Raw genomic sequence first — 72,089 nt, 5'->3', positions numbered from 1 at the left:
GACAGAGATTCATAAAAATATGTGAACTACTTCAACTCTCCAGTTATACACTTTCTTGCCCCCCCAAAACACAGATGACTAACCTCAGCCACACCTATCCTTTTCTTAGCCCTTTCTATCTCAAAGGAAGAGTCTTCCCTCTCTAACCAAGACCCATTCTCAAGTTCTGTTCTAAGATTCAGCCCCCGAGTCTCAGAGACTTTCATTCATCCCTAGTCCCTCTTATTCTCTCCTAAATCTTCACCCTGGCTCCTTACCCAGATACAATCAAGCATTTGGCTTATGATATTAAAAATAAAAGCTCCCCCATGGCATTATATCTCCTCTTACACTCTGCAGCACTCTGAAATCTGCCCAAAACTGCTTACACAAAGAACAAAGGGATATTTCGCCAAGTTTACTGTTTATTGTTGGATGCTCTGGTAAGGCACAAGAAATAACATTCCCGTTCCTGCCTGAGTTCCACGTCAAATGAGAAAGATAAAGGTAATATTGAAGAAATGTGGCTTAGATGTGAGAGCCAAATGCACCTATCAACTTCCCATGCCCTCAACACCAGTCAGTGTGAGGATAGTTTGAGTCTGCAGGGCAGACATACTTCACCCAGGTTTCTGGCTTACTGTTATAGGTAGAAGAGGAAGGAGAAGTGTTCAAACTCCGTCCTACTCCATGGTTAGTTTTGTTAATACATAAGTGCCAATGGAGAAAAATGGACCAACAGAAACAACCTAAGACCCAAGAAAAAGATTTAGGAATAGTAGTAAAGTGATGGGTAAATTGCCCCTCATGGAGACTAGAGGACTGGAACAGAACCCTCTAAGAGTTACTATCTGGGTCTTTAACTTGACTGAGTTCTCTGGGATATTTACACTATTGTTCCTTCTGGAATATATACACTTCCCTTCCTCTGGAAAGCTTTTTTTCCCTTAATGTCTCAGAAGCCCTCATTTCTAGGTTTTCCTCTTAATACTCTGATCTGTCCTATTTTATCTCTCTAATGGCAGTGATCCTGGGGATACTACCCTGTTTTCCCATTCTGCAGTGTCCCTTGGAAATCCCATCCACTCCTGTAACTTTCACTCTCACTCATGTGCTGTAGACCCATATAACTGGATATTTATCAGCCTACCAGCCATTTCACCTCAAGGATGCCCATCTGCATGTCAAATGCAAAAGGTCAGAGCAAATTTGCCATCTTTTCCCCAAAGCATGCTTTCTCTTCTATTGCCTCTGCCTTTGTGAGTGGCACTAACGTTCACCCAGTCTTCCAGGCCAAAAAACTTAAGAAACATCCTGACTCCTCTCTCTTTGCTCCCTCTCTGCCCTCTCTGCCACATTACGAGGTCCAGTGGACTTCATTTCCTAAGTGTCTTTCAAATCAGTCCCCCCCACCTCCATTTCTACTTGCCCTTGCCTCAGTTGGAACCTTCTGTATGCTTTCAAATCTAATTTACTATAATAGTTCCTCAACTACTATGCCCAATTTCAACTCCTTTAGAGTTGACATCTTTTGCTTGGGGTTGTTTGTTTTACTTTATTTTTATTTTCTTTTTTTCCTATCTAACATCAATTACCTCTTCTTTTGTTAGCAGCCTCCCAGTGGCTGAATGAATATAAGGTGCCAGTGTGTTTTCTTTTTAAAAAATTCTTTTCAATCGGTGATGTATGTGTGATGTATACAGCAGGTCCCCAATGGCTGAAATATTTGAGAAACCAGAACTGTCTATTGTTTAATAATGGTGGTGTATAGAAAAATTACAGGATGTGTTAAGGGTCAGGGAATTAGAAAACAATAAAGGATTTCCTAAGAAAAATAAATCCATCAAACCAGAGGATCAGTGATTCTTTGCCTTCTTCTTCCTGGTCACTAGTAATGATTTAATATCCTCAGGGCTCAGTTGTGTAGCTTCTGTGGGTTTTGCTTCAAGCGAACATGGTTCCTTTGAGTAGTACTTCATCTGTTACAATATCCAAGTTAGTGAAACCCACTCCATATAAGCTTATGCTATACAAATTTGTGCTTTCATTTGTGTGTAACTCCCCCGAAACACTTTTCTATCAAAGTAACAGTTACCTTAGATGTGTTGAAACCCACCTAAACATAAAGTGTTCACTTTAGTCTGTCACACACTGCTTCCTCCACTTTATATACTAGAAGGAAGTCCTTTGGTTTGAAAGCTTTGCCAGTGTTTGAGAAAGTAAATCACTTTCAACTTCAGGGTGAATATTTTCAAAAGGATTTTACAAAGGGTTTTAATGACAACACTGTCTCTCTTCCCCCAACCTCTACTCAAACCTGATTCTGAACTCTTTAAATTCAACACCAAGCTTAGATTTTTAGGCTGTAAGAGCTGAACGAATTTTTGTTTCCATCTCAATCTCACCCACTCACTTTATAGCCAAAGAGACAGAGACCAGGAAAGAGCAAAACAGTTGTTCGAGGTCTCGATATGTTTGACATGACTGAGATTTATTTCCCTAATAGTCTCAGGACTTTGAAGAGCAGGGATTTCTCTAACCCTCATACTATGGCACCTGTCTTGCCTGATGCCCTGGCCGCCGGCTCTAACTCAGCTGCCATTCATGATCTCCCGTAAAAGGCCAACTTTGGCCTCTTTTCCTTAAATCCAAAGAGCCCTCTTCAAGCCTTTCTCAGAGGGAGAAGCCACTGGGGGTGGGGCTGGGGAATTTCTGCTAAGGCTGAGCAGTGAGCCATGGCTTCTGGTGGCTTATACCCCTTATCAGAAAGAACGTCCCTAGTGTAAATAGATGTTGCCAAAGCCACTGGCTCAGAGAGGCAGCTGGTACACAAAATGAAATACAAGCAACAACTCTGGCTGCCCAATATAACTGGGGGTCCGGGGGTGGATGGGAAGGTGGTAGCAGCATAATTTTCTCTTCCACAAACACAAAAATAAAATGATTGAGGCTCCCCTTTCCCTTTTGCAATCCCCCTGCACACACATACATAAACACACACAGTAACAACAATAACCACTACCTATCCTAGCCAGCTATCATTTTGTGGTTTTGCTATATATTTACATCTGTTAATCTGGTGGGGGAGGGGAGCGGGAGGACAAAGATACAGTGTGATTTCCTCCAAATATTTGAATATTTCCACTTTTTCCAGAGTCATCATCTTTACTTTGTATCCTAAAGTATGAGGAATATACATGAAACGGCTGAGATTCCAATAGTTATCCTTCTACTTCCAACTGACAGGGAGTTCAAGTGTTCATTTTCCAGTTGTTTTTGAGTCACCCAAGAAGACAAGCAAGGGATAGAGCCCAGCTCACAGAATCTATAAAGAAGAATACTATACTATTATACTATGAAATGTGAAATGGGATGTACCTGAAAGTAATGATATCCCCATCACCAGAAGTATTCAAGCAAGGCGTGAAGAAACAGTTGATCAAGATTTTGTTAAAAGGGGTTCAAGCATCTAGCTGAGGGTCGGAGGTCATTCAGTTGCCTTCTAACGTTGAACCCTTTAGGCCCAGTTGTGGTTATGCGCTCAGAGCAGTTACAGCATTGATTGGAAAGTGGACTGCAAATGGGAATAAAGGAAGTGCAGAACAAGACTTCATGGAAGCTAGTGAGGTAGATTTCAAGGAGACACCAGTTCTACAAATCAGAACATCAAGGCAATAAATCCTTGCTTTAGTCAATATTTATCTTTCAGGTTAATCTGTCTGGAAGTTGAACAAAAACAAGAATTAAGTGCTCTGGCTATCTTCTCCATATATATAATCACTTAAGCAATGCAAGTTAGATTGGTGTCTGGCTGCATAAAAATTGACTATTGGGGATGTTATTTTGCAAAGAACATTCTGAAGGCGAAATGGCCTAAAGAGCTTGTAAAAACTCATTATCTGCTTTCTGAGAATCGAGTACAATTGTAGTTAAGGCAAACAACTGTTGTCACTGAACTTGGCAAGAGCCCACGGAGAGAACCCATTTGTATTTGCGAGTTGACCAGTTAATACTATTGCAAAGTGTCATTGATCCTAGACAGTGTGAATGATACTAAGGCTGACTACTTTTACTTCTTTTTCCTTTTTTATCACAAACCAATAGTTTGGGAGTAAATCGATGTCATTGTTTTTATAGGTAGAAAGTCCACGTTATTCGAAAACTATCCCTCCCACTGAACAGCTTCATCTTTCAGAGAGAGAACCAGGCAGACAAAATTGGTTCAGAATCAGGTGGCAGAAGAAACACCCATGATCCAAGAGAATTAAGCCGCCTAATATAACAAGGACAAAAAATATCAATGTGGGGCAGGAACAAGAATCATGCATTTGTAAGCAGGATGGGGTATTTTATTGTTGACATTGTTTAGAACTGCTAATGCATGGTGATAATACAAAGCAGACCAACTTTCAGTCAGCTTTATGATAGATTTTCCTTTCTATAGAGACAAAGCATCACTTCATGGCTGCACTAGGGCAGAACCTGCCTCCCCCCACCCCAGTAAGGCACCATTTGTGAGCATCCTCTAGCCTTTCTCCCTCACAGGCTCTCTCCACCTCACCTCCTTTTGGAGGAATATTCCATGTCTGCCTGCTGGTCCTCATAGCCTCTTATTTTGCTAATTAGGATAATGAATAAAAAGATTTGAGAAGTGGAAGGAGCCAGAGAAAAGCCAGGGGATTTTTTTAATTGAAAAGACACATTTAGAGGAACAGAAAGGGAATAGGTGATCCAAAAAGGTACAGTGGGTAAGACTACTCCTGTTCCAGCCTCAACCACCACAATCGGCACAGTAGAATGAAGGGTGCATCCACGATTCAAGAGTCAAGAATCTCTTGAGCTGAGCTTCAGGAAGGGATGGGAATTGGCAGTGAGAAAAGTTTGGAGGTAGCCAGACTTTAGAAGCCATTCAGAGGTCATTAAGCTTAAACAAGACTGGGGAAATAGCAAAAGGGAGAAAGAGACTACAAATGAATACCTGGGCCTCGTTTGATCCATGAAACTGAAGGCAGATTATTTTGGGCACAAAACTGTAATGGTCAAAACACTATCTTCATTTGTCACCTTTCACATGGGGAGTTTAATATGGTTTAAAACTCTTGAAACAGAGGCATCTTTTTAGTTTCACTGAGAGTCATTCCCTATCCCACATAGGGAAAATCAGGCACAGAGGCTTAAAGAACATACTCGAGGTCACACAGCAAGTGTAGAACGCAGCAGAAAATAATGCATGGGCTTCACAAATCCCTTTTCACCACCTCCTTCACCAAGCCCCCTCTTCCTTTTCTTCCCCTCTTGACATCAATTTTCAAAGTCAACCAACTCCAGCGCACAAATAGTAAAACGTCACGTCTCCATGGACTAACTCTCCCAGGAAGATCTTTATTAATGTCCCTGACACTGGGATAAGAATCCATGGGTCAGAATAGGAGGACCAGAGGACAATGAACCTGCCAGAGAAATGCTGGCCATGGCTTTTCTGTTCCTAACCCTTTGTCTTTTCTCTTCTTGCCCAACTTCTCCAGCCAACTCATCTGCAGCCTCTTTTTAGCAAAACTGATGTTAAAATAAACTGCCTTGGGGGATGAGTCAATACATAACTTTGGATGAGTGGGTATCATGAAAAGTTGTGAAATGAAGATGTACAACTATGTGTGTACTGAGATATAAACACATATATTAACTCGTACACACATGCGCGCACACACACACACAGGGCCTTTGCTATTTATTTTTGCCTCAGTAACTGGAAAAGTATCTCCTTTATGCTCTGCTCTGTCCTGCCCAAGCCAGTTTTCAATTGTTCTGGAAACAACCTAAGGAAATTTAGAGCCTGATTGGAATCATTGGATTTCGTGTTATTTCCAGCCTCACGGTCAAACCACCACAGTATGCAGCCTAAAAGATGGGGGTGACAATGTTCCTTCTCTCAAGTACTCACTGGCCTGCCTTTGCTGATTTCTTTGCCTATACCTCACCTTCCCGCTACTAGCACTGGGAAGAAGTGTTGAAGGGAACTGATGTCCTCTGCAGGCCTGTTGCACGTGGCTAACCCTTACTTATGGTCTCAATTCTCTGTTTTCTTTTCCTTGTTTCTATGAGGAAAGCAGTGATTTTTCTCTTTGTTTCTCTGCCCTCTGCCCCCTCCCATCATATCTCTCTGCACTCACCAGGGAAACAATATACATCTGAAAAGTTCATTCTGACAAAGAGAAGAAGTCATTCTAAACTCTCAATGTGACATAGGAGGAATATGTCGTCTGCAAGATAAAGTCCACATTCCTAAACATACATGGCTCGTGTTTATTTCTCCAACCTTATCCAGTACTGATCCTCGGGATAAAAGCCAAACCAAATTATTTATGTCTCTCAAGAAGCGCCCTGTTATTTCTCATTGCCAGGTCTTCAATCACGCAAGCATTGGACCTGCCCTTTTTTTTTTTTTTTTACATCTTTATTGGAGTATAATTGCTTTACAATGGTGTGTTAGTTTCTGCTTTATAACAAAGTGAATCAGTTATACATATACATATGTTCCCATATCTCTTCCCTCTTGCGTCTCCCTCCCTCCCACCCTCCCTATCCCACCCCTCCAGGCGGTCACAGAGCACCGAGCTGATCTCCCTGTGCTATGCGGCTGCTTCCCACTAGCTATCTACCTTATGTTTGGTAGTGTGTATATATGTCCATGACTCTCTCTCGTTTTGTCACAGCTTACCCTTCCCCCTCCCCATATCCTCAAGTCCACTCTCTAGTAGGTCTGTGTCTTTATTCCTGTCTTACCCCTAGGTTCTTCAAAACACTCCCATTTACCATTGCAACAAAAAGAATAAAATATCTAGGAATAAACCTACCTAAGGAGACAAAAGACCTGTATGCAGAAAATTATAAGACACTGATAAAAGAAATTAAAGATGACACAAATAGATGGAGAGATATACCATGTTCTTGGATTGGAAGAATCAACATTGTGAAAATGACTATACTACCCAAAGCAATCTACAGATTCAATGCAATCCCTAGCAAACTACCACTGGACCTGCCTTAACCACCGTTTCCCACATCATCTACCTGATGACATCCTACTCATTCCTCAAGAGCCAGCCCTGTGGCCTATGCTGTGAATGCTTCCCAAAACCACCCATAAAGTATCCATCACCCAGTCTTTTTGTGTGTAGTCTGTTGCTCTTATATCATTATATTGAAATTTTATATATCAGTTTCCTTACTATGTCATGTATTCCCAATTATATTATGTCTTGTTTTCATACCCAGAATCTACCACAGCAAGACTTTCATAATAGGCTTTCACTAAATGTGGCTGAATGAATGAGTGAATGTGAGTCTATCTTCCCTTTGGATCCAAAGGACATTTAAAAATTACTTTACGACTTCCTGATGAGACTTAAAAGCCTAGCAACTTGGCATCATTGTTATTGAAGGCATGTAGGCTATCTGACTCTATGCAGAGAAAATTAAAATAACAAAAGCAAAGATCTTATCCATTAGGAAATGTGTGTAGTGCCAAAGCTCTGATATTCATCTTGCTCACTCCTAATTTCTTCAGATCCCTCACATCAGAGAAGTTGAGATCTTCCTTTGCCTTATCTCTGAATAAACTAAATTTCTGATTAGAGCCAATGGATGGTTTTACATAAAGGAGGTTTTAAAAATGAGAAAATTCTTGCGAGAGTCACTTCAGAGCTGGGTCCTCATCTGCAACAGGACAGTATGTGACTGACCTTTAAATTCAATAAGGAGATACAGCCCGGGTTCTTATTGTTCTTCTCAGGGTGATGGAATGAGTGTTCTGGGAGTCTTGACAAATGTCCCATCTCTAAAGTCCAGGAAGTAAAAAAAGTATGTGATTTTCTACCATTTTAACCTTTCAAATTATTATTACAGGTTAAGAACTGATCTTTTTGGCTCTCTATGACCCAGAAACTTAACCAGTACTTCCATACTTTTGTAGTCAGCTCACTTGTAATGGATCAAGGAGGAGTTAAAAGATTTAGGATAAAAATAATTTTACTCAGAATAACAGTAGTTTGAAGGTGAGCCATGGGTTTGACATATTAAACATAGCTCTTCTCCTAGGTTCTGAGATAAAGGGATGCTTTCCAACCATGGAACAAGAAAAGATGATAGAAAGGTATCTTTAGAGAAATAGACTTCTTAGTGGCACTTTGCTAAACACAGCTTCTTTCTGCCTGAGTTCTCAAGGGCTAGACCAAAAAAAAAAAAAAAAAAAAATCCCTCCCTGGATCCTGAGACTGAGGGGTTATCAATATCCAAAGATCAAAAACAGCTTGCCCACAGATCTGTCTGGAGTGTGGTCAAGTGGCTACTGGGCAGTGTAGGTAATCAGAAAGTCTTTTTTTTTTAAATTTATTTTTGGCTGAGTCGCATCTTTGTTGCTGTACGCGGACTTTCTCTGGTTGCGGTGAGCGGGGACTACTCTTCGTTGCGGTGCGCGGGCTTCTCATTGCGGTGGCTTCTCTTGTTGCAGAGCACAGGCTCTAGGTGCACGGGCTTCAGTAGTTGCGGCACGTGGGCTCAGTAGTTGTGGCTCGCGGGCTCTAGAGCACAAGTTCAGTAGTTGTGGCGCACGGGCTTAGTTGCTCCGCGGCATGTGGGATCTTCCCAGACCACGGCTCGAACCTGTGTCCCCTGCACTGGCAGGCGGAATCTTAACCACTGCACCACCAGGGAAGCCCTAATCAGAAAGTCTTAAAAAGTATTTTGATAAAGGGCATTGAATCCTTTCTGGAACAGAATACATTATAATAAGCAAATTAATTAAGCAGCTGAAATATTGATCAGTGATGTCATTAACCCAATATCCTGTAGCCAAACAACACAGGCTTCCATAGACAACTAAGAGTTCTGAGCAAATGGAAATGAAATAGTGCAACCTTATTGAAAAAGACAAAAAGCAGCACAAGAATGGAGCACAACGTTTAGAAAACCCTTCCTAGGCCATTAGAGGTTTTAGGTATTTGAAGGGTTGTTCACACCTATATGTAAGGCAACATAGGAATGTGAAATCACAAAAAGAAGAGAAAGAATAAACAAGAGGTAAAAAAGAGCCACATCAATAAAACAGCATGAGATAAAGCAGAGAAATTTCACATTTTAAAATTAAGTGTAAATTTATAGGGAATCTAATGAGCCTTCAGGTACTGCTAGAGACCTATGGACTAAGACTTTACCAGATTCTAACAAGGGAAACCAGTGGTTTAAAAGAGTCATGCCTCTAGATAGGTCTAAGTAGACTATTTAGAAAATCTGTTTAGAGTTCATCCTTTGTGTCAGCCTAGCTTTGTTCAATTAATCCCTACTATAGAGTCCCAAGTTAAAGGCTGTTATTCAGCTGTGAAAGTAGAATCATTAAAAAAAAAAATCCAACCCGATAAATATGAGCCTGGTTTTGGTGCCTTGGCAGCAATAAAGGAGACGAGGTTTTTGGTTAACAGTTACACTAGTAAATTTCTTACGTCTGAACTAAAATCAGGGTTCCTCAACCTCAGCACCTTTGAAATTTTGGACCAGATAATTTTTGTTGTGGTGATCTTCCCTGTGCGTTGTAGGATATTTAGCAGCATCTCTGGCGAATAATACACACACGCGTGCACGTGCGCGCACACACACACACACACTCAACCAAAAATGTCTTGGCGGGGGAGGGGGGAGTCAGAAGTGGGAGGGGGAGGAGGACAGGAGGCAAAATTGTTCCTGATTGAGAAACACTTAGACTAAATCTAAACTGAACATTGCCTGGCCAGTAACAGTGATAATTGCTACTCCACATGATGGTCATGGGGCACTTCAAGTTTAAATTCTCGGGCTTATTAAACCCTTCATATCAAATTTCCAAAGGAGTCTTTGATTTTTGCAAATGTCATTACATATTTGCACGCAGGCAGTTAATTAAAATCAATTTTAAACTAACAATATTGAACTAAAATCCCCAAATTTCCCTGCCACAAAATGAAACTATGTGTGGGTGCAAGAGATAGAAGTGCATGACTTTCATTTATTTGTTTGTTCTTTTTAAAAAAATATATGTGCACATTCGGAAAAAAATTTCTGCTCACTTTTTAGGGCACATTACAGTCTACCCTTGTCACTCTGACAAATGTTTCCTTCATTGTTGGAAATAATTCCGACTAACCAAGGAAGAGACGGGGCTGCACTCCTCCAAGCACTTTGAATCTATGTAAAGTTGGATTTAATCACTTAGTGATCCATACGTGTTCTCCACATTACTTTCCAGAGCAATTTCAATAGGGAAGAAAACAAAACAAAAAAACCCCAAAGTTACTGTCCTAGTGGCAGAGATATTTGCAGTGATCAACTACCATTCATATGGTTTTGATGAAAAATGCCTTGCAAAGAGGGATTCCTGCAAGAAGACAGAATATATGTAGTTACCTTTTGACATTTGGGGGAAAAAATTTCGATTACAGTTTCCTGAATGGCCAAGTCTATGGAGAAAATATCCATTCACACTCCCTCTAGGGTTGTTCTGCCACTACCCCTTTCCCAGCAGTTTCTGAAGGACATCTGAGTCTAAATGATTTTCGAGTTTATTTCAGCATCGCTATCCTGAGACCTATGTGGACACACAGGTGAGGCTGTTTGTGTCTTGCATGACATGAGGAAGTAATTTGAATGTCCTCATCCACCTGACCTCTGATATAGCCACACGTCATGCATTGACCAACCAATAAATCCTGAATTCTTTATTCTACAACCTGAGGTTGATGGTGCACCAGAGTATTTGGAAACGGCATTTGTAATTGGTCTCCTTGGCATTTGACCGCCTTCTTTCCCAACTGCCTTTTGACTTGTCTTGCCCCACTTACTCTCCTCACCTTATAAGGCCCTTGGGAAGAACCTGGACCATATTCTAGTTCTGGACGCCAACCTTTCTACCGACGACTTTCTACTGACCACAAATCTTTACCTTCCCTTTATGAACAATAAAAACTGAAGAAATCTGTTGTCAATAACAAAATATACAGAGGTATGTGGTCTAGACTGATTCTAAATTCTAAATCTTAAGTCACCCAGTTTTTACTACACTTTATGGAAGATGGTATTTTCCAAAGTTCACAGCAATATTTCTCATCCACATGCTCTTTTAAAACACTGTCACTCCCTCCTCATCAAGAGGTGGAGTCTATGCCCTCGCCTCTTAAACCTGGGCAGGCCTTTGTGAGTGCCTCACCAAGAGAGTATAATGAAATAGACACTTTGTAACTTTCAAGGGTATGTAATAAAAATTCCATGCCTTTCTGCCTGCTCTCTTAGGATACTCATTCTTGGGAGCCCATCCACCAAGCTATGAAGAAGCCCAAACAATCCATGGAAAGGGTCATGTGGAGAGAAACTATGGACCCTGGTCCATAGCCCTGGCAGAGCTCCCAGCTGACTGCAAACACCAGCTGGCCAGACAGCTGATTGAGCCATCTTGAAAGTAAATACTTCATTCCCCCAGTAAACCTGTAACTGACACCATTTGGGGAAGGACAAACCTGAGAAGAGGCAATTTAAGCTTTACCCGAACTGCAGATCTATGAGCAAAATAAATGATTTAGTGGCTTTAAGCAACTAAATTCAGGGGTAGTTTGTTATGCAGCAAAGGATAACTGATATATACTTTATTATTTCAAGTGAAATTAGCAAGTATGTTTTAAACATAATGAATTCTAGGAATTTATCCAGACAAAACTCTTGGACGAGTTCCAAGGTAAATATTTTAAAATAGTGTTTATTATAAGACTATTTACATTAAAGAAAAAAATATTTAATCTAAATGTCCAGTAATCTGGACTGTAAAAATAATATATGGCATATTTTTGCAATTGTGTGATACTGGGCCATTATTTGAAAAGGTGACATTTGACATATACTGATATAAAATTTTTTCAATAATGACCAAATAGCAGGGGTTTTTGTTTGTTTGTTTTATTTACTATAATTGACATATAACATTATATTATTTTCAGGTGTACAGCATAATGATTCAACATTTGTATACAGTGTGAAATGATCACAATAAGTCTAATTACCATCTGTCACCATAAAGTTACAGTTTTCTTTTTTTCTTGTGATAAGACCTTTTTAGATTAACTTTCTTATAAATATCAAATTTGCAGTACAATATTATTAACTGTAGTCACCATGCTGTACATTACATTCCCATTACATTTATTTTATAACTGGAAGTTTCTATCTCTTGATCCACTTCACCCATTTTGCCTACACCCCCAATAACCCTCCCCTCTGACAATAACCAGTCTGTTCTCTGTATCTCTGAGTTTTGTTTTGTTTGTTCGTTTATTTTGGTTTTTAGATTCCACATGTAAGTGAAATCATATGATATTTGTCTTTCTCTTTCTGACTTATTTCACTTAGCGTAATACCCTCAAGGTCTATCCATGTTGTCACAAATGGCAAGATTTCATTATTTTTATGGCTGAGCAGTGTTTCATTGTGTATATATATATACCACATCTTCTTTATCTACTCACCCATTGAGAGATACTTAAGTTGTTTCCATATCTTGGCTATTGCAAATAATACTGCAATGAACAAAGGGGCACATACATCTTTTGAAATTAGTGTTTTTGTTTTCTTCAGATAAATACCCAAAAGTGGATTTGCTCGCTGATATTGGTAGTTCTATTTTTAATTCTTTGAGGAACCTCCATACTGTCTTCCATGATGGCTGCACCAATTTACATTTCCACCAACAGTGCAACAGGATTCCCATTTCTCCACATCCTTGCCAAAAATTGTTATTTGTTGTCTTCATGATGATAGCCATTGTGACAGGTGTGAGGTAGTATCTCGTTGTGGCTTTGATGGTTCAAAGACACATGAAAAGATGTTCAACATCACTAACCATCAGGGAAATTCCAAACTGCCGTGGCTAGGACTTCCAATATTATGTTGAATAAAAGTAGCGAGTGTGGGCTTCCTTGTCTTGTCCCTGATCTTAAAGGAAAAGATAAGTCCAATTTGATCATGGTATACAATCCTTTTAATGTGTTGTTGAATTCAGTTTGCTAATATTTTGTTGAGGATATTTGAATCTATGTTCATCAGGGATATTGGCCTGTAATTTTTCTTTTTCTGTGGTGTACTAGTCTGGTTTTAATATCATGGTAATCCTGGCCTCGGAAAATGAGTTTGGGAGAATTCCCTCCTCTTCAATTTTTTTTTTTTGAAGTTTGAGAAGGATACTTAATAGATCTTCTTTGAATGCTTGTTAGAATTCACTAGTGAAGTCATCTGGTCCTGGACTTTATTTTTTGGGAGTTTTTTGATTACTGATTCAATTTCCTTACTAGTAATCAGTCTATTCAAATTGTCTATTTCTTCATGATTCAGTCTTGGAAGATTCTATGTTTCTAGAAATTTATCCATTTCTTCTAGGTTCTCCAATTTGTTGCTGTATAATTGTTCATAGTAATGGCTTACAATCCTTTATATTTCTTTGGTATAATTTATTTGAGCCTTTTCTCTTTTTTTCATAATGAATCTAGCTAAAGTTTTGTCAATCTGATCTTTTCAAAGATATAGCTCTTAGTTTCATTGATCTTTTCTCTGGTCTTTTTATTTTCTATTTCACTTATTTCCATTCTGATCTTTATTATTTCCTTTCTTCTACTAACTCTGGTCTGTGTTCTTCTTTTTCTGGTTCCTTTAGGTATAAAGTTAGATGGTTTATTTGAGATTTTTCTTGTTTCTTGAGGCAGGCCTGTTTCACCATAATCTTCCCTCTTAGAACTGATTTTCCTGCATCCCATAGATTTTGGTATGTTGTATTTCCATTTTCACTCATCTCAAGGTATTTTTAAATTTCTTTTCTGATTTCTTCACTGACCTATTTGTTCTTCAGTAGCATGTTATTTAATGTCCACATATTTGTGATTTTTCCAATTTTCTTCATGTAATTGATTTCCAGTTTCATACCACTGTGGTCAGAAAAGATGCTTGATATGATTTCAATCTTCTTAAATTTATTGAGACTTATTTGTGGCCTAAAATATGATCTATCCTAGAGAATGTTCCATGTGCATTTGAGAAGAATGTGTATTCTGCTGCTTTTGGACGTAATTTTCTGTGTATATCTATTAAGTCCATCTGGCCTAATGTATCATTTAAGGCCAATGCTTCCTTATTGATTTTCTGTCCAAAATTATTCATTGATGTAAGGGGGGTATTAACGTCTACTACTATTATTGTATTGCTGTCAATTTCTCCCTTTAGATCTGTTAATATTTGCTTTATATATTTAGTTGCTCCTATGCTGAATGCATAGATGTTTATTAATGTCACATCTTCTTATTGGATTGACACCTTTATCATTATTGAATTCCCATCTTTGCCTTTGAATACAGTCTTTGTTTTAAAGTACATTTTGTCTGTTTTAAGTATAGCTATCCCAGCTTTCTTTTGGTTTTCATTTACAGGAAACACCTTTTTCCATTCCTTAGCTTTCAGTGTGTGCGTGACCTTATATCTGAAGTAAGTCTCTTACAGGCAGCAGATAGATCGGTCTTACGTTTTTATCTATTCAGCCACTCTCTGTCCTTTGATAGAATTTAGTCCAGTTATATTTAGAAATATTTATATGTATGTACTTATTACCATCCTGTTCATTGTTTTCTGGCTGTTTTGTAGTTCCTCTTTGTTCCTTTCTTCTTCTCTTACTTTCTTCACTTGTGATTTGATGTCTTTCTATGGTGTGTGCTAGAGTCCTTTCTCACTACCTTTTGTGTACCTACTCTAGGTTTTTACTCTGAGGTTACCATGAGGCTAGCATATAATAGCCTACTGTCTATTTTAACTTGATAGCAAGTTGAGTTTGAACACATTTTAAATCTCTAATTTACTCCCACCTCCCAGGTTTTATGTTTTTGATGTTCTATTTTACATCTTTTTATTTTGTGTATCCCTTAACTAGTTATTATAGTTATAGTTTTTTTTAGCTACTTTTGTCTTTAAACCTTCACACTAGCTTTAAAGAAATTTATCCATTACCTTTACTATATATTTACCTTTACCAGTGACATGTTCACATCCATATGTTTTCTTGTTACTAATTAGTGCTCTTTCTTTTCAGCTTACAGAAGCCTCTTTAACATTTCCTGTAATTTCCTGTAAGGCTGGTTCAGTCAGTGGTAATGAACTCCACTGAATGATAGCCTTGCTGGATAGAGTGTTCTTGGTTAGGCTTTTTTTTCTTTTTCCTTTCAGCATTTTGGATATATCATTCACTCCCTTCTGGCCTGCAAAGTTACTGTTGAGAAATCTGCTTATAGTCTTATGGGAGTTCCTTTGTACATAATAAGTTGTATTTCTCTTGATGCTTTTAAGATTCTATCTTTAACTTTTGACAGTTTAATTATAATGAGTCTTGGTGTGGGTCTCTTTGGGTTTATCCTGTTTTGAACTTTTTGGGCTTCTTGGATCTGGATATCTGTTTCCTTCTCCAGGTTAGGTAGGGATGTTTTCAGCTACTATTTCTTCATATAAGTTTTCTGCCTTTCTCTCTCTCTTCTCCTTCTGGGACCCCTATAATGTGGAAGTTATTCCACTTCATGTCCCATAGTTTTCTTAAGCTATCTTCACTTTTTAAAGTTATTTTTCCTACTTGTTGCTCTTTTTGAGTGTGTTCCACTGCCCTGTCTTCCAGATCACTGATTCTTTCTTCTGCTTTAGTCTGCTGTTGAACCCCTCCAGTTTTCCATTCAGTTATTGTATTCTCCAGTTCTGTGACTTCTGTCTTGTACTTTCTTATATTTTCTGTCTCCTTGTTAAAGTCCTCACTGTGTTCATCCATTCTTCTCCTGAGTTTGGTGAGCATCTTTATGACCATTACTTTGAACTCTTTATCAGGTAAATTACGTATCTCTATTTCATTAAGGTTTTTCTGGGGTTTAACTTGTTCTTTCATTTGGAACACATTTCTCTGTCTCTCCATTTTGCTTGAGTCTCTGTGTTTGTTTCTCTGTATTAGGTGAAATAGCTATCTCTCCCAGTCTTGAAGGGATGGCCATATACAGAAGATGAACTTTATCATTTAACTCTGCCCTGGCTCTTAGCTGTCACTTGAACCTTTGTGATTTTCTAGGCAGCCTGATTTATTCCTGATATAGGGTCCCAGGTGTGGAAGCTGTGCCAAGACCTGTGAGGGAGGTATCTCAGTCAGCACACAGTTTCAGCTGACTAGAAGCTAGACCCTCAGGCAGCAGCTGTTAAGGTATGCAAATATATACTGCCCTGTGGGACCACAATCGTGAACCCTGCGTTTCTCCCATCCAGGAGATCTGGAGGTGTCCCTTAGTGACAGTTGCAAAAATCAGAGCTCCATTCCAGTGTGTGAGCTCCTGAGAGGTACCCATGAGCTACAGCAAGGCCGAGAGTGAGTGCAGAGATGGTGTTCCCCATCCGACATTCCCTGAGAGCACTTCTGTATCCTCTACAAGTGGTAATCTTAAGTGTTCCCTCAGGCTGATGCCCCGGGATAAGTAATTAGGCTTTTTAGGGAGACTGGTGGGTAACGGTGGTTCAGTCTGCTTTCTGCAGTGCCCTGAGGGTAGTGGCTTTCCAAGAACTGCTCCTCTGAGTTTCAGACCCATGGAGCCCAGAAATGCAATCCCCCTGACCTTCAGAGCAAGGCACAAGAGCCTGGCTTTGCTGGGACTGTAGAAGTGGCACAGGGGGTGGGGTATGCCCACCAATGCCAGCAGATTAAAGGGAAAGTGCAAAAACAGGGCCTGCTAGTGCTGACGCTAGCAAGGTAGAGAACAAATGCAAAAAATGGTGCTCACCAGTGCCTTTGTCCCCGAGAGTCCCAACAGGCTCCTGGCCCTCTGGCAGATGCTTTTAAGATTAGCAAATGAGTCTCTTTCACATATGGTCTGGGCACTTTTCATATTGCTGCTTTTGCACTGGGTCCTGGGGTAAATGAGTCTGCATTTGAGCCCTTTAAGAGAGGAATCTCCATTCCCTATGGTGTTCTGGTTCTCCTGGACATAAGTCCTGCTGGTTTTCAAAGCCAGATGTTTGGGCCGGGGGTGTCATCTCTCCAATGCAGGTCCCACAAGTTGGGGTGCCTGATGTGGGGCACATAACCCTCGGTCCTCAGGGAAATGCTTCCTATTTGTGATATCTCTCCCAGTTGTAGTTTGCCATGCTGGGGGTCAGGTTTTTGACAAGACTGTGTCACCGCCTTTCCTACACATCTCCTCTCAATGTGACTCTTTTATCCTTTGTTGTGGAGGAGTTGTTCAGCTAGGTTTTAGGTCTTTCTCAGAGGGAATTGATCCATATGTAGCTGTAGAGTTGCTGTGTCCATTGGAAGAGGTGAATTCAGGACCATCCTACACCACCATCTTGAACGGCCACCCCCAAACCAGCAGTTCTTAAAACAGTAGGCATATAGTGATTCAATTTTTGTGATGTATTTGTGTGAGGATTCGTATATTTAATATATGGGAAAAATCTTAAAATCTATACTTCAAAATACATATAAAAGTTACCTCTGTATGAGGGGCTAAGGAGCGATTTTATGATTTATTTTCCTGCTCATTTGAATATTCTAAATTTTCTTATTGAACATGGAGTGCTAAATAGTTTTTAAAGACTTTAAGAAAAGTAAAAGATTCTCTTTGTAATTTTAGTGTAAGAAAAAGGATTGTATCAGGCCACCTCTGCTTATTGTTGTGTTACCAGAAAGTGGACTGACCTGTAGTATATTCAAACACACACCATCCTAAGTTGTGTCATAACAGGATTCCTCTCCAATTCCTTATTCCTTGTTTCCCTCTATTTGATTTTCCAGTGTCTCCAGATCAAGAGGATACAAATTTCTCTTCTTTCCAAAGTAGCAACTGGCAGGCTAGGGGCACAAATACCAGCAAAAACTTTTCCCTTTGCTTGAAGGGTTAGGGGCTGGCAGCAACAGCTGCGGCAATAACCCCAGCACCTAGTGTGATTTTTAAAATAATCTCTGTCCCTATGTGTAGAGTGAGTCAAGTGACTGTTTCATGTGGAAGGAAAAGTTAATTCCTTATGTCTGAAAGACAAGTTTGGATAGAGCCCTAGATGATGGTCAAAGAGAAGAAATTCGTCCCCCAAACATGGCAACTTTGCCAACCTAATCTAAAACATTTAAATCTGGCTCTCAGAAGGAAGTTTTCTCAATTATATAAACACATTCTGCCTTGCTAAAAAGCCTGTTTCCTTTTCTTCTGATGTCAAATAGCACATTAAAAACTGTGTGTCATGCCTTTCCCTGGGTATACTAAGGGTTTGTATTACAGTAAGTCCCCTACATACGAACCTTCAAGTTGCAAACTTTCAAAGATGCGAACATGTGTTCGCATGTCCAATCACGTAAGTTAGTTCACGTGTCTGGCATACGTTGTTACGTACATGCATCCCCTACAAGTGGTTGTGCTTTTATGTACTTTACTGTATAGTACTGTATGGAGTACAGTCATACAGTATCTTTATTTCAAGCCCAGGATGTCCGGAAGCAAGCATAAGAGCAGTGGCAATATAGCTGGTACTACTGTACTTTTCAAGCTAATGTACCATAAGATAAACATGTTTTATTTTTTGGTTTTTTATGTATTATTTGTGTGAAAAGTATTATAAACCTACTACATTACAGTACTATAAGCCAATTGTGTTAGTTGGGTACCTAGGCTAACTTTGTTGGACTTCCAAACAAATTGGACTTACGAACGCACTCTCAGAACAGAACTCATTCATATGTAGGTGACTTACTGTATTAATGCATCAGCACATATGGACTTTGAAGAGGTGTGTGTGTGTGTGTGTGTGCATGTGTATGTTTATGTGTGTGTAGGAGGTGAGGGTGGCGCTAGAGGAATGTCCTATCACCAGTCCTGTCACCTGAACTTCAAACTCATGCTCTTCAAGAGAAAAACCTTGGTTGCATCATTTAAATGGCACTCATGGAAATGGCAGCTCATTCACTTTGGAATAAAAGCAAAAAGCTTCTGCAATATTTTCTTCTATCCTCTCCTCTTTTCCTCCCCCAAAAGAGACTTCTTATTGAAGTCATTTGCTATAGAACACAGCAAATTTTCATTTTTCTACTCCTACACGGGCTGCAGTTTAGCTAAAATCATCTGATCTGGGGTTGCAGACCAGCCTTGGAGACTCTGCACAATAGTTTTATAAATAAACTTGGTCCTAAGTACCTGCTATGGGTCACAAAGCAATAAAAGGGAAGGTCTGAGTGTTAGATAAAATGCATTACCTGGGGTAGGTTGTCTGCCTGGGTGATTATCACAGAAGGCTAAACAAGAGTCTCTAAGAAGCTAACGCAGGTCTTCCCAACCACAGGTAGGAGTCCACGGTCTCTCTCTAAATTGGAGAGGCAGGGTAGGAGAGAAGATCTGAGAATGGCACTTATGAATTGCGTATTGAGTTTAAAGTAGCCTAAGTAATTACCAAGTACTGGGCAGGGAATACACAAATTTCACAAGGAAGCTTTGAGTACTCCAGTCTTGGGGTTTTATTCTTGTTCCACCACTTACTGATGTGTAATTACGTGCTAAATACTTCATTCTTACCCTCTGTGATGATTAATTTTATGTGTCAACTTGACTGGGACATCGGGTGCCTGGACATTTGGTCAAATATTACCCTGGGTGTGTCTGTGAGGATTTTTCTGAATGAGATTAATATTCAGGTCATTTGACAGAGTCAAGCAGATTGCCCTCCCTAATGTGGGTAGGTCTCATCCAATCAATTGAAGACCTGAACAGAACAAAAAAGCTGTGTAGGAAGGAATTCCTGCCTGACTACTTAAGCTGGGACATTGATCTTTTTCTTCCCTTCAGACCCAAATTTATACCACTGGTTCTCCTGGTTCTCAGGGCTGTGGACCATACCAGAGTGTGTGTGTGTGTGTGTGTGTGTATTTCTCTGGAGAACCCTAATATAACCTGCTTCCTCAACTGTAATTTGGGGGGTAAAGCTTATCTGGTAAGGCCTCTGCAAATGAAATAAATGTAATACATCAGCTCTGATATGTCAGTTCTTGTACACTGTAGGCACACAATACATATTGGCTCTCTCCCTAACTTCGAGTTGCCTGCAATAAGATTTGCTCGCAGGTTCTCCCATTTTTAGTAAATCAATACTCTGAAAGAAGCTTATGCTGAGTTCATTGGGTATGTATCACAGTTCACAGACTCAGGTGTATAATAAACATCATTTTATTTCCTTTATAGCAACTTGATTCAGACCCCAGGCACACGTACCACCAGACTGAAGGCATATTCTTAGTCAGTACTGAGATTTCCTCTCCTCTCAGGGGAGGAATTGGGGACATTCTGTGGTACCTAGAAAACAGGAAAAGGTAACAATCTCTAGTCACAGCTGACATTCACACTAGCCAAGTCGTTCCTTGAGGTCCAAAGATGACTGTTTCCGTGCCATGCACAGTTCCCTGGAATCAAGGTGGAGCCCAGACTCCCTGGTACCCAGGGCTCTACCAACCTAGTCACCTACTGTACCCTGCAAAGCATCCCTAATTCTGAGGACTCAGATGCTGCCACCCGAAAGGGACCCACTCATAGGAAACTACTCATACCCATATTGCATTTCACCTGATTTGAGAAAATTTGTGAAAATGTAAAATGTATTGATCTACATACAATTTAGCTAAATAAGGATAAAAGCACATCAGACCACCTGAAGAAGGGAAGGAGGAGTAATTTCTATCATCATCTTGTGTTTCTGGTAAAACCAGTTCTTGGAGCCAACTACCAGCAAAGGTCGGGAGTGGGAATAAATCACACTCACTTTTGGAGGTTTAAATAAAGTGTTTTGTAATCCTATCCTTCATAGAGCAATGCTATTGAGAATATATTTCATAGTTGTGAACCTTGTACTATTTTGAACTTTATACTATTTGTGCATCCAAACAATCAGAGGTATGCTAATGCAGGTGACTATAGCTATGGTGAAGGCGCAAAGAAGAAAACTGGTAGAAACAACTTATTTTTTAAATTAACTCTTGAAAATATTTTTTTAAAAAACAAGTAGAATATAGGATCAGAGATCACCAATGATTTTTCTGTATTTTAAAGGAAACTGCTTGAGGTGTACTAGACGGAAAAACCCGTTTGGTGAGCAGGCTAGCAATTTCAGATGAGAAATCAGATGAGATCTTTTCACTCAATGAACAGGACTCAGACTCTGGGACTGCTGCAGATTTAGAACACTCCTGAGAGGGGCTATCAGGCCCACTGTGGAGGCTGTCTGGCCCTCCTGAGTGACATACAGATGCCCACAGAAAGGGATTTATTCTCTGATGGGACTATCTGAAATTGAGCTGATCAGCTCTATAGTGTTGATACAGAGACTAATTGCGTTCATAACTTGTGGTTCCTGCCAAAAGCTACAGGCTGCAGGAGGCACATCACTTGAGGAAGCCACCAAGCTTTCTAAGACAGATCTTCACGGCTAATGGGATTAGCTAAACTGGCTAAATCTAGGACTCCTATAAGGGCATGACTGAAGTCAATACCACAGGTTGGTCAGTCCCTGCATCGTGAAGTCCTAATGATAATAATCTGCTGTAAAGATGCCTTGCATAAGGGTGAAGAGGGTGGACTGTACAGAAAAGAGCTAATATAGCAGGGTTGAGGTTGTGACAGGTTTCTCCCACTATCCAAAAGGAGAGCATTTCAATAAAACCTTACCTAAGCCAAATGGCGTAAAGCAAAGAAGCAATTACCTGAGGACGCATCTTGCTAACGGATGCACAAAATAAATCAAAATAAAGCACAGATGCTTACAGATACATTTCAAAGCTATGGTGGCTTGATGCTGAGATACTGAGTGCAATTCCCAGGGAAGGAGCTTGGCAGGCACTCTCACTGCTCATGGTACACTCTGCCTCTCTTAACGGCTCACTGCAAAATGAATGCTGAACGCTATTTTTGCTTTTCACCTTTTTTTGGTAAAGTGAAAGTCCTCGGAAGGCAAAGATAGGGTATAGCATGGACTCAGCATGAGAAAAAAAAAAAAAAAAAAAGTGAAAGTCCTCTTCAGATTTCTTTTGCTTAACAAAAACAGATACTAATGTAGGTCTTTTGTAAAAAGTTTGGTGTCAAGCAAACTTTCAATAAAACAGAGGATACCTGTATCTTTTGAAGGCCCTGCTTGCAAGGTAGGCCCTGAGCTGGCATCTGGTAACTTGGCACACAAAACCGTTCCCTTACGGATAAGGGAGTCTCACCATGCATAGAGTGTTCCTACAAGCAGTGTAATTTATACTGAACCCCTACTTTTCTTCTGGGAGTCTGGAATTTGGGTACATGCTGGACAGAGGGTACCTATGTGACCAGCCTCCAATAAAAACCTTGGGCATTATAATGGGTTGAATGGCGGCCCCCCAAAATTCATGTCCAAGTCCTAATCCCTGGAACTTGTAAATATGATTTACTTGGATAAATAAAGGGTCTTTACAGACGGAATTAGGTTAAGTACCTAGGATAAGATCATCCTAGATTTAAGGTAAGCCCTAAATTCAATGGCAGGTGTTATTATAAGAGAAGGGCAGGGAGAGATTTGAAACAAAGAGACAGAGTGAAGAAGGCCACGTGAAGCTGGAGATAGAGATTGGAGTGATGTATCTACAAGCCAAGGAACATTAATATTTGCTGGCAGACATCACAAGCTAGGAAAAAGGAATGGAATGGCTTCTCAGAGCCTCCATAAGGATCTAATCCTGCCAACACCTTGATCTCAGATTTCCATCCTTCATAACTGTGAGAGAATATATTTCTGCTGTTTTAAGCCATCAAGTTGTGGTAGCTTGTTATGGTAGCTTTAGGAAACAAATACAGGCACTGAGTCTCTAACAGGCTTCCCTGGACAGAAATATCACAACACCTTTCTGCATTTTTTACTGTTAGAGAAAGAAACATGTTAGGTAGGTCTCTTCACAAAAGAGAGAGGTATAAGGAAGTCTGTGCATGCATTTTTTCAGCCTCCTCCCACGTCTTTGTCCCTTACTGATCCTGTCATATATCCTTTGGCTATAACAAACCTTATCCCTGAGCACAACTATATGCTGAGTCCCAGGAGACCTTTTAGCAAATTACTGAATGTGTGGGTGGGTCTTGAGGTAACCCACAAAACAGACTGGATATGTAACATCCTCAATATCTCAAAAGAGCACAAGCTCTAGGTCATTAATATAAGACCTAATGGTGAGCAGGAGACCCCTAGCTACCCGATGGGGGAAACCAGAAAAATCCCTATTCAGTGTAAAGTTAGTATAGAGAGAAAGAGAAAACACCAACTCAAGGAAAGCCAGCAAATAGATGTCCCCAATACATGAGAAAACTAATGCTGAGAGAAAGGATCTAGAAAATGTCTCATATCATCTAGTGATGATACAAAACATTGAAGATAAGTTGAGAAAATGTAAATACCACTGGAACAAAAAAGACCTACAAACTAATGACAATTGGACTGAAAGTAGACTTCTAATAGCAGTAGGCTATTAACTCCCTCCCCTTCCCTACCAAATGAGAATAATGGAGCAATTACAAAATAATTTTAAAATAAGATTTTATATTCTTACATAAGAATATATTAAATAAAATAAATAATAAATCCATTAAGAACAAGACATGATAAAACAAAAACAGGCACAAATGAAACAAATGTAGTGTATTTTAAAAAATCAGAAATGCTAAATGAAATATTAGAGTTACTGGAATTTTAAAATTCAGATTAAATAAATGCCAGATACAATTAAAGAAAGAATAATAGTGAATTGGAAGACAGTACACAAAGGAAATCAACTCAAATCCTGCATAGTAAAATAAAGATAATAAAAATATGAATGAGAAGATAAGACACATAGGGTAGACTAAAAGGATCCAACATGAATCTACATTTATTGAATGAGATCTCAAGAAGAAAAGAACAGAGAGGATGGCAGAGAAAGAATATTGAAAGGTTAAAAGTCTGAGAGCTGAGAGATAAATTCACATCATACATCTAGTGACAATACAAAACATATGGATAAGTTGAGAAAACTATAAACACTACTGGAAAAAAAATGACCTACAAACTAATGACAGTTGGACTGAAAGTAGACTTCTAATCAGTATTAATAAATAGCAAAGAACATCAATAGAGAAAATAAGAAAATAACCAAGAATTCTGTATCCAGTAAAACTAGTATTCAAAAAACTAGAAATTTTTATATACACAAAAACTAAGGGAATTTATACGTAGTCACTTGTTTAAAAACTACTGAAGGAATTACTTGAGTGGGGGGGAAAAAAAAAAAAGACCACCCAGAGTCCAGAGAGAAAAAGGAAGACAAACAAAATATGGCACACACAGAAATTAGTAAAATACATTAGTTAATTTAACTATTAAAAATGATAAATTTTTGTATTAAAGTGATACTAAAACTCTAGACAATATCAAAGAATAAGTAGGAATTATGCAATCAGTACATAAAGTATGCTGGAGTTCTGGTATTATTAAGTTATAAAAGGGTAACATTGAATGACTTTGGATCCTTATTAAAAAATTTATAGTTAAGTACGTGTATTAAACATTTTGGAAAAACATGCCATAAGGATATATGCTAGGGAATTCCCTGGTGGCGCAGTGGTTAAGAATCTGCCTGCCAATGCAGGGTACATGGGTTTAATCCCTGGTCAGAGAAGATCCCACATGTCGTGGATCAACTAAGCCTGTGCACCACAACTACTGAGCCTGCACTCTAGAGCCCACGAGCCACAACTACTAAGCCCGCGCATCACAACTACTGAAGTCCACGCACCCTAGAGCCCACGCGCTGCAACTACTGAAGCCCGAGCACCTAGAGCCTGTGCTCCACAACAAGAAAAGCCACCGCAATGAGAAGCCCGTGTACCACAACGGAGAGTAGCCCCTGCTTGCTGCAACGAGAGAAAGACCACATGCAGCCAAAAAAAGAAAAAAAAAAAAAAAGAATATATGCCGTACACAATACACATATATGTTTAATACAAATAAATGCATTATGTATTAAATATATATAATGTGTATATAATTTAATGCATATATGTAATATACTGTGCATTAAATATATAAATGTATATATAGTATGTATATATAATTTAATACATAATAAAATCCATAACTTCCAACCCGACAAAGAAAACCAAAAAATTTAAAAAAGAGAGAAAATATTATTAATCCAAACAAGGCAGAAAAGTAGAATAAATAATCAATAAAAAGACTGACTTAAAAGACTACATACAGGAAGATGATAGAAACAGCTCTAAATATACCAGCAACATGAAAAATAAATTAAAATAAATTAAACTCACCAGTTAAAAACCGAGATCCTTGGACAAATGAGATGAGAAATGATAACAGAATAGAATTTAAGGAGGAAAACCCATTGATATTTATCAAGCAAGCCATTACATAATAATAAAAACTTTGTCAACAAGATGTAAAATTATGAAATAATGTATCTAACAACACAGTCCTAAATATATAGCACAATAAATGACAAAATTGCAAGAAGAAAATGGCAAATCAATCTTAATTGCAGGAGATTTTAATGTATCCACCGTACAAACTAACACAAGATGCAGAACTGATGTATCATGTAATATATTTTTTAAAGCATAATTAACAAGCTTATTCTAAGAGAGATACACAGAACTCTACACCCACTAATTAAAGATAATATATTCATTTCCAGCACACATAAAAATTCACTATGTATGTATGTAGTTCTTAAGGAAATTCTCAATAAATGTTAAAGAATCAATATCTTACTACATTCTCTGACCACAGCACAGTTTTTAAAGTTGTTTCTTAAAATAACTGATTTATGTTTGTGAATTTAAAAGCACACTTCTAAAACAACTTACAGGTAAAGACTGCAATTTTCAAACACTTAAAATTAAATGATAATTAAAGGACCACATATCAAGACTTGCATAACTGGGGAAAGTAGTAGAGTTAAATTTACAGTCAAATTAATTGTTCACAAAGGAAAAAATTAAACTCAATTAATTTAATATTCAATTCAACAAACTAGAAAAGGAATAACAGAATAAAGCCAAAGAAAGTATTCTGTGAAAATACTACTAAAATAAACAAACTAATAGTAAGACTGATCACCAAAAAAAGCAGGAGAAAAAAAAAAGGATACAGATAACATAAATCAATAATATTTGGATCAAAAAGTGAACTAAAGACAGAGTATAGATTTTTACAAACACCTGATAAATACTACAAACAACTGTCTGTCAATAAATTCTCCAGAAAAAAAAAATGATAAACATTGACTCAAGAAGAAACTGGAAAGCTGAAGAAAATAATAGCATTATAATGATTGAATCAAGAGTCAAAAATAACCCCTCCCCCAAAATAATAGGCTCAAATATTTTTGCAGATAAATATGACCAAAGTTTTACATTACAGATTATCACTATCCCATACAAGCTATTTCAGGAAATAATGAAGTATAAAACATATCCCAAATTATTTTTAGTAGGCTAAATAATCTTGAGACCAAAACCAGACAAGAATAGTACAAGTGTAGGCAAAGGTTACTTATGAAAATAGATGCACAAATCTTGAGTGTTAACAAATCAATGGTGTTTGGGGTTGAACTGTGTCCCTCCAAAAAGATATGTTGAAGTCCCAATCTCAGTGTCTAAGAATGTGACCTTATTTGGAAGTAAGGTTGTTTGTAGATGTAATTAGTTAAGATGAGGTCATACTGGAGTAGGTTGAGTCCTTAATCCAATAGGACTGGTATTCTTATAAGAACATGATGTGAAGACAGAAGGAGAAAATGCCATGTGATGATGGAGACAGAGATTGCAGTCACGTAGCTGCAAGCCAAGGATGGCCAGCAACACCAGAAGCTAAGAGAAAGCCATGAAACTGATGCTCCCCTAGAGCCTTCCAAAAAACATGGCCCTGATGACACCTGGACTTCAGACTTCTAGCCTCCCAAACTGTAAGACAATAAATTTCTGTTGTTTTAAGCCATCTAGTTTGTGGTACTTTGTTACTGCAACCCTAGGAAACATACAAATTGCAAAGTAGGAAAAGAATTTGATAAATCTGGGTAATAGGAATACAGAACTGATGCATTATAGGATTTTCTGTGCTTTTATTTTTGAGATAGCTCATAATGTTTAAAAAGAAATCAGCCCTCTAGATAACACAGGAGAATGAGAGCACAAGGCAGCAGTGTTTGGAGGGGCAGACTGAAGGATACTTTTCCTACTTGTGGTGACTATAACAACTCAAGAAACAGTAACCTAAGCCATGAGCTAGACTCACAATGTATAAAATGAGAGAAGCTGAAGAGGGCCTGACTCAAAGCGGTGCATGGTACAGGCACTCACATCAATTACCCATTGCTACCTTATGCTGCAAAACAACCGGCCACAAAATGCAGTGGTATAAAACAATTAGCATTTATTCAGTTCAAGAGTCTAGTGGGTTGACTGAGTAGTTCTGCTGGTCTGGGCCAGATGTGGCTGATTTTAGCTGCGCTCCCTTAAGCAATCTGCATTCTAGGATCTTGCGTGAGCCCCCAGAATGGCCTCTGCTTTGATGAATTGGCTTTGTTCCACACAGTCTCTCATCCTCCAGGAGACTAGCCTGAACATGTTCCCTTGGCAAAGGCAGGGAGCATGAGAAGAAACAAAAACATTCAAGTGTCTTGCAATCCCATTGGCCAAAGTAAGACATGTGGTCAACTGCAGAGGCAGAGTGGGAAGAGCCTCCAGTGTTACAGGGTGAAGGCTGGGGAGGCCATTAAACGAGGGCATCCATGTAATCAATCCACCATGACAGCTTCCATGATCTACCATCAGTCAACCAGAACAGGAAAGGAGAAAAACTGGACACATGCAGTACGTTGAAAAAAAGTATAATCATGATCACCCAGAGACAACCTCAGGAACTTCCTGAGTAAGTTTGGAGAAACGTAGAAACAAGACTCCTGCAGAATCTGGGGAGTGAGGGAGGGATCAGCAGAATCAGAGAAATACTGAGCTTCATTGTTGCCACCCTACTTGTATCCTGTCTGGATGACTCTGAAAACACTAGCGACACTTCCTCTATTGAGTCCCACCAAAAATGGAGGCCCGGGTATCTCCCTTCCCAGTATCAGGTCATAGTATTTCCCAAAGTTACTCACAGAAACTAAGCCTCTGCAGCAATGACCACCATCAGTGCTTCCAGGCTATGGCTGATGCACAGTCAGAGAAAAAGTTTAAACACACGCATCCAGTGCTTTCTTTTTCTTTCTTTTCTTTAATTAATTTTTGTTTTTTCACATCTTCATTGGAATATAATCGCCCTTCCCCTGTTGGCCACTTCACTCTTCTGCCAAGTGTCAAAGCAGAGCACATGGGACAATCCTGCTACAGGACACTCCAGTGAAAGTCTGTCTGGCAATTCATTTTCAAAAAGTTAATGGCAAAGTAATATCAAACTCAGAGTGCCAACAAGCCTTGTTTATACCACCACAAGGGGATAGAGATGACATTTATTATTCTACCTAATGACAATATTCAGAAATAGCTCACCCTGTCTCCAAGAAATCCCTCTGAGGAATTTCTCCACCTAACACGTCCCTCTTTTATAGGAAAAGAAATCTGGCTTCTTGCTCTCAGATACATAACTTGACCTACTGGAATTCTGGTGAGAGATAACTTTCTAACTGAGAAGCAGCATCTGTAGCTGATTGGCTGTAGAGGTAGAATAACCCAGAACAATTTTAGTTAGGAAATTTCCCAAGGAAGCATAGAGATAGGAATCCTACATGAATTACCTACTGAAAACTATTTACTCAGTGACCTGCATTTGGTATTTGGTGGGAATGGTGCATAGAAATAAAAACAATAGAAATCTACTTTTATTGATAAAGTAGATCTCTCATCTAAAGATTGAGACTAGCCTAAATCCCCATTCTTATGCCTTTGTCCACACATATTCTAACTCTTGGAAGTGACTGATTTATTCTGCACCATATTTATTCTATACTACATGTATGGACTTCTAGGAAAACAGATGGGATCAATCAATCCTTATTTTGTAAGTCAGACTCTCTCTTAAATGCATTAAACACACTGATTTTCCTTCCTTGTGTCTCCATTTCGTACTTCCATAAACAAAAATGGGCAAGAGTTAATGACAACCAACAATATTTATTGAGCAACTGAGTTCTGCTCTCATTGACCAGTTGGGATTAATATAACTGAAGTGGTAAGTAAATCTCTATAATGCAGTTAATTTCTAGCTCCTCCATGATGGCTAGACCGTCTCCTATTACATTATAGATTCTTGAAGAGATGTATCCATTTTGATCCATCCAATGGAATAAAAAATCCACTTATTCATACAGGTTGACCTGCTTTGCAAACAGCATCCAGAATAAAGGATATTTTTGGAGGATTAATTTACACAAAGCACACAACTCTTAAGCATACATCTCAATTGATTTTTACATGTGCACACATGTATAGAACCACCCATATCAAGATATTAAAACTGTTCAGCATCTCAGAAGCATCTCATACCTGCCTCTATTAATAGTCCCCAAAAGTAAATACTGTTCTGACCTCCATCATGGTAGATTAGTTTTGCCTAATTTGGGATGTTTTATATAGCATCCATGTCTCTACTTAACATATTCAATCTTTCCTCTATCTGCTTGAGCATATGGAATACAGTTAAAACTGTTTTCATTTTTGTCTACTACTAATTCTATCATCTGTGTCATTTCTCAATCAGTTTCAACTGATTGATTTTTCTTCTCATTATGGGTTATATTTTCCTGCTTCTTTGGATGCCTGATAATTTTTCATTAGATGACTGATAATTGTGAATTTTACCTTCTTGGGTACTGGATATTTTTGTGTTCCTGTAAATATTTTTGAGCTTTGTTCTGGAACATGGTTAAGTTACTTGGAAACAGTCTGATTTTGGGGGGGTCTCACTGTTAAGCTTTATTAGGTGGGCCCAGAGCAGTGCTTAGTCTAGGGCTAGTTTTTCTCAACTCTGAGTTCTCTCTGAGTTAGTACTCTACCCAGTGCCCTATGAATTATGAGGTTTTATATTCTGGGTTTTGGTAACAACAGGAACCATTCCCATTCATCTTTTTGGATGGTTCTTTCCTTGTGTATGCACACTAATTAGTACTCGGCTGAAGACTCAAAGGGGACTCTCTGCAAATCTATGGATTTCTTTCTCTGGCCAGCCCTCTCCTCCTCATATTCAGCCTGAGAACTCGAGCTACCTTGATATCCCAGATTCTCAGCTCCATCTGCCCTACTAGAGAGACTGCTGGGCTTCATCTGCATTTCCTCCTCCCAGCGCTGCAACGTGGATGCTTTCCTGGTGAAGGCTGGGCTTCACCTACTTTCTTTCCCATCTCTCAAAGATCACTGTCCTTTGCTACCTGTGGTTTAATGTCTTGAAAACCATTGTTTCAAATGTTTTGTCTGGATTGAATTGTTTCAGGCAGGAGAGTAAATCTAGCCTCTGTTACTCCATCTTAGCCAGTAGCGGCAAGTCCTTTTTTTGCCTATTATTGAATTTCACTTACATGCAGTCATATTGTATGTTCTCTTTTGTGTCCGACTTCATTGCCTCAACATTTTGTCCGACCCATCCATGCTGTTGCATGTATCAGTAGTTTCTTTCGTCTTTTAAATTTCATTGTGTTCTTTAGTATTTCTACCAGTAATATTTTTAAATTGGTGTTGAAGTTAATAATTACCCCCAGAGCCTTTTATAAGTATGTTAGTCATAGCCTTGGTGTGGAGAAATCATGGATTTGAACTCTGAGTTTGACATTTGATAGCTATGTTCCCTTGAACATGTCACTTACCCTCCCCACAGTCGTGGGCCCAAAATTAATGATTTGGCTCAAGTGTTTTATAAGCTAAAAAATGCTCTAAAATATAAAGTGATTTTAACATATAGAATCAATGTTTCCTAGTGTTTTCTTCACAACAAAGCAAGAATTTGGTATCTACCCAAATAACTGCAATTCTCACAGAATGCTTCACTGAGTGGGAAGTGGAAATAAGTACTTTCCAAATACACAGTACTAGGAAACTCTTTAAGGAAGACAGTGATACCATGGAGTAGCCCAGATATCATTATTCAGTTATCACATGGTTAAGAGACTTAATTTGGCCTAGGCAATAAATCAGGGTAAAAAAGAGTATGCTAGATTATGAACACCTTTTAAAATCAGGAGCATACTGAGTAGGTACAAGCAGGTTGATTTTCAGTGATGTCTGGACTTCAAAGGGCACCAAAAAGAGAGTTTATGCATTTTCCTATTTGGATACAACTTCTGTTGTATTAATGAGGTAAGAAATTCCATTTTTATAAGAGATGAGTGTGCTCTGATAACATGGTTATAACGACACTGAGCTCAGTAAAGATAAATACACTGCAGGAATCTATTCTGCAAATATCAATTCAGTTTCTCTCAATGCTTTGAGTTTTTCTTTTTTCCTTAATTTAAGCTCCTAAACAATAATTATTCTGATATCAAATCACATACTTTCATTAGTTTGAGGACAAACTACTGCCATACCAAACAAGTGTTTTGAGAGAATTTCACCTGATTCAATGTGTTCTGTAAAAGTAAACATATCAGGTCTCAGTTTTTCTTGTCAGTGAGGACCCCTCTGAATTTTCAAAGGCATTGGTCTTCTAAAAGAAACATACCGCTCATCTCCCACTGTCAGCTCTTCCAACTGGTAGCCAAGGTGGATGAGCCACAGACTCCTTTTTTTTTTTTTTTTGAGAGTAATGGTTAATTTGGGACAATGGAGTTAGACTGCTTCTGCCACTTGTTAACTATGTGATGTTAGGAAAGTTATTCAACCTCTGAGTTTGTTTTCCATTGGTAACAGCAGTAGCCTTATCTACTAACAGATAAAATTCTGCATATAAGGTCTTTGGTACCATGCCTACCACGTAGAGCTCAGCGGTTAGCTGTGCTTTTTATCACTGTCAATTTGCTTGGCACCTCCATGGTCCTCCTCTCAAGGCTGCCGCCCAACTACTGTGGCCAAGAAGGGGAACTCCAGCTGCTCACCGTTATGTCCACACACACTGAAAGGCTGCTCAGAATGACAATCTTGCTTTTTTATGGCTGAGTAATATTCTACTATATATATATCTACCACATCTTCTTTATCCATTCCTCTGTTGAAGAACATTTAGGCTGCTTCCATGTCTCAGCTATTGTAAATACTGCTGCAATGAGCATTGGGGTGCATGTATCTTTTCAGATTATGGTATTCTCTGGATATATGCCCAGGAGTGGGATTGCTGAATCATATGGTAGTTCTGTTTTTAGTTTTTTAAGCAACTTCCATACTGTTCCCCATAGTGGCTGTACCAGTTTACATTCCCACCAACAGTGTAGGAGGGTTCCCTTTTTCCCACACCCTCTCCAGCATTTATTGTTTGTAGATTTTTTGATGACGGCCATTCTGACCAGTGTGAGGTGATACCTCATTGTAGTTTTGATTTGCGTTTCTCTAATAATTAGTGATGTTGAGCATCTTTTCATGTCTTTATTGGCCATCTGTAGGTCTTCTTTGCAGAAATGTCTATTTAGATCTTCTGCCCATTTTTTTGATTGGGTTGTTTTTTTGATATTGAACTGCATGAGCTGTTGGCATATTTTGGAGATTAGTCCCTTGTTAGTTGCTTCATTTGCAAATATTTTCTCCCATTCTGAGGGTTGTCTTTTCGTTTTACAGTTTCCTTTGTTGTGCAAAAGCTTTTAAGTTTAATTAGGTCCCATTTGTTTGTTTGTATTTTCATTACTCAAGGAGGTGGGTCAAAAAAGATTTTGCTGCGATTTATGTCAGAGAGTGTTCTGCCTATGTTTTCCTCTAAGAGTTTTATAGTGTCCAGCCTTACATTTAGGTGTTTAATCTATTTTGGGTTTATTTTTGTGCACTGTGTTACAGGGAACTCTACTCAATACTCCGTAATGGCCTACATGGGAAAAGAAACTAAAATAGAGTGGATATATGTATGTATATAACAGATTCACTTTGCTGTGCACCTGAAACTACCACAACACTGTAAATCAACTATTCCCTAATAAAAATTAAAAAAAAAAAAGAATGATAATCTTCCTCTGAACAAAATATTCCTGGCTCTGAATTTTGGATACTGCTGCGTGGCTTCCTCTGCAACCTACTTGCCTTGGTTTGTTTAATTTCTTGAGTGTTCTCATACTGTAGTGATTTAGGAAAGCAAATTCTGAAATCCAGCTGCTTCAGTCTGATCTACATCTAGACTTACCATCTGTGGGACTTGGGTAAGTTAGCTACTTAACCTTTCCAACCCTGTTTCCCCATCTGTAAAATGGGGATAATATAAGTACCATGTTAGGTTACTGTGAAGACTAAGATTTTGCAGATAGTAGAGACTTTGCACAAAGATGGCATTCAGTAAGCACTCATAAAACATTATCTTCTACTAATAGATAGTAAAGATCCTATGTTATAACCACAGATAGGATTGGTCTATTATCTGCTGCTAACAGGTAAATCCCCTCCTCCAAGGTAGTAGAAACAAAGGTTCATTAACCACGAAAAAGTGGCTTGAAGAGGAAGTTACATCTCACCACTCAAAATATCCTAGTCCTCTTGGTCCTATGAAGACCTTCTACTTCTAAACTGATTCCTATGAATCTCCTTCTACTAATGATACCTTCTATTAGGTCTATAATAGATAATATATTTATATACATAGATATACACATCTATGTGTATCTAAAGATCTGCATGGTGGTAGAGATGACAAAATGGTACCTTGTCAATTAGATGAACAGATTCTGCCCTGGAATGGTGGCTGTCCCTCTAAAAGGTTAACTACCTCAAACCTAAAAGTTTAACTGGGAACAACCCTAGGGCCAGCCTTCCTTTGTAGAGGTATAGAAATCATTGAAAAACTCTTCCCAGCATCCAGCTTTGAGGAAAAGTGGATTGGTTTGATAACATTAACAAATGAAACCAACTTAGAAAAATTCCAGTACACCCCATTGTGGGCCTTCTGCTGAGGTTCCATCCATAGAGGCTTCCTAGGAGGTTAGGAACTGCTTTGGCGTTTTAAAATTAGTTTTGTCAGAGGGTGATGAGGAACCTCCCCGGGTGTCCTCTTGTCCTAATGTTCAGTATCTCGTTAATCTTTGTGCTTATTCCCTAGATCCATTATTCTCTTCCAGAATAATTAGATGAGCATCTTTTGTCTTAGTGTAAGAGCCTCAGAGTACCCTGAAGGGTGAATGTGATGGCTCATCCCCACCACTGACTCCGTGTGGTTCAAGCTTTGGGGAGAGCAGGATTACAGGTGTACCTTTTTGTACAGATTAGCTTTCCTTCGCTATTGCCCCCGTCATCCCCTCCTCTTTTATGTAAATGGACTTGTGGGTGGAGGACAAAAAACTCATATCCTAGAGGGAGAAATGTAGTTCTCCGTCTTTTCTCTGACTCTGCCAAAGACCTTGCACTTGCCAGGGCTCTCTGCCTCACCCACGTGCCGCCTGCTACTCCTCTGTCTCCATTCAGGACTCGGCTATGCTTTGGGTTGGGAGCCAGCCATGGGTGCCCTCTTTACCCGTCTTTGCCCTCTTACTACCTCACTCTCTGTCATTCTATCATCAGACTTCAATTCAGCATCTTAAATTGAGCCAGATTTCTATTCTCTCCCTCTCAGCCGTATTATCATATACCACACGGAGTTAGGTGACGCATGTGTTTTTATTTTTTAAAGGTTTTTAAACTTTTAGTAAAAATAAGTTATTTGAATATTGGATTTGTTGTTTTGCAGAGACGTTGGCAAGGAAATAAGAAAAAGGTCCAAATGCTTGCTTCTATAAACCGAATTGTTGAAACTACTATTTCCTAAAAGCCAGGGACAGGAGACAGTCAGTACGGGCATTTCCAAGGATTTGCTGGCTATATAGGTGAAAGGTGGGTTGTTGTCTCAGACAAAAGAGGGGACAGGAGAAGTGGCATATGGGGAATAAAAGGAAAACTCATTACTCAGCCACTCACCTTAGTTCTGTGGTTTGTGAACCTAAGTTTTCCTGTTTGGCAAAGAAACCATTTGTTTGACCATTTTTGCTCCAGGCCTCGCACACATTCTATCTTCCACTCAATTCCCCTAAATGGCCACAGACATACTTAGCACTCTTGGCAACTGAAAGAAACAACAGTTTCACCATTAGGGAAAAGAACTTGGGAAAACATTTCAAAGCTATAAAAGCATTCATACCCTCTGAACCAGTAATCTAACTCAAGGAATGTAATCAAATGAAAGAAGTACTATATACAAAGGTGTTTTGTTGTTTTTTAATATTTGTAATAGCACAATTAAGAGGCTAAATAAACAATGGAAGAAACCAAAATATGTTATGGTTTATGAAATCAATAAGATATTATACAGCCTTTGGAAACATTCATCAAAAGACAATAGCAATGCAGAGAATGTTCAATACATCATTTTCCAACAACAAATTTGTATCCACACTCTGATTATAACTACTTAAGGACCATATCTACATGTGACCAAATATCAGGAAAAACTATGAAAAATGAAAATGGAAACCTTTTCATGAGTTTTTTGCCTTCTGTTCTTTTCACTAAAATGTTAGAATAGAAAAAAATTAATGTTGGGAGTACATGTTCATTCACAAATCTAGTTCCCTGAGAAGGTTCCTGAATAGGGATAACCTCTACCCTGGACAATCATTTGCACCACCTCTGACAAAAAAAAAAAAAAAGTTGGGACAACATTGGAGGTGGAAAAATGATAGATTGCTCTTTCCAAAAGAAAGGAAGCTACTTATCTCTAAACGCAGTTATATAATAAACGACGTTTAAAAGGAGCCATTGCAGGGCTTCCCTGGTGGCGCAGTGGTTGAGAGTCCGCCTGCCGATGCAGGGGACACGGGTTCGCGCCCCGGTCCGGGAGGATCCCACATGCCGCGGAGCGGCTGGGCCCTTGAGCCATGGCCGCTGAGCCTGCGCGTCCGGAGCCTGTGCTCTGCAGCGGGAGAGGCCACAGCGGTGAGAGGCCCGGGTACCAAAAAAAAAAAAAAAAAAAAAAAAAAAAAAAAGGAGCCATTATGAGAGCTCTTCTTTGGGGAGGGAAATAAAGGGAATATTTGGGGAAGTATGAAGTGAGGACCTTATACTTCTGAGTTTACTCTGGAGCTCCAAAGAAGGATAAACACTCTTGAGAAATGGCCAGCCAGGGGTGGCTGGAACCAGAGTGGTCCTCCTGAGGACTGCTGCTGCCTGGTTCAGCGAGAGGGGAGTTCCCTCTCTGATGATGTGTGGAGTTCATCTCAATGTCAACCAAGTGTCTGAGCACCAGGGACATTCCAGCCAAAGAGACAAGAACACCCAGCCTTGAGGGATCATCTCAGGATGCACTCGGACCCAAACATCAAAAGAGATTTAAAAAAACATCTGGCTCATGAGGATATCAAAGAAGCTGTCCGATAGGGTGCAGGAGCATGGAAAGGCAGCCATAACTAGACCGAGTTTTCCCTCCTAAGAAAACAGTGCGGAGGATCCACAACTGCAAACTTCAAAGAACATGAAAGAGAGCGAAAGAGAGCCACTGGGAACAATGCTGTGATTGACCTTCACTGGAGGGGATCAAATTGAGGAAGCACAGAACTCACAAGCGACTCCACCCTAACCCCCAGGCTCACGTCCCTAATGTCGCCTGGATCCGCAGTCCCTGCCTGTATACACACTGTATGAGTGACTCCTTTAACAGAAACAAGAGATGTGGCTTAGATAAGCGGCAATCAGAGATGCAAAGGTGGCTAACTACATACCCATCAGCATCAATTCCTTGTGTTAAAGAAGAAGAAACTGAGGCACAGAAAGTGAAATTGCTCTATGAGGAAGGGAAACTACCACTTCTCACCAAAGCTGATTGGCCAGGTCTGAGGAGTACGGCCCCGACAGCTGTGAGCCTCTGGCAGGGGACTAGGAACAACGTGACAGATTCCAGCAGCCTCCGATAATTAGATGTCCTGATTTGGATATTGGCAGGGGTGTTGAATTAGATTTCCTGATTTCATTTCATTGTTTTAATTTAGGGAGGAAACAGAAAAGGGCTAATTTCCTTATCAAGGTTTCCAGATATAACGGGATTATGAAGATCTGTGTCCTCTCCCAAGGAAACTGTCCATTGTAGTTCCACAATGGCTAGGAACCTCCTAGATCCTTGATGCTGGGAGGAAAGCCAGAATGCAGTGGGTGGGAGCAAGGGAGACCATGGAGGCAGGGGACACAAGAGAGCTGGAAAGGACTAGGCAGTGATAACAGAGACCAAGTAAGCCACTGTCACTCAGTGGCCAGAAGTGGAGAGAAGAAAGGATCAAGCAGGCTCCAAATTCCAGGGAGACTCCTCAACTCCAGTGACAAACCTAAATCCTTCCCTCAGGGAAATGGAAAAAGTAGAGCAGGAGAAGCAGGGCTCTATCCAGAGGATCCTTTTGAGCAATCAGGGGACAGCATCAGAATAGTCAGTGGGCAATTTCTCACATTCAGCAACCCTGGATATACTGCTGCAGAAGTGAAATCATCAGAGGCGAGATCAGCATGGGAAATCCCAAATTGCAATGCCTACTATATAAAAAGCACTAAAAAAATGTGTTGTGTTTTTTTTTTAAATTCAGTTCTTAGAGATCCTGAGGGTGAAAAAGGATACCCGTAGCCAAGACTCTCGGTAGTGACTAGAATTCAGAGCCAGGATAGAAAGTGGAAGAGTCCTAGGCTTCAGAAAGCTTTCATTTTCCTCAAAGAAGTTTGTGGTCCACCTTTTAACCTGTCTCTTGAGAATGGGGCTGTGCATGTGTTACATGCAAATAAATAGGAGGGAAAACTTGAACAGATAGAGAAGAGATGGTGGCAACTGACTTAATATTGAAGACGCCATGGTGATAAACATCCCAGCATCAATGTGCCCACCACAGATTTCCAGACCAATAGTGAAGACTGAAAGCTATTAAATAAGAGGCAACGATAGGACCCCCCATAATGACCTGATAATATGCCAAAGAGACCCATGGCCAGGACCCCCAACTCTCTAATCCCTAGTGAGAATGGTCCTCTGAGCAGGACCTGCAGACCTCTGTTCTCCAACCTAGAGCCCGGACCTTCTGGAGCATGCAACACAAGGCAAGGCGAGGCTTAACTATGTAGGATAACACTTTGGGATGTGTCAGGACAAAGGGCACCATCAAGGGCAAGATCATGGTGAAAACAAGTAGAACAGCTCCATCCTAGAGACCAGTTCCTGGGAAAGTCTTCAGGAAGTGTCCCTGCTATGTGCTTGAGCCAATATAGAGCAGCTGGGGGAGCTCTGAGATGGAGCGTGGCTCTTACAAACCAGCCAGTCCCTACAACACCCCTGCCAATATCCAACAGCCATGGCAGTCATGCCAGGATTGAAATATCTCCATTCAGACCACCCACTGCCCTCATGAAAGGTGAAAAGACCAGATCATCCTGGAGAGAAGCAAACCCTCCCTGAGGTCATCTTTTATAAAAACCACAGTCACCATCTCCATCCCCACTGTTGAGGGGCCCACCTACTCTCTGGGCAAGGCACAAAGGCACCAGGAGCACGAAGAAACTCTCTGCACAGGCCCCTAGGTGGAGCAAGGGAAATCTATCAACAGGAGTCTCCAGTGAGGTACCTCCAACCTCTGGGTCACCCACCAGTGAGAAACAGTCTACTCGCCTTAAGGGCCAGCAGATTCACAGCCTGGGTCTGGAATCCCAGAGACCTATGATTTCCTTTACAATCATCAAGGATACACCCCAAGAGGAAACATTCCACAAATGGATCAGAGCTGCCTTTGGGGATTTGGTTTCTATCTTTTTCCCTTGAGGAGACAGGGATGAAGTTAGCAAACAGAAAGAGATGTGTATACACGGGTACCCAGGCAAGATGTCTACACAGAGGCAGAGTCATTTTCTGCCCAGCACCCTCTTATGCCATCTCTGGTATATATCACAGTCACTGGCACAGAGCAGATTGTTGCATAAACGAAATCCACACCAAGCTTGCTCTGATTTTGATGTCCCCTGCAAGAGGAGAGAAACCAGATCCTAGAAAGAGGGCACAGACTGGGGCAGGGGGTGGGGCGGGAGAGGTGGGGCTGAGAGGATACGATCTGGAGCATTTTAAAGCAGGACAGAATATAGGTCCAAAATTAACTAAAACCTAGGCATAGGAGACTGCAGGGCCTGAAAAAAACATCCAATTAATTGGAACCACGCACACACCCTTTTGGCTTGGAGGGCCCTGAACAAATGCCTCCAAACTCCCTTCCTACCAGGCCCACCTCCATAGAACTGGCATGGTGGGTTAATAATAATATCTCAGACAGTTCCTAAAGGGGAAAGAACCCATAGGTGCTGAGAAGAGAGGACCAATAGGAATGCATCTTGGGTCTCAGTCCCAGGAATGACTGTGTTGCTCCTTAATCACAGGTCTGTGGTAATGATCATGTTTCCTTCTTTTAAGTGGGATAACTTAATGCTTAGAGCTAAGCCTGTGGCTCCCCTCTACCAAAAATATCATGAGGTAGGAGTGGTAGCGCTTGACTTCAGGTTACTATGACCTGTCTTTTCCCTTTGGCACAGTTTCTTTACCTATTTTTTTTTAATTTCCCATATCTCATTCTATTAGAGTGTCTCATATCTGTGTGACACCTTAAATCCTTTTTGGAACAAGGCAATGTTTTTTGTTTTTTTTTTTTAAGAAGCCATTAAGCCCAATGTACAGTGCGTGGGCCCCTGGAAAAGAGGGATGGCCACACGCCATCTTTGTTCTGTGATGCAGGGCCCATTGTTTGCTCTGAGATCCTCCTGCTACTACTAGCAGTGGCTGAGATCACCTGCCCTGCTTCCTTCACAGGACACATTTCTAACTCTCTAAGTCTCTTTCCAACCTCCAGCAGAATGGGCTCGAAGCCAGGCGGCCACGAAGACGGTCAGATATGTGATGCGCCTTGCAGAGTTCTGGGTAGCTGAGGGGCAGGGACTGCAGAAGGACATGTGGAAGTTAGCCTAAGGTGGAAAAAGATAAAGAATGTCCCTGGGAAAGGGAAGAGAAGGCACAAAGATTGGGAGCTACTATGTGGTTAAGTGTGGATCCAAAGCTCATGGAAAGAGGGATGATGGGACAAGAGATAAGCAATGAGAGCTGTGCAGGAGTCACATCATTAAAGGCTTTGCTAAGGAGTCCAGACTTTTCTCCTGTAAGCAATAGGGAGCCAGGGAAGGATCTTAAGCACAGAAATGCTGGAATCATATTTGCACTTAGGAAAATGACTTTGACGGGGTGTGAAAGATTGACAAGTTGGAGTGAGGGCTGGAACCAAAGTCATCTGGGCAAGATTTAGTGAAGGCCTAAATTAAGGCAATGACAGTGGGATGCTGAGTAAACTCCAGAGGTGTCTGTGACACAGAATTGGCAAAGCTGGATAGCCTCCAAGCAGAGGGTATCGATCTGATTCTCCGAGCAGACTCAGGTTGCTCATACTTCACAAACATATTAGATGGTGATGTCAGTCAGAACAGGCAGTGGGTAACGTCGAGCAGAGGGTGAATGCAGCAGGATACTCAATGCAGACAGTTTAGGTGAGGTGCCCAGGATACCTTCCATGGAGAATAACAATGGTCAGATTAAATGGGTCTGACATCATTTCTGCAAAACAATATAGATGTGTACACTAAAACTCTGGAGGAATACCATTCTATAGAGAGAGAGGACAAGGGTTTAGAAGGATATACACATGCATGTTAACAGAAACTGACTCCATGTGTCAGTATTTTTTTTTGCTCATCTATATTTCCTGACCTCTCCATAATGATGTTTTACTCTTATAATAAAAAACGCAACTTTGAATTTCAAAAATAAATAGAAACGTCATACATACCCCAATCTAAAGAAACAGACTTGAAGACACTGAGCACAAAGTGTGTGGAAGCCATCAAGGTTGTGTCTAAAGCAACCCAGAGAGAGTGTGCAGGGTGAGATGAGAGCTGTGAATAGACCTGTGGGCAACCTGAGGGACTGAGCAGGTGTAAGGACCTAAGAGAAAGTCTGGAAGAAAGTAGTGTCCCAGAAGCCAACGTTCTTGAAAGCTCTCATACTGTAGCTTCTAAGTTATTGATGGCAGGACGGTCACATATTTGAGTATGAATTCTCATTCATATTTGAACTCCATCCCACTGGCATGCTCCATCTTCTAGCCAGAACCTACAGAGTAATGGCTCAATAAATGCTTATAAATAAATGTGATCCCAATTCCCTCTTAGCCACTATTATTTGAACTCCTATTGAATACCCTCTCTGGGACATTTTCTCTTAGAATATAATTAGAAAGGGTTTGCAGAGCTCATAAAAACAGAAGGAAATCACCCCTTAGGAGACTTCTTCTCCTTGAGAGAGAGAGAGTTTAATAAAGCTTAAGACAAACTCCATCTCATTGATGTGCAACTGTGGTGGTCAAATACCAGAGCAGCAATACCGAGGTCCAAAGACAGAGTTTAAGAGGCAAGTATCACTTCCAGCCCTATTAAAAATATCCCTCACACAAGTGGCCATAAAAAGAGAAGGGCCGTATGTCTGATCATCAATATCTACAACCTCTCAGCAGCGCCCCCTCACCCCAAAACTGATCCCAGGTGTAGCTGAAGGTAAGGGACTATAAAAATTTTATTCAGGTATGAATATCTCATCCACTTATGAATGAGGCAGGAAGAGGACATGAAAAAAAGTGAAAAAAAGAAAGATTCCCAGGCTTGTTGGATTTATCTTTTCACTTATAAAAGAGATTTATTGTTATAATGTTGATACAATAAAGATTTTAAAAAATGAAAGCACACCGGTTGAAGGAAAGTAACTGCACCTTGGTAAGTCTAAACTCCTGGGAGGCATGAGTGAATGGGAAGAGTATCTGAACTGTGACACACAGGAACAGAGAGAAGGAACAGAGAGAAGATGGAGAAAATAAGTCAAAGACCTTTCTTTCCTAATTCGGGGAAGTTATTCGTGTACATATTCGGCAATGTCTTAGCATATCAAAGAGTTCTCCATAGGAGATTTTCCCATTGGTAAAAGGGAATCCCACCCCCAGCCCGAACACAGGAAATTAGTTTTCTTCACTTGGAGCCACAGAATCCTCAGGATCCACCAATGAGGACAGAGAATCCTACAGAAGCCCTGGTGAACTTCACGATGGAATAAGCTTTGAGAATCTCCCCCTCATTTTATTCCTGTGGAGACCGCTAAACTTGCATGGCAAGCCAACAATCATCCCAGTTGGAGGTAGACCATTACCAGCTAACTGTCCAAAAGTCAAGAACACACCAGTTACAGACACAAGTGCACCCTCATATGAGGAGGCTTCCCAGAAGCCATTCATGTCACTGCCCACAGAGCTTCGCCAAAATGAAGAGCCCCAGAAAAATGATGCTACAAAATAAGCTGAGCCACAAGCCAAAAAGGGGTAGTTAAGACACCTTCTGGCTAGAGGGCTGGATCAAGCTTTCTGAGAAGAGAGTGAAGTAGGGGGATCTTGGTGTTCATAGTGGGATGGATGGGGCCATGTGGGTGACTGTTATTATCCTCCAGAAAGACTCCAGCTGTGCCTGAGAATTTCCAGAGCCTACAAAGCCTCCGGGACCTGCTGCTCCTTGAGGGCTTCTCTTCCAACGCAGAACACGTCAGGGGCTCGTGCCTGCCACTAACAGCCAGCACAGTGCTATCACCTAAGCAGAAATCAAGGTGCCGCTGCCTCCTTAAAATCAGTCACTGCCAGGAGTCACCTGGGAAGCAAACAGGGAAATAAATAACCATCTAAGCCTGGGCCTTCATTTTGCAAAGGATAAAACCAAGACTCATTGATAGGAAGCCCTGAAAATTGAAGCAGGGGAGTAAAGAGCCCAAGAAGTGGCCTCTCCTTGACAGTGAGAACCCTCTGGAGGATTCTAGCCAGGGGTGATGGGTGCCATTGTGAAGCTCACTGGCAGGCTCTGGCAGCTCCATGTTTCCTGATGAAAACATAGGTTTTTAAAGGGGATAATTACAGAGGCAGATGGATATGAGGCACTCCCCTTAAGAGTTCATGGGATCAACATTCTCCTGGGAGAAAGGACTTCACTGAAGACTCTGGTTTGTGAGTAGATGCCTGGGAAGATTCCAGGGTAAGTGTAGTAAGTGAGGGTGGGCAAGAGAAGGGATGAGATCACGAAAGAAAATGCAGAACCCAAGGACACAGGGGCAGTAGCTATTAAACACGAAGGGTTAGAAGGGTTCTACAATTGATGGCTGGAGAAGGGAGAAGTAGGGAGGGGGAGGGGGTCTTAGGGCCAGAAGGAAAGATATTGCAATGCTCCTGTTCAATCCTGCTTTGGCATGAGTTGGGGTAGGGCAATGATAATACCAGGCTTGCCAAGGACAGTGTTCCAGGCTCCCAGGGCAGAGACTCCCATAGTAGAAGAAGGCCAAAGACACGGAACAGAAGAGAAGGGCCCCATCTCCCCAACAATCTCTGAAATTCTAAAGCATGAGCTGGATCACCAGTCCACAAGTGAAATAACCAAACATGGTATCTATCACATAATAGGCACTCACAAAATAAGAACAGTTTATGGGTGCATCAAGAAATCAAAGACTATCTATTCCCTTCCTCAGAAACTTGGAGAGAGGGAGAAGGCACCAAGGCTATCTAGGGAGTTCAGCATATACCCGGAATCCAAATCCAGAAGAGAAGAGGAATTCATGTTTCTGACTGTTACTGCTCCTCGGGTTATGGCCTCTGCAAACCCTTTCTAGTTATATTCCAAGAGGAGAAGACCCAGTGATATGTTATGAGTCAGTTGAGGCCAGATGATGAAGGGTGGTGTGGCCTAGAATATATCAAGTCACTCTGTGAGGAGACGAACACGGACTTGCCTCCCTGGAAAGAGGAAGGTTCCACCACAAACTTCCTTAAAGCCAGTGAGCCCCACAAGGAAGAGGATGACATCGAGGTAAGAGCACTTGTGAAAACACAGCTCTGACCCTGACAGGCTGCCTTAGACAGGGACTGCCCCCCTCCCTGCAGGCTCGGCTGCCGCTAAGGGCCTTCCACGCTGAAGGCACTTCCGGGGCCCCCGGGTTCCTAGTCGGTCAGGGCTTTGCCTGCTCTGTAACCCACACTCCATAAGTGGGCAGATGAGCCAGAAAGAAGGACCCATCCAGATCAAGACCCGGAGGGCAGGAGGCCAGGGCCATGGAGTGACAACTGTGAGCGTTGGTCCTCTTGGTGTGAGTCTCCCCAGGGTAACTCATAAGGTGGAGGGGACTCTGTCAGAGGATGGACACCTGACTCCCTGGCCTCCTACTCCAGCTGCCACAGAGCAATAAAACCTCCCCCACATCACATGATCAGACCAACTCTACCAAGACTGAAATGCCTCTGTATCCAGGCCACCACTTCTAAGTGAAAAGGAAATGAAAAAAAATCTGGAGTCCAGATCCTGGAGTGTGCCCTTCTTTTCCAAGGCCACAGGTACCAGTACCACCTCCATCCCCAATGCATACAGTGCAGAGAAAAGAGAAGGCTGCCATTTTTGAGAGTAAGAGGAAAGGATTCCAGCAGCAAGGGGCTGCACTAGAGATGCGCCCCCCATGTCCTAAGCACCTGGGATAGAGGCAGTCTCTGAGAAGAAGGTGTCAGAACACTCCCCTCCTCGGCTGAGACTCCCCACTCCCTGACAGGACTGCAGTTCAACCAGAGTAAAGGCCTGGCTGACTGAATTCAACCCAAGGATCTCTTTGGGGTACCTACTGAGGGGTGGACCTGAGCACCACGAGAATTCAACATGACTCTGTGCAAGTTGTGGTAAAAATTACTGCAGACAATGAGCTGAAACATAAAATCCCCAGATTTGCACAAATCATAGGCTTGCATCTGGAGAGGAGTAATGAAGAGAAGGGAGAAAACAAACAGAAGGGGAGAGCGATTCTCCGGCAGCTCTATGGACTCCTCACAGGAGAAAGACAGGCCAGGCCAGGCCAGCTCAGGCTAGATTGGAACCTCCTGACCTTTCCAGGGTTGTGTGACAGAGCCCTCAGCTAATGCTCCCAAGCCAGGAATGGAAAGAGGATCAAAGGACCCTTTCAGGATGAGGAAGTGCGATTCTGGGCTTCTCTTTATATAATGGGGGACTTCCTCTGCAACAGGAAAACAACTAGTAGTGAATGAATGAATGCTAATGCTTCTTTCCCAAACTCAAGACCTGGTATGACTGAAGAAGAGGAAGTAGACCTCTGTACAAGAGTTAAGCACAATAGGGGTAGAGAACACCATTTCCAAAGAAGACCCAGTTCCTCGTGGAAAATCCCTTCTCAGACAGCTCTCAGGATGGGGTTAACCAAGCAGGGTCATGTTGGATCAGACAAAATCTCCCCAGCAATAAGGAGTGCCTGGAGAAGGGCATAATTGTGGAACAGCCCTTTCTCAGGTAATCCTCCTGGGTGTGTGGTCTCCAAAACACCCACCTATTTAATAGAGACTCCTATTTCTGTGGCTACTGACCAGGATATAGAGTTGAACTCAACAGGAGAGACTAGTTCCCCAGAAGTGCCAGCTATAGCAATACATATTGCCATGTACTATTCTCAAATCCATTTTTTCCCCTTGGTATCAAAACCAGTCATTCCAGTTGCATCACCTGTGAGAGGAGAAACTGGAAAGCACTGTCTAACTTTGACCCACATGAGAGTTTGGCAGCTACTGACAAATAAAATAACGAACGAGGGAAGAATTCAGAGTCAGTTTCTTAGCAAGGGAGTCAAACTGGGACATAAATCCTGCTGTCCTCTTAAAGATGAAGCCTGACTTGCGGCAGTTATTCATGTGCCAATAACCTTTAGTATTTGAGAGGTCAAAAGCTGGATGACGTAGTCCTAAAAAAAAATCATGCCATCCTTCTTTTATCAAAGCCCATTTCTTCTGAATATCCATGACCTGACAGAGAGAGCAGGGGAGGTTCAGAGATTCAATGCTGAATACAAGATCAGAATTAGGGTCCTGGCATATGCCCAGAATTGCCCGCTAAGATTGAGCTGTTGCCCACTTTAGACATTTTTTTTTCTATTCCTGGCCCTTGAGACTACTAAAATGTCTTCCTCCCAAGGAGTTGCTGCATCCCCACCTGCTAGGCCAGGCTAAAATCAAAGACACACTAAGAAATGTCATAGCCAAGCCCTTGTACCCTGCCACCTCTCTTATTAGGGAACTATCTTCCTCTAAGACCCTGGGGCCACACCGCAACTGGGACTGATGCAGAGGGACCAGCTAACACACAGAATCCAGGCAGCACCTGTTCTGGAATCCTGTTTACCTCTCATCTGGAGACACAGGCTTCTGTAGCAGCCAAGCCCAGGATGGAGGATCCCCTGGATGCCCATCTATAATGGGGCCCCCATTTTCTCCTTTTGCCCTGAGAAAGTCTGATGGTGGAAAGGAATTTATTTCCACTGTGAGAGGGAGTTACAAGGAAGCGGCTTTTAATTCATATTTGAGGAGGGAATGTGTCAGGGCTGGAGCTGTTCTACAAAAGGTTGAACAGCCAAATAAGAGGGTCATGGGAAGGAATTCAAGCAAGAATGGTAACCACCACCAGGGACACAAGGGGATGATTTCTGCATTAGGCTGTTGGCTTTCACCTCCAAGATCTGAATTTCTAAACCCTTATGGGTCTGGACCATATCTTATGTATCAGTTCCTAGTCAAGTCCTTGAAGTGTTTGCATTAATTTGCTTATGATTTTATGTCCAGCGAACAGGCCATTGAAAGCTGCTCATCACAGGACTGTTGTACCTAAAAGGGCCCAGTCATCTCATGCCTGAGACTAGCCTGTAAACAGAAGCAGTTTTCAGTGCAAGGGCTCCAAAGAGCTTTCTGATTCTTGCAGCCTTGGTAGGAAATGGATTCCACGCACAAATCCAAGGTCTTGGCCTCGGAAGAAACAGGAGGACCAATCCATTCTAACAGCAGCACAATGATCCTGAAAAGAGTAGGAGCAAGGAGTGCAGGTGAAGAGGCCATTCACTTGGAATAATTCTTAGTCTCTGAAAAAGGACACTGACCCATTAACACCCCAATCTCTTCAGATTCCCAGTGAGTGACACTCCTTGACACACGACAAGGCTTGTTACTCTTCCCTGAGGGATCAAGTTCTGGGGCAACTGATCCCTGGTTAAAACATATTAATGGGGCTTCCCTGGTGGTGCAGTGGTTGAGAGTCCGCCTGCTGATGCAGGGGACACGGGTTCGTGCCCCGATCTGAGAAGATCCCACATGCCGCGGAGCAGCTGGGCCCATGAGCCATGGCCGCTGAGCCTGCGCGTCCGGAGCCTGTGCTCCGCAACGGGAGAGGCCATAGCAGTGAAAGGCCTGCGTACTGCAAAAAAAACAAAAACAAAAACAACATATTAATGTTTGAGTGGTGGGTATAAGTCCCTTTCCAGAGATCAGGATGCAATAGGGAAGAGAAGAGTAGGGACAAAAGAATATGAGCCACCTGAATAGAAAGGATAGAGAAGGGAGCCTGAGGAAAAGGAACTCTGGGGACTCGGAAGGCATATTTCTTCTCAATCTCCCTTGGACGACAATCAAAATGTCACACATTTTTTCCTAGTTTTTAACTTGTACAGTGAAACAAAAATCACCAAATAGCAAAAATAATTACTACCCTGAAAAACATCTATCTAATCAAAGTATCTTTGCAATAAGTTAACATTTTGTTTATGAAATACCATGTTCAGCCCACAGGGACCCTATTCAGACACTGACAGGGGATCCTAATACCCTGTGACCCCAATCCCACTTCTTCTCACTGTCTCTTGCTCTCCTCGGAACTGCCCCTGTCTCTTTGCCTGCATATCTTTATCTTGCTGCTGAAGCCAAATAAACTTCCCCCCTTCCTTTTCCTTGTAAGCCAAACTCTTTCCTGCATTAGGTTCAACTGAGGCCTTTTCCTCTCCCCAGACCAACTCAGACTATCCCAATTCCATCTTCAATCTTCCTTCCTCTGACTTCCCCAAGGGCTTCACTGATACAACCAAATTCAGGACTTGGTTTGAGGAGCCTGACTCCGCCCTTTCCTTAGTTGAGGGAGGCCCACAGAAAGGATCTGGGCTTAAGATGAAAATGGGGTGTGTTCAGTCTTTTCTTAGCCTGCTTACGTGTACTCTGAATCTGTTCAAATGCTCTGGTACTGAACCCACCGTCGCGCTTCAGCGTGGAATACGGAAAAAAGAGGACCCTTCCCTGGATGCACTGAGATGGGTGGTACCCACGCCCATGAAGGACCAGCAGTGGTCCTTCATCCATCGTAGAAATGCTCAATGTCTGCGCCTTCCATGTTAAACATGGCTAAATCACAGTGTCTCTCCCAGAATAACATTACCCCAAGAGGGGCATGTGAAACCCAAGCTGGGGAATAAAGTCACTGGGTATACTCCATCTGGTCATGGAAATCAGCATGCTCAAAACAAAGGCTGGCTTTTGGCACCACGTATTCTTGGAAACTGGTCTTCCTTTACACAAGTTTGTGTCTGGGATTTTGTTTTATGTAATAAGTCATTCAATGAGTGCTATGGGTGGGGAGAGCTGGGGAAATGCTTCCTCACCCAGCATCCCTTAGACCACTGATATCTAAAACTTTGCTGGAAGGACCTAGAACGAGTTAGTCCATGTTTAACTGTACTGCATTATTGGTCTCCCTCCAACGACCAAAAGAAACCATTCCAATTTCATTCACAAGGAAAGTCTGGTAGAGTTTCTAACCCAGCATGTCAACCAAAGGACAATGCTGTCCAGCCTTCTGTGAGATTATTTTTAACAGTGAACGTCCTCAAAACCATGCCACTACATCTCTATCCAACACTTAAGCACTTCACCAAACAGATCCACATTCTACCTTTGCTATATTCACACTGTTTTGCTACGACTTTGCTATTTGCCCTTTTTATATTGTAGAGTAAAAGTTTGTCTTGGACTCCACAACTGTGGAGTTCTAAGCTCTATGATTTTACTGCCCACACCACCCCCCAGACAACAGATATAGTCATTTTTCATCTGATCTGAATTCAATAATGTTTTGTTTGGATTTTTCAAAATAAACTATTAGAGTGCTCTCAAGCTCGTGCATCAAAGAAACGACCAGACATGTGTCTAGGTTTAACAGGGTGATTTCTTCTTGCAGTAGTCTCCACAGCAGTAAAGCTGCACAGGTCCCCTGGCAGGTAAGTCAGCAGCAGTGGTCCAATTAGCCTTCCTTGGCAGCATGATTACCATTACTTCCAACACAGCAGCAGCAGTGGCTTTGCATCCTAGTGATTACCCTGAGAGCATAAGGTAGAAGACCTACTTTCAGAGGGCCTAGAAAGCAACTTTTGCATCAACCAGACTTTCCCCTTTTGAAACAAAAATGAACTTCACATCTGTGGTTATGCTATGATGTAAATGAAAGAAATAAAGCACATACTGGAAATGTGCAGCTTTGGACACCCTAAACAGCTAGTCTTTTAAAGCAGAAAAGGGTAGGAAATCTCAGTTTAAGACTCTGAATATAGCAAAGACAGCTAAAGAAGAGAAGAGACCCAACCATACCTACCCTCCCACATAGTCACAAAAACATGCACATGCTACATATGCTTTTTTCAATACCTGTAGTAGTTATAAATTACCTCCTAGATTTATTAAAATAAAACCCTTTGCCCTAGACATAAAAGTGAGGGGATAAAATACAAATAGAGCAATTAAATTCCAGCCCTCCTGCAACTCCGTTTAAAATGCACATAAAAATAATTAGGAAAAAAATCACTAGGGAAAAGCAATCCCAAAAGGTCAGCTGCAAGGTAGTATTCATACAGCTACTGTTTAACACCAGTGTAAGGTTAGGGAGAGTATCCAAATCTTGTACTAAACTAAATCAATTCCTTTCTCTCCACCCGTAAATGAAGTACAGTAAATATGAACAGTGTTCACCCTAATACAGGATAGCAAGTTTTAAAATCCTGTGCCAATTTGTTTTTGTAGATACACAGCATATAATACTCAAGTGGAATCACTCTGTAGGTCTCTTCATCAGAAACTGTACAACACTACCCTTTAACGTTCTTATTTTTCTACTGCTAACAGGTTTTACCAGTCATGATGGCCATCATTTTTACTCTGACCTTGAGTTCATTAGGAGGCCAAGAATGAAGCCCAGAAAAATACCACGGGGGAAAGATGGACCATCTAAACAACATGATATATGGTTGTTTCTTCACATAACTGGAGGATAAAAAGGCTGATCTTATGCCTATCCACCCCATTCCTTTCTCCTTGTTCCACTTAGTGACATGCTTTTCAGAAAGTATTAAAAAAGGAGACTCTTCTCTCGCTCATTCACATACACACACACACACACACACACACACACACAAAGTGCACACAATGTGGGTCCCTATCCAAGGACATGTGACCTCCACAAAGAGGCCCACGGTCCCACACACAACCTTAAACTTCTTCCGAAAACGAAAACTCCTCCCCCCAATTTAGGATCAGTCTGTGAGAAAACAGTATCTCTTAATGATCCACAGTCAAGAGTGAAATCAACTATAAAAAAGGACAGAGAGTCTTCTGAACTAGGATATGGTAGAGATAATAAAAGTCGTGCAGAGGGGCAACAAGAAATAAGCTCTGTCTCAGAAATAAGACTCAGTCAGCAGCAGCAGCAGGGTGGGCCTGATAAGGGAGGCCAGACCAGCCATGGGAAGCAAACACAATACAGGAATTCCCCAGCAGTAGGCAACAGGCAGAGACACAACTATAGGAGAGGCCCGGCGGTCATCTGCAGTGAGGGGCAGAGCATTGCATCATGGGAGACTGGCAGCCTGGGCAAGCGTCCAGCAGCAGGCAGGGTCGCCTGGCAACAAGAGGTGGACACTCAGCTATGAGGACCCTGGGCCCGTATCCCAAGCGTGTGAGAGGGTCCTGGCAGATTGTATGGCAATGGGGAAACAAGAGGGATACACAAGGATAAGGGAAAAAGACAGTGATCTGTTACTGGAATGTGGATACAAGGCATGGGTCATGGGAAGAGCACAATGAGCCACCACCTGCCACGAGCTGTAGCTGACTTGAGGCTGAGCTATTAACTTTGAACTCCAAAAAACTGAGTACTTCCAGGCTTAATCCTCCAAGCTGAGGGGCAACGAAGGGGGTACTAAAATAATGACTGCATAATTAACAGCACTGTCCACTGAAAAGTGCCCAGAGCATAAGAATAACTAGAATCATCCCTACAACTTGCCCCCATACTCCTCTTTAATCTTTAGAAGCAACAAATATTGATTGAAGGCTTGCCGTGTACCCGATACTGTGCTGGTTGGTTATTCAATCCTGAACGAGACCTAAACCCTATTCTCAAGGTGCTGACAGCCTTGTGGCGAGGGTGGGTGACTCCTCTGTTCCTGCTGTGTCTCTGATGTGGCCTTCGTAACACCGGCCCCCATTACTGTTCTCACTGCTTGAGAGGTGGGACTGTTTCAGCCTGATGGTGCTTTAGGAAGGAGGGAAGGAATCTCTATGCCAGACCCTAACCTCAGCTCCTTCTCTTGAATAAACACCTTTGAGAGGTTAAGGCAGTGGCAACCAACCCGAAGCTAACGCAGGCATCACCCAGTCTCGGGCAGCTCCTGCCCTGCCAGGATGAGGCATGTCCCAACTGGTCTCCCAGGCGGAAGCTGGGCACAGACTGTCAAGGGACAGTTGGGGAAAACTGGTTGCTGTATCAAGACTCAGGAGGCACAAAGGCCTGGCCAGGACTGGGTTGGAAAACTGCCATCTCTGGGCATGTTAGTGTCTTGTGGGATCAGCTGGGTCCTCCAGGAGGAAGATAGAAGTTTGGCGCTGAAAAACACACATCCCATATTCTGCTCCCAACTTGGCTGCTGGAAATTCAGAGAAGGACAGAGTTAAAACACCTGGAGTAAACTGTATAGCCTCTAGCTGGAATCCCAGAGCAGCAATGCTATAAAAGGGAGCATTTGGGGCCAGGAACAGGATCGGGGGGAAACTGGCAACATTCTCTGTGACCTGCACAGATGTTCACAAAAGAAATTCAAAATCCTGTCCCAATCCACTAAAACTACTTGTTTTCTCTGTGTGCACATATATGTGCAGTGTAACTTAAAAGGTAATATATTTACTGTTTCCTTGGTTCTTTATCTGTAAGTTTAAAAAGGCAAGTATCAAACCAAAATAAGATTTTGAATAAATTTTTTTATTTACTAAAGTGTAATTTTCTGTTCTTTGCAGTGTTTTTTTGTTTTGTTTTGTTTTGTTTTACTAATACCAATACTTTCTAAATTATCCTGTTTAATTTTATGACATTGATTTACAGTTGATCCTTATTTTCAGGTAAGTGTTCTAAGTGTCTCTTGTTTTACTGTTTGTCATCAGCCAGGTCGCTTTTGGCCAAAACATGCTTTGGGCCACAAAGGAGTTTATTAGCCAGTAAAAACTGTTCTCCTTGTAAATACGTTCAAACCCCTCCTAATTCATTTTACGTTTCTGGTTTCCTTAACTCAGGGATGAAAATGTTTCTGAAGGTTAAAATTGTCATAAAAACTGAAGCCATGTTACGATACAAATCTGGTTCCTGTGCTCTATGACATGCCACAGGAATTCTCTCATGCTTCAGGTCCAGTTCAAAATCTAAAGTGAAGGAATGCAACATCTAAATGAGCTTTCCTCTCTCTGCTCTCTCCATACAGAAAGAGGGCTATTTCTCTGCAACGTGTAGCACCTCAATCCATGAAATCATGGAGTCTAGTTCCAGGGCACTCATGGCATGGACATATATACACTACCAAATGTAAAATAGATAGCTATTGGGAAGCAGCCGCATAGCACAGGGAGATCAGCTCGGTGCTTTGTGACCACCTAGAGGGGTGGCATACGGAGGGTGGGAGGGAGGGAGACGCAAGAGGGAAGAGATATGGGAACATATGTATATGTATAACTGATTCACTTTGTTATAAAGCAGAAACTAACACACCATTGTAAAGCAATTATACTCCAATAAAGATGTCAAAAAAAAAAAAAAAAAAAAGACCAGTACTTTAAAGGAAGGTTTTTCCTAACGAGAAAGACAGCATGAACTCTTTCCACAGGTAGGCCAATTTCTTCACAGTTGACAGCACTATTGGTTCCTTTCTGTCCCAGTGCCTTTGCTGTTTGCTTTCATGACATGGAATGGCCTGTGCCCTGGAGTCTCCTGCTGACCAAATCCTATCTTGACCTTCAAGGCCTAGCTTAAGACGTATCTTCTCCCCTCAGATTCTCTTGGTCTTCATCAACCAGCTTGCCCCCTCTGGCCTCCACCCCCATACATGCTCAAATACATCTCTTGCAGTAGGTGCTATCCCATGACATAGCATTTAGTGCAGAAAAGCGTAAGAAGTATAGCGAGAAAGCTTGATTGAGAAGGTCTCAGATCCCTGACAACAGAGGTAGCACAGTGCAGCTGAGTCCATGTGGTTTAGGGAAAAATAGACCTGTTTGGGCTGAATCCCCACTCTGACAATTACTAGCTATGTAGCCTTAGGCAGATTACTTTCCCTCCCTGAGCCTCCGTTTCCCATTCAAAAACTTCATGGAGTTGTTGCCAAGCTAAGGTTGATTTAGGTGACAGCCACTTTCCTAAACACTGGAGCTACAAAGATGAGTAAGATAAAACCCTAACCTTGAAAAAGCTCACATTCTGTAGGTAAGTTATTTGCAATAGCTTTAGGCTCTCTGGGGGAAATGGTTAAGTAGCATTTGGGGAAGAGTCGACTGGAAACAGTAGAGGAACAGTTGGAGGGGGAGAAACTGGAGGCGGAAGCAATTCCAAAATTGTGGACAGCGCTAAAGGCTGGAAAAGAGAGACGGTAGTAGGAATGGAGACGGAGGAAGATTTGAGAGCTATTCCAAGTGGAATAAAATTATAGGTCTTGGTTCATTTTGGACTTAAGAGGAGAGAGGCAACAGATGAAGAACCTTGACTCAAATATCTAGCCCATGAGACAGGCCCAGGCACTGATAGAAAGAGGGTAACTGTGGGGAAAGAGCTGGTTTGGGTAGTGGAAGAAATCAACCTCCACAGAGCTATTCAGGTATGTGCCTCCTGGACAACTAATGCCAATCTCAAAGCCCAAAGAATCTCGAAGCTTCTTCTTTCACAGCCCCATTGAGTCCTCTTCCTCTTTCTACCCTTGTCCCTCTTGCTTTTATCTGTAGAAGATTCAGTGGTGAGATGAACAATCAAATAGGTTTGCCAGACCTAGGCGAACAGTGTCCACCACTAACAAGAGGTACAATCCCCCATGCATCTTTTTTATTGGCCCTACTTGACTTTTAAATTTAAAATGACTTTAGCCTAGGATAGCCCATGTTCATCTTGACCATTCCTTCAAGATTATAAGCATCCAACTGTCCTCTGAGGTTCCCCAGGCAAAGTGAGGCAGCCTGGTCTGTTACAGTTGGAGAGTGGTACTTCCACATTCTGAGCCAGTAAACTGTCACCCAGGTCCCAGCAGAATGTGCCTTCTGTGGATCTCCCAACCCCTACTCCCAGACACTGAGCATGCTCACTGCAAATTAAGGAGATGTTTCCTTAAACAGTGCCTAATGTATATAGATCAAACAAATTTAATGCATGCATTTCCTTTGATCCAACAATTCTGGAAATTCATACTAAGGAAATCATCAGACGTGCACATGAGTGTATGGCTATAAAGATATCTATTGAGACATCCCTTTAATTTGCAAAATAAAAACAGCAAAAATGCAGGGACAGTCTGAATGCAGAACAGTAAGGGAGTATTTAAATAAATTGCCACATATCCACATAATGGAATATTATAAAGACATTTAAATGTTGTAAAGGCATTTTAATGACATAGGGAAATATTTGAAATACATTTAATAAGTGAAAACGGAAGCACATATAATTTTGTTCTCAATTTTGCAACATCCATACACACACAGATACACATACATCACATACATACACACACACCCCCGCAAAGAAAAATAACCTCAGAAGATGTAACTATTGTTATCTCCAGGTGGAGGGATTAAAGGTGATTTTTGTTTTCTTCTTTGTACTTTTCCCATTATCTTTGAAGTCTTTTTGTAATCACTTCAAAAATTATCAAAATAAAGGGAAATGGGCCATGAAATACTTGGAGGGAAGAAACCCGTGATGATGACAAATATGTCATGAAACACTGATTCCTTCTGTACCTAAAGAGAGATTTTTTCTTGCTTGAACCCTAAGGTGATCAGTCTTTCCATCTCCTGCCTGAGATACCTGAGAGCTTGTATTTCAGAGCTTTTCTTTAATCTCAGGGCTTCTCTCAATAAAATCTCTATTCTTCCCTAAGCAATGAAAGACCACAAAAATAGGCATTTGGATACAATCATTTCTCTTTCTTTTATGCTCACTGAGTTGATTTTTGCCAAAAGTTAATGACTGGATCCCTCAGTTCCTTATTCTTTGGTTTAATAAGGGATTACATGGTAATAGACTGGAAATAAATTCTCGTCTCATTGACCTAAATTAACTTTGCTTTTGAGATCTGGCATAGCTTCAACAATTATCTGAAAGGAAATGTATATAACTATATCCCACCAAATGCAGAAAACCGTAGCTGATCCCATCATTGAAACATGTCTCATTAATGCCACTTATAATAAATCCCCCAAAGTCTTTGACTAACGTAAGCCACTGCTGTCTGTGGGAGATGAGGACAGGAAAACGCTGTGGTAGGAGGGAGTTTCTTTTCCAACAAGTATTTCTATGGAGGGCTTTATCTTGATAGCAAGACCATATGTTGGCCAAGCCTTGCTGTTTGTTAGTTAACAAGTCTACATACCACCATGGGCCTCTCTCCTCAGCAACACAGTTTACACATGGTCAGGGAATTACTCTCTCTGAAACACCCTCTTCTGGCACACTCATCTCTCCTTCACACCTTACATTTGTATAGCAAGTCATGATTCACCAAAGCCTTTCATGTAAAGGATCCTATGGGATCTTTATAAGAACTCTAGAAGAGAGAGTTTTACAGATAAAGAAACTAAGTTCAGAGAGATTAAGTTACTTGTCCAGATAGTCTTGCTAGTACGGGGTGGTCCTCAGATGAAAAACAGTTTTCTAACTTGTGATTCAGTGTTCTATCAGTAACCCTAATAATCCTACAAGTTTGATTTGCTATTGAGTTTTAAAACATTTTTCTCACCCATAGGCATTTAACCACTTCCACACCATCTCTCAATAATGATGTAGGTGCCTGTTGCATGTCATCATTTCAAACTCATTCTAAGGAACACCATCCTCGGATGATGGAACAGAGGACACCAGCAAGCATAGGGACATTCAATCCACTAAAGCCCTCTGGGTAGGATGTCCTTCATTCACCAGAATTGCCAGTAACCTAGAGAGCTTGACACTCCTCATCTTGTCACCTGACGTTGTGACTCCTCTCCCAGTCCTTGGCTCTGTTTCTCAAGTCTGACTCTGGCATGCCGCTTACTGAGAGAGCTGATATGACCTCTATTAGCAATTACCTGACTGCTATTTGTAAATGTGTATTAATCTCCCCCCTCTCCATGCACTCACATACACACAAAGGCATACCCTAGACCACAACTGCCTTGAGAAGAGATATTACGTCTTACTCACCTTGTTGTATCACCCCCATTGCCAGCAGGTGCCTACACCTTTTTACTGCATCGCATGGATCAGTATATTTTTAAATTAATTATTTGAGTGTTTACTAGAAAGTACAGCTGTACAATTATAGTTATATGCTTTATGACCCACTTTTCCCCCACCTGCCTCTACTCTCATTTTTCTTGCACCACCAATCCTTTCATTCATTTTAATAGCTTTCACCAAATGATATTCTATTTTATTTTATGGGACAGTCATCATGAGGTCTCTAAGTTGTTTCAACCTAAGACTCCAAGAATTGAATTAGTCTGGGAAAAGTTTGGGAAATCACTATTAATTTATTCTGTGTTTCCCATTTAACTTTTCTAAGCAGAATATTCTCTCGTCCTTAAAAAATGTATTCACTTCTAAATGAGGATAAGAATTTCATTTTCCTATGTCAACTAGCCCAGTTCAATATTTTTTGTTGCTAGGGCTCAATGATAAAATACAAAAATTGGATGAAAACCCAATTTTATTATATAACATAGTCTAATGAACCAGGTTATAAATATGTTTACCATGTCTTTTTAACCATGTTTTTAAGATTTTTTAAAAATAGCTTGACAGTATTTAATTTTGTTGGTAGAACAAATTGTCTAGATTATTTGTTTCTTGAAATGTAGTTGGAGCTGGTAGCTAGTGAATCTTAGAAAGTGATAATAATATTACATGTATACTCACTATTATATATAAAATAGATAGCCAACAAGGACCTACCGTATAGCACAGAGAACTATACTCAATATTTTGTAATAACCCAAAAGGGAAAAGAATCTAAAGCAGAATAGATACACATATATGTATAACTGAATCACTTTGCTGTACACCTGACACTAACACAACATTGTAAATCAACCATACTTCAATAAAAAAAATAAAATAAAATAAAAAGAAAGTGAGTATTACATTTAAAGTTGTGATACAGGACTAGGGAAATATAATCTCTCTGATATAGGGCCCCGTATTTTAGACCTCACTCTATAGGATTGGTTGAGAACAACTTCAAGAGAGATAGCTAGCACGTATGCACCCCTCGACACCCCCAACGTGCAGACTCACACATCTTTAGGTAGAGTGAGATTCTTTTATAAAACACGGACAAGGCACTTAATGCAAACTTTAAAATGCTTAGCCTATAATTTTCATTAATTACTGTCTCCAATACAGAGTGCTGCTGGGAAATTAAAACATAAAAGTCATGCTTTTTTTTTGCCTTGTATTTATTGAGCAAGAAAAAGAAATGGAACAATACGAGATACATTAAGGAAAGTCTCCCTGTTTATAATATATTAAAGACATTATTTTAAATGTGATTCTTTGTTCCTCAGGGGCCAACACTTTCCCTGAACACAGAATAAGCACAGCCTATGCTCCTGTAAACTTTCTGGGCTTTCACCAACAGTCCTCCATAGTAGGCCTGCTTTGTCATAGCCTTTCTTTTAAAATAGTGAAATTCATTTGGGATATGGGGAGGAAATCATGTCATATTGAGACAATTAAGTTTATGATTTCTAAAACTACAACGAAGAAAGAATAAATGTGTTGGCAATTGAAAAAATGACTATTTGGAGTATGTTTTCAAAGGTTCTTGCTTGAAAGCTATGAACTCTGATAATATTCTGATTTTCACTTAGGAAAATATATCTTTTCCCCCGTGTTTCACTTACACTCTAAAATAGAAGTTTCGTATAGATGAAATAAGTCCTGAGTTACACAATTAAAAGCATTATGTAATTAACAGCTCTTGAGAAATTACAAATATATGCTAACCTTTTCCAAAACTATGCACATCTTCCCCCAAATCCCTGATACCAGGCCCTTCCATGCCCAGTTCACTTTTGCATCTTTATAATTGCAGCTCCCATCTCCTAAACATCCCTGTCAAGTTTTCCTCCTAGCCAGATGACTTAAAATCCCATGATTGATATTATTTTTTGTCCCTGAGGAAAATAACCATGTTACATATTACCTCAAACTTTTATACCATCTTTGGGCCCTGCATATTTTATCAGAATTTCTAAGCTTCTTTATTCTTTGCCCAACGACAACTTCTCCCTAGGTTCAAGATCTTTTCTGACTCTGCAGAGGTACCTGCATCCTTCCTCAGCATCCACTTACCAGGTTTTGTTTTCATTTGTCAGTAATATAGTCTTTTGCTCAGAATTCCTTGAAAGTTCCTTGTGAAGACAATATACATAGACCCCAGACAAGCTCCTTTCTTTTCTTCACAGATGATGAAGTGGTACAAATGGTTTGAGAACCTGAAAGATCTGGATACAGGTAACAGTTCTACAGCATAGGTAAATGGAATAGCCTTTCTGAACCTCAGTGTTCTCATCTGTACAATGGGGGGTCCCAATAAGGACTTCATAGTGCTTATTCGAGGATTCAATGAGATTGCACCTATAAAGGCATCAGTACACTTCCTGGCATCCCCTAAATGTGGCCTCTTAACTCTTCTTTTGCCCTCATTAAATTTTTAATCAAATATTATTATTTCTTCTGACTATAGACTCCAGGAGTTAAGTCACTCATGCTTCCTATAACTGTTTGGAAATTCCTTGAGATGAACTATTCTTAGTCTCCCCTAACTTCATCTCATTCATCCGTTTCATGCAGATTATAAATCTATTCTGTTGGTTAAAACTCACAATCTTATTCACCCCCTGCTCGAAAAACTACAAGAAACAGCAAAGAAACACAATCATGGTTTCTGGGTTTTAAATACGTTATTCTTTATCTTTTCCAAAAGTTTGGTCAAGTGCAAACATTTCAAACTTGAATTCAGCACTTTTCCCAAGCAAGGCAATCAGTATATACCAATACCAATTTGGCATGCCCTTGCACAATGTGATATTCAACATAAAAGTGGGTTATAAGAAGCAAAGAATCAGAAATTACAATAAAGGAGAGGAAGGTAAAAAATTCTAATGGAGTTCAGGACCAAAATTGAGCTGTCCAAATCTATTGTTTATATGTGGGCTTAATTTCACCAGAACTGCTTGCTCAGCTTAACATAAATCCAGGAGGAAAAAAAGCTACTTCCACATGAAGAAATATGAACTAGAATTCATAGATACAGCAAGAAAAAAAGTTCACCTCTCATCTATCTACATGAGCAAAATTATTTCACAAATGTTCTTTCCGATTCATGGTTTCTACTTTGTGACAGTTTTAGATGGAGGCCACAAAAACTAAAAGGCCTCTTTCGTAGCAGAAGAGAACAAGAAATTTGCTCTTCATATTAGACTGAGGGATAACAACTAAGTCACTGGTGTTTCCAAAGATACTGCTGAGTTTGCAAGTTTGCAAGTTTGTCCCCTGAACATTGGCCTTCATAGGTTGGGGTGGGACCAACATGTTAAGAGATCTCTCCAAAGAAAGCAGGGAGTGTGCAGATTCTTTTTGATAAGTGCTATGTATCACTCTACTTTAGATCTTTGAGTTTTCAGTTCAGGGAATACAAAGGTGACCCAGCGAGGCAGGGCACTCAAAAGGGATGCTAGATACTATCCTCACCCCATCCTGCCCTCCACCTACCTTCTTTTAGAGTTCAAACTGAAAGAAAGAAAAAGGAGGGAGGGAGGGAGGGAGGCAGGGAAGGAGGGAGGGAGGGAGGGAAAGAGAAAGGAAAAGAAATTTTAATACACTTCTAATTCTATGGTAATCTTCCTTGAGTTTGACTACATATTCTTAGGCTATGAAAGGCTGCCTGAGACTACGGACAAATTTTCCCAGATGTCAACACCCAGTAGAATTCCCAGTTGAAAGGATGAGGAGATTATTGTTTCCCAGAGCAGCTCTTTCCTTAGAATGTTCTATTGAAATGTTCTCTGTTACTGTGAGCTATTGCCTGCTTATGATCTGGGCTACCAGTTTAGGTTTTGCCCTATTGAGTTATAGAGAACACGTGTGTTTCTTCCCCACCACAACTCTTTAAAGTCTTAAAGTCTCCTCTTAGATTTATTTTGTTCTTTATTAAACAGGACACCTTCATTCCTTGCATCCATTCCATTCAAAAAATATCACAGTTCTGTACAACTATAAAAATGTGGCATTGATGTCTTGAGCAGCACCAAGGAACGCTGTCTGTAGGGGATAGACAGCCCTAATCCTTTCTTCTCTATAAATATTGGTTTCCAGTGCAGTTGAAATGTAGACTCATTTGTAGATGTCTAACAAGGAAACAAATGTTAGAAATATTTTCCAGAAGAATGAGCTTCCATGGAGTTAAGATTTATCCCGATTGGCAGATCTCCAAAAAGAAAACTTCCTGTCCTTACTTGACATCCACATCTTCAGAATACAAAGTTACTCCTTCAGTTAGATAAGTCAGTAGGTTAGTAATCATGAGTTGCATTTTTAAGTGGGGTCTACAAAGGAATTCAGGGCAATGAGAAGGCCTATATCTATCAAAGATAGATAAACCACAGAGCTATACATTCAATGCAACTGTTGCAAATTAATGGCTTCCCATCAAAAATGATAAATTTTATTGAGCAGCATCATAGATTCTGAAGACGGATGTGCAGTGTATTCATGTGATAAAAGAAGATGAATGCTTTCTGCATATAGCACCCTGAATTTGGTTCTTTGTGAAATACTGAACAATTTTTCCCTTTGCTTTAGAGTTTATCAAAGCAAAAATACCTAATCCATTCTCAAGGTGAAGAAACGGATTTTGAGTTATTATTCACTGAATACTTTTTTTCTTTTTTACCAATGCCCAGGCTTTTGTTTTCCTATTCCCACAGTCAAGATAGTCTGTAGCCTTACCTAAACTATAAAGGATAAAATGGAGATTTCAGATACCGACATGTAGCTACTAAAAAAGCAAAGAGAGAGCTTACTTCTTGAAAACAATCTGGTGCGTTCATTTTCCACAAAGTTCCCATCAGATGTCATCAAATTCAACACACTGTGCAGATGGGAAAGACTGACTATTGAAACAATTAACTATTGTGAGTCATTTCCTCAATCTGCTTTTGTTTTAGCCAATATGTCATGTGGTGACAGACGCTGTTAAATTTCACAAGCTCTACTGTCTTCTTGGAAACAGCATAATACAGCTGACATAGCTCAGCTTGATAAATCTGCCAAACTAATGGTGGGGCCTCTTTACCCCTACTTCTCAATGCCAAAATCTAAAGATATGATACAGAACCTATTCAACAAGAAGAGCACAAAATTCATTTTATTTTCTCTGAATACTCCCACTTGATCACCTGCTGGCTCTTAGTTTCCTAGTCCCTTTGAATTGAGGTTAAAATGAGTAAGGTAAATTTTTCATTAATTCAGTCTCCACTATCTCAGAAAAATGCTGTCACGGAGGCTGAGTTTTCCTGAAGTCTTGCCACTTGCTTCAGCTTGGTCTGAAAGTTTACTACTTTAGATGACCTAGTTGACCATTTCCCACTTTAGATGACTTTTAGATGATCAAAAGCCACTTGCCCTAATCTAACTGAAACATTTTTCTAATCTTGGATGTATGACTTTACTATCCCATGTGCGTCCTGTCACTTGCACATCTAAGGAATAGGGGGTGAAAAAGCATGGTGTTGTCCCATTCCATCTTATTTCAATCAGGAAAAGAGATTCCTAGGCAGCTTCTCTTGCACAAGCTTCTAACTCACTAACCATTCCTTTATCACTCCTTCATTTGCACGGCACAATAGCTCACCATCTTCTAGAATTCAGCTCTGACTGGCTCTAGAGGGAAGTACAGTGAGTCCTCAGAAACTCAGTAAGCCAGAAGCCAGGTCAATGCCCCCTTACTAAGGCTACAGACATGTTAGGGGATCTGAACTAGCTGCAGAGCCAGCTCCAAGAAGAGGAGGCATTATTCAAAAGGAGTGACCAGTCAACTAATATTTGATAAGGGAGCCAAGAATACGCAATGGGGAAAGGATAGTCTCTTCAATAAATGGTGTTGGGAAACCTGGGTAGCCACATGCAGCAAAATGAAATTGGACCCCTATCTTACACCACCCACAAAAATTAACTTCAAATGGATTAAAGACTTAAACATAAGTCTGAGATTGTAAAACGCCTTGAAGAAAACATAGAGAAAAAGCTCCTTGACACTGGTCTTTTTATTATTATTATTATTATTGGAGTATAATAGCTTTACAATGTTGTGTTAGTTTCTGCTGCACATGAAGTGAATCAGCTATATGTACACCTATATCCCCTCCCTCTTGGACCTCACCTCCCACCCCGCCATCCCACCCATCTAGGTCATCACAGAGCACCGAGCTGAGCTTCCTGTGCTATACAGCAGGTTCCCACTAGCTATCTATTTTACACATGGTAGTGTATTTATGTCAAACCTATTCTCCCAATTCGTCCCACCCTCCCCTTCCCCACTGTGTCCTCATGTCTGTTCTCTCCATCTTCATCTCTATTCCTGCCCTACAAATAGGTTTATCTGTACCATTTTTCTAGATTCCACATCTTGACATTGGTCTTGGCAACAAGTTTTTGGATATGACACTAAAAGTACAAGCAACAAAAGCAAAAATCAATAAATGGGACTACATCAAACTAAAACCTTCTGCACAGCAAAACACAATCAACAAAATGAAAAGGCAACATACAGAATGGGAGAAAATATTTGCAAACCACATGTCTGATAAAGGGTTAATATCCAAACTATATAAAGGTCTCATACAACTTAATAACAGAAAAATAAACAATTCAATTGAAACACAGGAAGAACTGAAGAGACATTTTTCCAAAGAAGACATCCAAATGGCCCACAAGTACACAAAAAGACGTTATCTAATCATCAGAGAAATGCAAATCAAAACCACAAGATAAGACCTCACACTTATTAGAATGGTTATCATCAAAAAGGCAAGTGATAACAAGTGTTGAGGAGGATGTGGAGAAAAGGGGACACTTGTGCACTGTTGGTGGCAATGGGAATGTAAACTGGTGCTGCCACTATGGAGGACAGTAGGGATGCCTCTCAAAAAATTAAAAATATAACTACCATACGATCCAGCAATTCCACTTCTGAGTATATATTAAAAGAAAATGAAAACAGGATATCAAAAAGATACCTGCACTTCCATGTTTACTGCAGCACTATTCACAATAGCCAAGATATGGAAACCACCTAAGTTCCTGTCAATGGATAAACAAATAAGGAAGACGGGGTGTATATATATATACAATGGAGTATTATTTATCCTTTAGAAAGAAGGAACTCTTGCTATTTATGATGACATAAATGGGCCTTGAGGGCATTATGCTAAGTGAGATAAGTCAGACAGTGAAAGATAAATACTGTATAATATCACTTATATGTGGAATCTAAACAGAGCTGAACTTGCAGAAACAGAGTAGAACAGTGGACAGCAGGGATGGGAGGGTGAAGGGGAAGAAATGGGGAGATGTTGGCCAAAGCGTACAAACTTGAAGTTAAAGATGAATAAGTTCTGAGGATTTAATACACGGCACTGTGAATAGCATTAAAAATACTATATTACAGGGCTTCCCTGGTGGCGCAGTGGTTGAGAGTCCGCCTGCCGATTCAGGGGACACGGGTTCGTGCCCTGGTCTGGGAAGATCCCACATGCCCCAGAGTGGCTGGCCCCGTGAGCCATGGCCGCTGAGCCTACGCGTCTGGAGCCTCTCCACAACGGGAGAGGCCACAACAGTGAGAGGCCCGCGTACGGCAAAAAAAAAAAAAAAAAAAACTATATTACATACTTGAAAGTTGTTAAGAGAGTACACCTTAAACGTTCTCACCAGAAAAAAGAAATGGAATCATGTGACATGATAAAGATACTAGCTAATGCTATGGTGGTAATCATATTGCAACATATAAGGGTATCAAATCAACATGTTTCTCACCTTAAACTTACACAATGTTATGTCAATCGTATCTCAATAAAGCTGGATAAAATAGACAAAAGGAGCAACCATTCCAGAGAGTACAAAGGCAACAAACAATCCAAGATTAGGCAGAACGGAGCAGATGCTATGCAGGAAGAAACCAACAGCTGGGTTTCTGGAAGTCAGCAGAAAGACTGTCCAAACTTGGCACACTGACTGGTCTCACTTCAAATTCATAACCACCCACCTGAAATGCACCTTAATATTTCTGGCAATCATACTACATTTCTCTAGTACATTTACTCTCTACTGTCATAGATGACTTTTCACAGCTCACCTCTTTTAAAACCTCTCCAGCAACTCCTTTCCTGTCCATTCTGATGACCTTGCTTCTTCCTCGTTTAAAAATATTGAAGCGATCAGAAGAAAACCTCTGTGGATTTCTACCACTGCATCTATAAACCTACCAACATTTGCATGGATGCAGCTTGGTTTTCCACCTGTGAACATACTCTCCATTCACCTGTCTAAAGCTAATACCTCCATCAGAGCTCTAGACCGTTTGCCTTCTCAAGGATATGGATGCAGCAATTCACCCGCCCTCTTCTCTATTACCAAACTCCCCTCTCTACTTGGTCTTTTCCCTTCTCATACAAATGTGATCTTAATTCTCCCATCTTAAGGTATATATATATATACATATACATATATATATATATATACATATATATATATATACACATATATATATATGTATATATATATATGTGTATATATATATGTGTGTATATATATATATGTATATATATATATATGTATATATATATATATATATTTAAATTTTTTATTAGAATATGGTTGCTTTACAATGTTTTGTTAGTTTCTACTGTACAACAAAGTGAATGAGCTATACATATACATATATCCCCTCTTTTTTGGACTTCCTTCCCATTTAGGTCACCGCAGGGAACTGAGTAGAGTTCCCTGTGCTTTACGGTAGGTTCTCATTAGTTATCTATTTTACACATGGTATCAATAGTGTATATATGTCAATCTCCATCTCCCAATTCATCCCCCTCCCTTTCCCCTTGGTATCCATACATTTGTTCTCTATGTCTGTGTCTCTATTTCTGCTTTGCAAATAAGATCATCTATACCATTATTTTAGATTCCACATATGTGTGTTAATATACAATATTTGTTTTTCTCTTTCTGACTTACTTCACTCTGTACGACAGTCTCTAGGTCCAGCCACATCTCTACAAATGACCCAATTTTGTTCCTTTTTATGGCTAAGTAATATTCCATTATATATATGTACCACACCTTCTTTATCCATTCATCTCTTGATGTACATTTAGGTTGCTTCTATGTCCTGGCTATTGTCAATAGTGCTGCAATGAATATTGGGGTGCATGTGTCTTTTTGAATTATGGTTTTCTCTGGGTGTATGTCCAGTAGTGGGATTGCTGAATCATACGGTAGTTCTATTTTTAGTTTTCTAAGGAACCTCCATACTGTTCTCCACAGTGGCTGTATCAATTTACATTACCACCAACAGTGCAAGAGGGTTCCTTTTCCCCACACCCTCTCCAGGATTCGTTGTTTGTAGATTTTTTGATAATGGCCATTCTGACCAGTAAGTGGTACCTCATTGTAGTTTTGATTTGCATTTCTCTAATTATTAATGATGTTGAGCACCTTTTCATGTGTCTCTTGGCCACCTGTATGTCTTCGTTGGATAAATGTCTATTTAGGTCTTCTGCCCATTTTTCGATTGGGTTGTTTATTTGATATTGAGCTGCATGAGCTATTTCTATATTTTGGAGATTAATCCCTTGTCACTTGCTTCGTTTGCAAATATTTGCTCCCATTCTGAGGGCTGTCTTTTCATCTTGTTTATGGTTTCCTTTGCTATTCAAAAGCTTTTAAGTTTAATTAGGTCCCATTTGTTTATATTTTCATTACTCTAGGAGGTGGGTCAAAAGAGATCTTGCTGCGATTTATGTCAAAGTGTTCTGCCTATGTTTTCCTCTAGTTTTATAGTGTCTGGGCTTACATTTAAGTCTTTAATCCATTTTGAGTTTATTTTTGTGTATGGTATTAGGGAGTGTTCTAATTTCATTCTTTTACATGTAGCTGTCCAGTTTTCCCAGCACCACTTATTGAAGAGGCTCTTTTCTCCATTGTATATTCTTGCCTCCTTTGTCATAGATTAGGTGATCATAGGTGTGTGACTTTATCGCTGGGCTTTCTATCCTGTTCCATTGATCTATATTTCTGTTTTTGTGCCAGCACAATATTGTCTTGATTACTGTAGCTCTGTAGCATAGTCTGAAGTCAGGGAACCTGATTCCTCCAGCTCTGTTTTTCTTTCTCAAGATTACTTTGCCTATTCAGGGGTTTTTTTGTTTCCATACAAATTGTAAAATTTTTTGTTCTAGTTCTGTGAAAAATGCTATTGGTAATATGATAGGGATTGCACTGAATCTGTAGATTGCTTTGGGTAGTATAGTCATTTTCACAGTGTTGATCCTTCCAATCCAAGAACATGTTATATCTCTCCATCTGTTTGTTTCTTCTTTGATTTCTTCCATTAGTATCTTGTAGTTTTCTTAGTACAGGTCTTTTGCCTCCTTAGGTAGGTTTACTCCTAGGTATTTTATTCTTCTTGTTGCAATGGTGACTGGAACTGTTTCCTTAATTTCTCTTTCTGATCTTTTGTTGTTAATGTATAGGAATGCAAGAGATTTCTGTATATTAATTTTGTATCCTGTGACTTTACTAAATTCATTGATTAGCTCTAGTAGTTTCCTAGTGGCATCTTTAGGATTTTCTATGTATAGTATCATGTCATCTGCAAACAGTGAAAATTTTACTTCTTCTTTTCAATTTGTATTCCTTTAATTTCTTTTTCTTCTCTGATTGCCAAGGCTAGAACTTCCAAAACTATGTTGAATAATAGTGGCAAAATGGGCACCCTTGTCTTGTTCCTGATCTTAGAGGAAATGCTTTCAGTTTTTCACCATTGAGAATAATGTTTGCTGTGGGTTTGTCATATATGGCCTTTATTATGGTGTGGTAGGTTCCCTGTATGCCCACTTTCTGGAGAGTTTTTTATCATAAATAGCTGTTGAATTTTGTCAAATTTTTTTCCTGCATCTATTGAGATGATCATATGGTTTTTATTCTTCAGTTTGTTAATACAGTTTATCACACTGATTGATTTGTGTATACTGAAGAATCCTTGCCTCCCTGGGATAAATCCCACTTGATCGTGGTGTATGATCCTTTTAATGTGCTGTTGGATTCGGTTTGCTAGTATTTTGTTGAGGATTTTTGCGTATATGTTCATCAGTGATACTGGCCTTTTTTAAATGATACGTTTGTCTGGTTTTGGTGTTAGGGTGATGGTGGCCTCGTGGAATGAGTTTGGGAGTGTTCCTCCCTCTGCAATTTTTGGGAAGAGTTTAAGAGGGATGGGTATTAGCTCTTCTCTAAATGTTTGATAGAATTCGCCTGTGAAGCCATCTAGTCCTGGACTTTTGCTTGTTGGAAGATTTTTAATCACAGTTTCGATTTTATTACTTGTGATTAGTCTGTTCATATCTTCTATTTCGTCCTGGTTTAGCCTTGGAAGGCTGTACCTTTCTAAGAATTTGTGCATTTCTTCCATTTTATTGACATATATTTGCTTGTAGTAGTCTCTAATGATCCTTTGTATTTCTGCAATGTCAGTTGTAATTTCTCCTTTTTCATTTCTAATTTTATTGATTTGAGTCCTCTCCCTTTTCTTCTTGATGAATCTGGCTAAAGGTTTATCAATTTTATTTATCTTCTCAAAGAACCAATTTTTAGTTTTATTGATCTTTGCTGTTGTTTTCTTCATTTCTATTTCATTTATTTCTGCTCGGATCTTTATGATTTCTTTCCTTCTACTAACTTTGGGTTTTCTTTGTTCTTCTTTCTGTAGTTGCTTTAGGTGTAAGGTTAGGTTGTTTATTTGAGATATTTCTTGTTTCTTGAGGTAGGATTTTATTGCTATAAACTTCCCTCTTAGAACTGTTTTTGCTGCATCCCATAGGTTTTGCGTCGTCATGTTTTCCTTGTCATTTGTTTCTAGGTATTTTTTATTTCCTCTTTGATATCTTCAGTGATCTCCTGGTTATTTAGTAGTGTACTGTTTAGCCTCCATGTGTTTGTATTTTTTAGTTTTTTTCCTGTAATTGATATCTAGTCTCATAGCGTTGTGGTCAGAAAAGATACTTGATATGATTTCATTTTTCTTAAATTTACCAAGGCTTGATTTGTGACCCAAGGTATGATCTATCCTGGAGAATGTTCTGTGTGCACTTGAGGAGAAAGTGTATTCTTCCACTTCGGGGTGGAATGTCCTCTTATAAATATTAATTAAATCTATCTGGTCTATTTTGTCATTTAAAGTTTATGTTTCCTTATTAATTTTCTGTCTGGATGATCTATCCATTGGTGTAAGTGGAGTGTTAAAGTCCCCCACTATTATTTCATTACTGTCAATTTCCCCTTTTATGGCTCTTAGCATTTGCCTTATATATTGAGGTGTTCCTATGTAGGGTGCATAAATATTTACTACTGTTATACTTCTGCTTGGATTCATCCCTTGATCATTTTGTAGTGTCCTTCCTTGTCTCTTATAATAGTCATATATATATACATATATATATATATATATATATATATAGAGAGAGAGAGAGAGAGAGAGAGAGAGAGAGAGAAACTAACCAATCCTCAGAGATCACCTAGGTCAATGGTTCTCAAACCTGAGTCAACATTAGAATCCCCTTGGGGAGCTTTAATAAGAATCCCAAGACCAGGTCGCCTGTTCCTCCAGAGATTCTGATTCACTTGGTCTGAGGCATGGCCTGGGCATCAGTATTTTGTGCATTTCCTGTGATTCTAATGTGCATCCAAAGTTAATAAGCACTGATTTAACCTGGATTTATCATTAAATGAAGTAATGAAAGTTGAGAGAGGTGAAGCAGCCCATGCAAATCCAGACAAATAATTAGTGGTAGAGCCAAGACAAAATTCCAGCAAAGCTGATTCCCAGTCCACTGCTCTTTTGACATCAGGCAATATGTCATACACACAAATGTAATCTTTGGCAAAGAAGTATGAATGCCACCGTAAGTAATGAACTTGCTAATTGTTCACCTCCACAGAGGATGTTGGCCTTTTAGTCTTCAGTCACAATAGGAGAGCTTAAAACTAGGATGCTGAGAAGCTGAGTGTAATAGGGAATGTGAATAAACCCCTGCCATTGTACCCACAGCAGATGTTTCAGAAGTTTCGGGATGGTGAGGGACCCAGGGGAGGGTGCCAAGGAGCAGCATGAGGTGCAGTGTGATAAATGGACCTGTCTTTTTCCCATTACAGGAACATAGCAAGTTTCAAGAAGCGAATCAGAAACCTAGAATGATTAATTGTGTGGTCTACAATGAGCCCTGTTGTGTTTGTCTGTGAATTCCTTTGCTCTGCAGATCAGACACACCAGGTGCAGAGAAACACCTGGCTATGATGAACCCTCTGAATTTCCTAGTAACCCAGTCCAGAAAAGGTGAACAGGGGTTTTGTTTACAGGTGAACAGTAGGAAGGGAATCAAAGCTGATGAGAAAATTGATGTGGTGGAATAAGAACAAAAGCATCCCTTTAACATCAGGCCAAGCTGCTGTCATACCTCTGGCTTTCTCTCCTCTTTTTCTAGACCTACTTGGCATCAGTGAGAAACAAAATACTTTAAGGAAGTCATAACTTCAATCTTATGTATCCCACCCACTGATTCAGCTGACCTGGCAGTCACCTTTGCATTCTCCATAAGGAAGTTTCAGCTAAGCATCAGCAGTGGAGAGCATAGCAGTTGAGCTCATAGGTTTCTGGGTCCAAATCCTGTATTTTACTATCCATATAACATTGCACAAGTCACCTAAAGTTTCTGGGCTTCTCGACCTTCCCTACCTATAAAATAAGGCTAATAATACCCACTCTGGGATTCTTGTGATGATTGTATGAGACATGGATGTAAGGTGCCTGAAACAATCAATAAATGATAGGCATTCTTGTTAAACAAGACGGCAAGGAAGATTTCTGCTATTTCTCTTTAAACTGTTACAAGCATTTTAACAATACTGTTTGCATACCAAATGAATATGTCGATTATACATCATTGTTGCTCCTTCCTTAAAGCTGATGAAGTACACTAATATTTAATTAGCTAATTTTGTTGAACTGTGGAGGCAACATGACTTGGTAGAAAGTTCTAGATTCAAATACCAGCTCTATTGTTTACTAATTGTGAATCTTGGACAAGTTGTTTAATTTCTCTATGCCTCATCTGTTTTTTAAAAAGTGAAAAGGGGGCTTCCCTGGTGGCGCAGTGGTTAAGAATCCGCCTGCCAATGCAGGGGACATGGGTTCGAGCCCTGGTCCGGGAAGATACCACATGCCGCAGAACAACTAAGCCCGTGCACCACAGCTACTGAGCCTGCGCTCTAGAGCCCGCGAGCCACAACTACTGAAGCCCGCGTGCCTAGAGCCTGTGTTGTGCAACAAGAGAAGCCCCCACAATGAGAAGCCTGCACACCGCGAAGAAGCCCATGCGCAGCAACGAAGACCTGACACAGCCAATAAATAAATAAATAAATAAATAAAATTTAAAAAGAAATTTAAAAAAAAAAGTGAGAAGGAAAATACCTCATTTTCAGGGTTGTTGTGAGAATTAAATGAGATAATGCAAACGTCTAGTACATAATAGGTATCTATAATAAGGGATAATTGACAAGACAGCACATATAACCTCTCTGGTAATAAAACTGCTCTCCATTTTTAATGTTCCTAATTTTCTTCACTGATTCATAACAGCATTTCTCCAAGTTAGTTTGAATTTGTTATGTTTTGTCATATGGTTTAATTCCAAGTAAAGCTTGTTGACAAGCGACCACCTCAGAATGGTTTTTGGAGAGGGTATTATCTAAAACAGATTTATGTAGATGCAACTCTTTAAAAAATATCCAAGAGAAAAAAATATAAACCTCTTTTAGTCAACCACAAACCTTAAGAGACGGGAAGAAGCTTTTACATTTATCTTCTCTATGGGTAAACAATTTGGTTTAGCTTAATTGAAATCAAGGAGAAAAAAAGAAAAGAACACAAATCTATGTAAAACAGAGTATATCTATGACAAATGTTTCCAAATATGTGGTAAGAAAATTGGTACGTTAAATATCTCTAGCCTGTCTTGTTTCTAAAAAGCCAAGGCAGTTAAATTA

This window comes from Hyperoodon ampullatus (assembly GCF_949752795.1).
Source record: "Hyperoodon ampullatus genome assembly, chromosome: 6".
In the NCBI taxonomy this organism is placed as follows: domain Eukaryota; kingdom Metazoa; phylum Chordata; class Mammalia; order Artiodactyla; family Ziphiidae; genus Hyperoodon; species Hyperoodon ampullatus.
Note: the sequence above shows the minus strand (reverse complement) of the source record.